We start from the raw sequence: 72,089 nt of genomic DNA, 5'->3' as shown, positions 1-72,089 counted from the left end.
GTAACAACAGTCCTAAAACAAAAAAAGTTGTTTCAAATTAACAAATAAAATCCAAATGTGTTTTTCAATTCTTTTTTAAAAAAAGTTTACCAAACAGGATACAATGTCTTTTCACATTGTTCTTTTATCTTTCTAACATATATTTGCAATGCTTTCTACATCTAGATAATTTATCTGGCAACATGTACCAATAATAGATACATAATTTAAAAAAAATTCTGTTTAAGATTATACCACAGTTTAAATTTCACTCTTTCTAATCACATATTTTCCTTTGATCCATTGTATATTATAAGCAAAATTATATTGGCCCACTTCTTCCATTTCAAATTTAAACAAACATTTATACATTTAGCATTTTATATATTCATAGTTCATAAATGCAATTCAAATGCTGTCTTACTTTGCTTCATATCATGTCTTTTTAATATTTTTAAATCTTTCTGATAATTTGTCATCTATATCCTTATGCCATTAGTTGCTCTCTTGTTTTAATTTTAGATTCCGTTTGGTGATTGTCCAATAATTCCTTTATGTTGACCATTTGTCTTTGCCTTTTTTTACGCTATAAAATACTTCTTGAACTTATATTCACAGGAGCATTTTTGCGCACCGCCTGATTGTGCACAATATATATTATATATTCTATATATTCACAATATGCCATGTCTAATAAAATGGTTTATAAAATCTTCAGTTTTATTGTATCATAAATATCCATGCCATCCATACCTCAGCTCATGGCCTTCTAGCTCTAAAAGTCTTCCATTTATCAGTAACTTCCATTCTTTCCACCAAGCCAAACAAGAAGCAAAATTCAGTTTTACATATAGTAAAACCAATTTTCCTAATTCCTCTACATCTTGTAACAATTCATACTTAACTCATAATTTTTCCCTTGCCATAAAATTTAGATATCTCTCTTTTCCATTGCTTGAATTATTATATCAGTTGTCAAAACTAATATTATCTAAAACAAAAACACCTTTCTTTTTTAACTCAGAAATTCTTCCTGACAGTGACAATATTAATTTTTTCCACCTTAAAACATCCTTCTTAAATTCATTCCATGTCTTATCATAATTATTTTAAAACAACATGCAATTCATATTTATTATAATGATGCTTTTTCTCAATCTTGTCTTGTGTCAGAAATGCAGGAACTAGAATTTTTCAATCTTAAAACCAGTTTTTTCCATCAGTACTGTTTTATCTTCTTTTTTTTTTACTGATATCTCTGTTTTCTTCTTATTGATCTATTGGCACATCAAAGTTGTTTAATATTTTAATAATTATTTCTACTGCCTTTAACAGATTGTCCAAACCTAGCACCAGGTACCAACCGCAAATGCGCTTTATATATAGCAATAGCAATTAGACTTCCACCAGCCCTCTCTACAGAGTTAGCATATTGCCTCCAATTTGGGTCCTCATTTTACTGACCTCGGAAAGAAGGAAATCTGAGTCAACCTTGAGCTTGATGAGATTCGAACTGCCAAACTGCAGGTAGCCAGTGATTAACAGAAGTAACCTGCAACACTGCACTCTAACCATTGCATCCCTTTTATAAGTTTAATTTAATTTTTACTCTCATGATTCTCTCATTGTGTCTTACATTTCTATTCAATACCTGTAGAATTATAATGAACAAGAGTGATAACAGGAGGCATCCTTATCCCTTTATTGAATCTCAGAGGTTTTTGTTAATTCTCCCTTAACAATTATTTCTGCTTTCTCTGAGATGTAAATTGATCTTACCCACTTAATAAAATTATCTCCAAAGTTCAGCAATCTTCCAGTAATCTAAACAAGAAAATCCAGTTCAAATTACCAAAAGTCATCTGCCTACAAGAGGATCAATGCAGCTTGTTTTTCATTGTTTTGCTTCAAATACTCCAGAATATCCAACACATTTCTAATATTATCTCATAACTGTCTGTTAGGTTTAAAACTAGCATTGATCTTCACGAATAAAGTGCTGTAAAATTATTTTCAACCTTTCAGCCAAAATCATTGTAAACCAACTTATACTCATTTATTTGATAATGATATTGGTCAATAATTTCTTGTTAAAGTCAGGTCTCGGGCCTCTTTAGGTATTAATACTATACTGGCTTCTTTCCAGCTGTCAAGAATCATTCTGTAAAATAATATTAATTCTTCGTTGTAAAGGTTGTAAAAGTTCATCTTGGAAACATTTATAGTAAGAGGCTTGGCAGACCATCTGGACCTGGTGCCATTCCTGTTTTAGTTTTTATAATAGCTGTTATATAAAAAGGTGACCCAAAAGATTATACTTATTTTTCAGAAAGACATAGATTTTTGTAAGAGTATATATGATTTGGATCTCTAAATCGTTGGCTACTGTTCATAAAGGGGAGATACCACCAAGGGTTTTGTCAGACCACAACCCTGTAACTTTAATTTTTAAAAGCACAAATGGATCTTTCATACAAAGATTAAATGACATGTTATTGAGGAAGAGAAAGATAGGGAAGGACTGCAAAATGAAGTTAAACAATTTTTTTAGAGTAATCTTAATTAAAGTATGGAAATAGGAACTGCTTGGGATGTCAGAAAATTTTTGTAAGAGGACATTTTCATATAATGTAACAGTAAACATAAAAGGGATGCAGTGGCTCAGGGGCTAAGAGGCTGAGCTTGTCGATTGGAAGGGTCAGCAGTTCGGTGGTTCAAATTCTTAATGTCATGTAACAGAGTGAACTCCTGTTACTTGTCCCAGCTTCTGCCAACTTAGCAATTCGAAAGCATGTAAAAATGCAAGTAGAAAAATAGGAACCACCTGTAGTGGAAAGGTAACAGCGTTCCGTGTGCCTTCGACATTTAGTCATGCCGGCCACATGACCACAGAGACGTCTTCAGACAGCGCTGGTTCTTCACTTTGAAATTGAGATGAGCACTGCTCCTTGAGTTGGGAATGACTAGCACATATGTGCGAGGAGAACTTTTACCTTTAAACTTAAAAACTTAAAACTTAAAAAAAAATGATGAGATAAAAAAGAAGGAAGAAGAATTTACAAAGATCCCAGAGTAAATAACTATCACCCTTCAAGTAAGCATCTACAGAGGTAATTATCTATGTTAATAGTGAGAGAGATGGAAATAAAAATGCAAAACAAAGACATTCTGAATTTGCAATTCACTGGAAAATGTTTGACACATAAGTTTGAAAAGAGAAAGAAAAGAAAGTCACAAAAAGGAAATACTGTAATAACATATAATGCATATATTTGAAAAGTATTTCACCAGTGTTATTCTACTTTATATAAAGGTCAAGAAATCTTGAAAAAAAATGGATAAATTTTTACATAAATAGGATTTACAGATTACAGAAAATTAACTACATATTTTGAATGCACCTATAATCATAAGGGAAGTTGCTTATTTCTGAAATTTAAAGAATTCTTCTGGCATCTCTGGTTCCATGGAGCTGCATATTTCATAAATTCTAATTATAGGAATTGTAATTCAACTCATCATACAAGCCACAGATTGAGAAAGCAATAGCTGTGTTTGTGCATTTTCTATTAGAGGCAATGGAAGCCATGCCCTTATTGTACTTTGAAATGTGAATATTAGTTTTCTTTTGATGTGAATTTAAGTCATACTGCTTCCTCGCAATACTCAGAAGATGTAGAAATACGTATTTTTTTCTTAATTTCCTTATAATTAGGGAAGATTTCAGAATCACTTTCTGGAAAATAATTTTTAGAGATATATTGAAAATATCATATATTTTGACTACTTGTAGCAATATTCAAAAAAATCCACATTTTTAGTGACTGCTTCAGAACTAATGGTTCTGGACAATTGTCTTTGTTGTTGACTTTCTATTCAAACATCTGAATAAATTAGTTATTGTATTTACACTATCTGCAGGATCATCTCAGTCCTATTAGCCTTGCCCTCAACTGGTTTTATTTTTTTCTCAGAGTTTTTGCTGTCATACATTATAGATTTTGAATAATATTGCATATTTTATTAAAGGGTTTTAATTCTTGTTAAAATTTGTTAGTTTTTTCAAACTTGTAATTAAAAATTATCTTAAGACACACATAGACACACAAAATACATACACAAACATCTATCTGCCTGCCTGCTTGCCTGCCTATATGTCTATCTTTTATTATATTGTTTATTTAAAAAAACATATCTGATTTCATTTGCTTCAAATTTTTAATAGCCTTCATTTTTTTTGGTTCCATAGATAATTTGAAGAGTCAGTTTGAAAGTGTTTTCTTTTAAAAAGTCCCCTGTCTCTTAATTAACTTTATTTGCTTGTCTGACTTTGTCATCCATATAGTACCTATGAATAAACACTGAATCCTTTGATGCTTACTTCTGAATAAACATGGAATTAGGAAGCCGAATATCTAGCAGCATTAATATTGCAAAGCAGAAGTCTATTTTTGCTTTTCTGTACTTTATTTTCCCTCTAGTCAAATTATTGTTTAGTGCTTAATATAAAATACTTTTCTTTATTCATTCTCAGTGTGATGTAGTTCCTTCAAGCAAAAATTAAAATGCTGTGTTGGAAACTTGTTGATACAATCACCTTAGATATTTTTTTACAATCTTTTCAAGTGATTTTAGCTTTATTATATATAAGATATAAATGATGGTCGAGATTTCAAGAATTTCTGGGGTTTTGGACAGAACTGTTAAGGCAAATATATAATATAAGCAGACCTAAACATTGGAAGGCGGTATAATGAAAAACAAAACAAATCAAAACAATAACTGAAATAATTTTAAAATTGGTTGTTGGTAGTATAATTTGTGTCAAACCAATGTGAAATTAAATTAAGTAATATCTTAGAACACTGTGTAAATGAATAAAGAGGCTGCCATTTAATGGTATATTATTACTTGACACACTTTGATTTTAGAAAATGTCAGTATCAATCGAGAGTCATCCAAACAATCTAAATAACAGTGTATTTTATACATTTGCATATTTTCTTTTCATGTTCTTCTTGCTATCTGTGTTACTAACATTGTTTCTCTCAATGAGTTTTTCAGGGTTTTTTATTTCTCCTTTTTTTCTTGTCTATTTTATTACCTGGACTTTCTCAAGTTGGTCTTTTTTAAGCTGAACTGGCCTTTCCCACTGAATTGGGTCACACAGGTTATTTTGATATGTGCAGTGCAATCCTATGTTTATTTACTCAGAGGACAATCCTATCAAATAAAAGGAAGCCTACATATAGGTTACTGTGGACAGGTCTAAGAATATGTCTCACTAAACCTTGTAGGACTTATGAACAGATAAAGTTTAGGATTCATCAGAAGTTTTACCAACTTTCCACAGCTATCTGGTTGCGTGCAGAGTTTTTATCAGTTTGATTAAAAAGTTGAAATAGAACACCCATATATAGTTTGATGCCCCTTATGGAGTTTTTTAATTAAATGTTTTCATTTTTCATCAGAAAAAGAAAGCCAAATAAAGAAACAGAGAAAAAAATAATCGAGGGTATAGCCTTCCATAGACACCATTGCATACAGCTGTAATTGCTTCCAGATATTAATAATTTTAGACATGGCTACGAAAACAGCATGAAGATCCTCACTGTAGGGAGATCTTGTAATATATATTCCTTCATTAAAATCCCTTGGCTGAAGTTATAATCTGATCACTGGGAGGGTAACATAACACAAATCATGTTCAGATGAGCTCATGGGTTGGAATTCGGCAAGCGACACCCCCTCCCTTCCCCACATTTTATTTTGTAATGAAGTTAACTGTCTTTTTCATGAAATATTGAAAGAGAAATTAACAATCAATTTAGGAGCAAATGATATGTATGCAATTCCAATGTTCTGTGCTCTTTCTTTGAAGCATTAAAAACAGATAGCAGAACACTACATAGCCACCCAACAAAGAGAAGGGGATGTATGCAAAGAACCTATACAAGTTTGGATATCAATCAGTCAATCAACCTATCATCAATCAATCAATCAATCAATCAATCAAACAATCAATCAACCAATCAGAATAGACCTAGAAGGGGACTTGGAAGTTTTCTAGTCCTACCCCATGCTCAAGCAAGAGATCCTATACCATTTCAGACAAATTACTGTCCAGTCTCTTCTTAAAAACCTCCAGTGATGAAGCCACAACCTTTGATGGCAAGCTGTTCTGCTACTAAATTGTCCTGTTAGGAAGTTTCTCCTTAATTTCAGGTTGCTTCTCTCCTTAATTAGTTCCTATTGTTTCTTGTCTTGCCTTCTGGTGTTTTGGAAAAGAGGGGCTGCCCTTTGTGTCAGCCCCTCAAATAATGAAATACTGCTATCATGTTAGCCCTAGACTTTCTTTTCAATAGACTATCTAGCCAAACCCAAATCCTGCAACCGTTCTTTATATATTTTAGTCTCCAGACCTTTAATCATCTTAGTTGCTCTTCTCTGTACTTTTTCCAAAGCCTCAACATCTTTTTTGTAATGTGATGATTAAAACTGGATGCAGTATTCCAGGTGTGGTCTTACTAAGGCTTTATAAAGTGGTACTAACACTTCAGGTGATTTTGATTTTATGTCTCTGTTTATAAAACCAAGGATTTTTTGGCTGCTGCTACATACGTCTGGCTCATATGTAAGTGATCATCCACTAGAACTTCAAGGTACCTCTCATAGTTACTGTTTTTGAGCCAGGTTTTGCATAATTTGTATTTGTACCTTTGGTTTTTCCTGCCTAACTGTAAAATCTTGCTTTTCTCCATATTAAATTTCATTTAGTTGAATAGGACCCATTGTTCAAATCTTTCAATATATTTTTGGAACCTGAGCTTGTCTTCTGGTGTGTTGGCTATTTCTGCCTGCTTAGTGTCTGAAAATTTGATGAGTTTGATGAGTTCTCCTTCTATCACCTAATTTAAATAATTTATGAAGATATTGAAGAGTACCGGGCCTAAGACAGAACCTTGTGGTACTCCACTGCTTACTTTCCTCCATGTAGATGTAATTAAAGACTATTTGTTGAGTATGGTTCATCAGCCAATTACAAATCCATCTGGTGGTGATGCTGTCTATCACACATTTTTCTAACTTACCAAGATATGCCAGAGGTGTGCAAAGTATGGCGTTGTATAACTCCCATAATACTTCATCACTGACAGTTCTAAAATGGTAGTACTTGTCCATATCTGATGTGGAACCTTTAAGTTAAAAGAAGTTAAACTGGACCAGGTAGTTACTGAAAAGGTGATGAAACTGATTATGTTCTGTATATTTTGTTGATGGTGAGCTTCTTTGTGTAAACTTTTTTTGTCTCATTTTCAAAACTAGCATACTTAAACATCACAGAACTCAATAAAGCAAATTACCAAAATGAACTTAATAAAAGAAAACACATATCACCAGGTCCAAATGCAGAAGAAGAAAATACAATCTACTTTGGTGAAATGCCATCTGCACAACCAGCAGAAAATCAGTATGTAACGTTTGTCCTTTGGAGAAATGTAATCACATCTTAAGACATGGAAGTAATAACTTCCCATTACAACTGATTCATTTTAAAAGTCACTGTGACCAGGATTGTTTCCAACTTTTTAATAGAATTTTGGCTCATAATTGCTTCTAAGCAAATACCCAAGGATTAGCCTAACACTACATTTGGCCTATATGTCCAAATTTTGAAACTTAGGATGCTCACTTACAGAGTTTCAATATAGATATTTTAAAAACATTATGGACAGGTAGAACTAATGCAGTAATGAACCAGTCTTTTAGTACTACGTAAAAAAATACAAGGGGACAAGCAGAACTCTTACATTTAAAAATTGTAATGATGTCTCAAAAGCCAAATTATCACCATATTAGCCACCATAACAAAAGATGATATAGGTTCAAAATATTTATCTTACAGCACTTCCCCACATGATTTCCTTGAACTAAAAGAGAAGCTACACTTTTTCACGAAGGCTCAAAGTGATTTAAAGCAGCATGATTAAAAATTAGTTTTTAAAAAAATAAGAAAGCCAATATTATGCTTTTTTCTGCTTCTTATAGACCACAAAAGGTAAGCCTTAAAGGAAAGAATGGTATCATTGGCCAAATAGCGGAATTAAAACATTGTTTCTTACATAATGAGGTAATGGAGTTAAAGTTGCAGGCAGTTTTCATGACCTCAATTTTAGATACAACTTAGATGATGGTATCTTCAGCAGAACTATTTTCTCAAATAGTTCCAGTGGCACAAATTGATAGATGAGTACTTTTCCTAGCATAGCCTACTGATTAGCAATCTCTCTTCCTTTTAAGGGCTTCACTATCAAAACCTAACATGTCAGCTTTGTAAGGCTTAAAAGAAATAAAAAACAACATATCTTAGCAGCTTACTCAAAGGTTGTAAAGTCACTGAAAATTCAATATGTGTTGGAATTCTGTGTTTTTACCTCGATTCTGGAATATTGTCTATGGACAATAAGCAAGTCCAGATTCAGGTTTCTTTCCTAAGAATTGATTTCAGTGCTGAGTATACCATAATCTTGACTATTCATCATCACTCTCAATTATTTCTGAATTTGCTCTTTAGTGATTTCATTTTGAGGGATTTGAAAAGGCTTGCTTGGACTCAGTGCCGAAAATGGATTAGAAGATCTAATTGAAATATATGATTTGATCAAATCTCCTTTAAACTGATCCCACTCCTTCAGTGCTGTGCAGACCCTAAAACATAATCAACATACCATATATCAATTCACATACATAAAGTCTATAGAAAGTAGACTTTTAGCATCTGATTAAGGAAAAATAACTTTTTAAGCTTTTATGTTTGGAAGTTTATAGATATTATGAATTTGTTGGTTAACTTTTGCCAAAAAAAAGAATGGTGCTACTATATAGTCTGTATGTATTTCCTTACATAATTCAGATTTCTAATAATGCCACTTTAGTTGCCACCTCTGGAAAGAAGTAAATTAAATTCTGGGGAGTTCTCTTTCTTAATATACTTCTCTTCCAAATTATAAGTTGCCTTTGGTTGCAAAGCCAATTTGCACACCTAATACTGTGCTAAAGTCCCGTCCCCCCCCCCCCCCGTTTCTTAAAAGTCGTCCTTGCTTTTCAATCTACATCTCACAAGGATTTTTTCTTTTGGTGATATTTTACAGTTTTCTCTACCCCGTTCTAAGAAAGTACAGTCTGTCGGTACTGATGTTGAGTCTGTTACATATGTTTTTATCACTTTTACCTTTCCTGTGTGAGTCTGCTTGCCAATCAGAGAAAGTCCCCTGAGAGAAAAGTGGCTTCTACACAATGGCTTCCCTTGGGATTTTACTGAAAGGTAGAAAGTCAGGAAGCTAATAGAGTTGATTGTATAGTGATGGAGGGTTAATTCGAATAGCCAAGTACAGGCACCTCATGAATAGATATAACCACTAGATTCCAAATCCTATCTCTGATCATTTCTCAATGTTTGATTCAAAAAACCCAAACACAAGTTATATTCCATGAAATGGTGTGTGTTTGTGTGTGTGTGTGTGTGTGTGTGTGTGTGTGATGAAATGCTAAAAAATAATACCGAAAAATTGTTTGGAACTATGCCAGAGATAATTGTCCATTCTCATAAAATGCAGAATATTTCTGTAGAGAGGTATGAAGACAAAGGATTTGTGCTTAGCCATGCTATCTTTGTTAAATGAAACTACAGTTCCATTGTCAGGAAACTCTATTTTATTGATGCATGTAATGACGTGTTTGGGCAGCATCATTAAGCTTTGCGAGGTATCTGAAATTATGATCTCCTGTATTTTGGGCCCATAAAAATAATATATTGCTTACCCTATGTATATCAAAGAGTATAACACATGCTTTTTGTTTTTTGAAACCTAAAAGGAGCTCTACAGCGAAGGAATAAGAGAAGGAGATTCCTTATTGCAGAATATCTCTCATTTTAGATTTAAACCTTATTCCACTATATTTCAAAATATAGAGAGTTCAGGGGTATGTTAAATCACTACCCCTTTCCCCTATGCCTGGGAAATGATTCCTTTCTTAGCACTGAGACACAACTCTGGGGACTTTAAAACAATCACTGTGCTTAAATAAAGAGCAGAGATTCCACAGAAGAGTGCCAGTTTCATGGGGAAGGAATTTGGCTGAGCTGGCCAGATACATGGAAGATAACCTCAGACCTATCAAAGCAAGTGTGACTAAGACAGCTATAGAATTTTATGTGCTTTATAGCTCTTGGGAGTCAACTTATAAAACTGAAAAGCTTAAATGAAGATCTGCTCAGGAATGTATGTATGTATGTATGTATGTATGTATGTACGTACGTACGTACGTACGTATGTATGTAAGATTAAGATTTTCTTGGCAACAGGCTGGGTTTTGGGCTTAAAGTGTGATTGGAGCTGCTGCCTTTCTATAAATCTTCTGTAAAGATAAATTTCTATAAATTTCAAGCTATTTAGTTCTCATCAGCTAGCCATATACCCTTGCTAGGATTTGAACTTGGGCTCTTTTTACATATTAGGCAGTTATATTAAGCCACAAGCTCTATCCCTTATCAGCTCAGCCAGGGGAATGATTAAGTGTTTTCTTTTTCTTTGGTCAAAGGACCTAGTATGCCCAAATAAGGGCGGGAGCATACACACACCCCCACACCCCCACACACACTGTGTGTGTGTATTTTAATGCATTGTATGGAGGTAACATTGCATTATTTCTACTTATCCATCATCATCACCATCATCCCATTCTTTCTTTATCACTTTTTTCTTCTCTGCTTCACACACACACACACACACACACACAGACACACCAGTTTAAATCTAGGGGATTTCTCCTAAATACAGGATGAACATACTACAACAGGTTCTTTTACTGATATGTTATTGCCTTCATCTCACACCCAACCCAAACCTACCTCAATTTAAACTTATACTTAGCTATTCTAGTATTAAAAGTATTTTCTCTTTCACAGAAAAAAATGTTAACATTTAGCTAAAAAAACATTTCATGGAGGTTGGGGCAGTTTTTATCCGGGGTGTCTTCTCTAATCATTTTGTCACTATCACAATCAGGTGACCCCATAGAGATAAGAATCAGGTCAACACCTGTTGGCTATTGTACTATGGGCATATTTTGTCACCTAAGGTACCTGAACATTGTTTTGCAGGGCCATTCTGTTTCATTTCTCTCATGCTTGGTCTCTGAGCTCTGAGATGATATTAGAATAGCACTAAAACCTGTACAATCTGAATCCAGTACTCAGTTGACAGTAGTGCTCCCTTTGATCAAAACAATTTGCATAAATCACCAGTAAGACCTGTCTTTTTCTATTTTCCCATTCCAAATTAATGAAAGTGATTGATAAATGTTTTTTCTAACCAGTTAGAAAGATTCGTTATGTAATATCTGAAGTTTACTTCTCCCCTTCTAAGATAACTCTATACAAATCATATTTTGGTAACCCAATGAATGCAAAAACATATACGTGATTCTCTTCTGGATTAATTTTGTTCCCATGTTAGTTGAAATTAATAATAAAAAAGTTAGCTGTTGCTAAGACAATGATAAATACAAACACATACATAAAGAAAAGCCATTATGACTCTGTTCTTGGAGGAGACTAAAACTCTGCCAAATGCTAATAGAATCCGTCTACTCTGAGCATCAGTTTCTTTATCCCCAAAAGTATTTCTGCCTCATCTGGATAAACATTTTGATCCTATACCTTAACTATTCCAAAAGCACCTCCAAGCATATATCCAGAATTTTCATAGCCTCCCAGGGATCAGTAAATAAAATGTCATCTGCATACAAGATGATATTCTCCAACAGTTTCAAATAGAAAACCAGGATTGGTGACTTGAGGCAACTCATAAGGCAAATTTAATGGACTAGAGCAATATATCATCCATTACCTTTTTCTGAGAGAGTTTGGCCAAATAAGAACAGAGCACCAGGAGCAACTAGACAGGTGGCCATTCAAACAATATAGTCCCTGGTATATATAACCGTACTAGCTGATAACCCAGCATTGTCCAGGTATTTATTTATAGGGGGAAAATGTCCGGACCAAACATTGGATTTTGCTAATGTGGATTTTACCCCATAACCAGAGGGGGCCTCCTTGTGGAGTACTATGAAGCCATTACTATGGCAACTCCACTGGCCTATACAGTAGAAGCCATTTTACAGCAATACAGAAGAAACCATTTTAAGGCATAACAGAATACACCCCGCCCCTTGAAGGGTGTTAGGGATCTTAGCCTCACAGTCTCTTACCCCAACAGTATTTTTTTTCAGAGAGTAAGTCATCTGTGTACCAAGTTTGGTTGAAATTGCTTGAGGCGTTCCAGAGCTATGCTGGAATACACAGACACACAAAGAGAGAGAGAGAGAGAGAGAGAGAGAGAGAGAGAGAGAGAGAGAGAGAGAGAGAGAGAGAGAGAGAGAGAGAGAGATGTTAGATCGGCGGTAGTAACTTACGGAGGCGTCTGAGGTAACCGTAACCTTTTATTCAAGCAAGAACGTGTTAGAACATCAACAGTAAGTAGACTGGCAAGTCTCCGTTGTTTGACAGCCTTTTATACCCGTCTGTCAAACGGTTTAACCAATTGCCTCGCAAATGACAGCCTGGCAACCGGCAGGTGCGTCTGATTGTCAGGCGTGTCTTAGCCAATCAGACGCGCCTGCCGGTTGCCGGGCTGTCATTCGCGAGGCAATTGGTTAAACCGTTTGACAGCCGGGTATAAAAGGCTGTCAAACGACGGAGACTTGCCGGTCTACTTACTGTTGATGTTCTAACACGTTCTTGCTTGAATAAAAGGTTACGGTTACCTCAGACGCCTCCGTAAGTTACTACCGCCGATCTAACACTGGCGACGAGGATGGGATCGCGATTCCCGCAGAGCCTAGGACAACGAGCGAGGGAAGAACATGAGCCAGCCACACAAGCCACGCGAACGCTGGGGAAAAATTTTCTTTTTCTTTCCCCTTTTCTCTCCGCTCCTCTGTTACCTCACAAGCCACGCGAACGCTGGGAAAGCCTTGGAGGACCTGCACAACCAGAACCAGCTGGAAAGCGCGGCCCTGGTTGTCAGAGCTGCCGCCCAAGGCCAGCCTGGCTCAGCAGCAGCAGCAGTAGCCACCGCCGTGGAGCCTCCGGTCTACGCCAACTTGAGCACGCTCTCCGGCGCGGCCTCCTTCCTATCAGAGGAGGCTTACCACGCTCACCCTTGGCTGGAGCCGCTGCCGCTGCTCAAGGACAAGCCACAGATCGTGACGGCTCAACCTCGGCTGGAGCTGCCGCCGCTGCTCAAGGGTGGCGAGCGCACCACCTCTGCACGGCCTCTGTGCCGCCCTGCCTGCTGCATGGCCTCCGCGCTGCCCTGCCTGCTCTCCCCGCAGCGGGTCCAGGCCCGCCGTTTTCCTCGACTTCCTGATGCCCTACGACCGGCCGCGGACGCGAGAGCCTGCTCTGAGCCAGGACGGGCCGCCTGGACTTCCTATGGGCCTTTCCCCACCAAGTGGACTCACCAGAACTCCAAGTCGGACGCCACCGTCACCGTCAGCCTGGGCAGCAACCTGAAGCGCACCTCCAGCAACCGCTCATTGGAGAACCGTCCCGAGTGCAGCATTTCCTACAGGCAGCGACTTTGCGAAAGAGCTTCACAACCAGGCCCAACTTCGACAACAACGACTGAGGTCGACTACGCATATTGGTGGTTGATGGAAGACACAGGAGCCATGAATCAAGGACAAGATGTTTATTGACTACAGAGAAAGATGACAGTGATTCAAAACGCCCGGGAACGCACCAGGGTATTTATACTATTAACTGTAACTGTCAGAACTGTCAGAACCAATCAGGGCCTAGAACTCGGCCAATCAGGGGAGGTATCTGGCTAGCAACAGGCTATGCTGCGTCCCAGCCAATCAGGGCGCAGCATAGCCTGTTGAGCTGTTGCTGGCCTTTTAAGAATCCTGGAATATTCAACACCACATACATACATACATACATACATTCATACATACATACATACATACACACACACACACACACACACACACACACACATTTGATTTAATAAATATATAAATAGCTCTGACAATTTTCCTGTTACATGACCAGATCTGTTATTGTCTCAGTCTCAGTATCTAGGCACGAACGTAGATTTGAACGTAGATTTGAAATATATGAATTTTGCATTTCTTTTCACAATATTCATTGAATTTACAGATAGAAAGATCCAGTTTCAATCACCAGCTTCATCAATTACAATTGGACATTATCTGGCCTTTATTACCAGAAAAGTCTTTCAGAGAAATATTAACTACAGTTTAAAAAAGTGTGTGTATGTATGTTTGCTAAAAATTGTGTACTTCAAATCTTTTTTAATTGAATTTTTCTCTTTGTTTTTTTCCCCATTATATTTTCATTGAAAACTACTAATGACTGAATTTGCATTTTACTTTGATATTGTCTCTGCAGTTGGAAAAAAAGCTATTTATTTATATGTAGTTAAAACTCTATCTTCATATGCATTCACCTGGGTTCTTATGTTATCATATCCTTTCTTGCTGCTGGGTTTCTTGACCCTGGATGTGGAAATATCTGCATTAAGTTTTGATAGTGGTGCTGTGCAGTGGTGGCTTTCAATTTATTTTACTACTGGTTTGCTTGTGCTCGCGCTCGCGCGACACTTCTGCGCATGTGGGTGGGTGAGCAGAGCCTCTTGCCGCTGCCGTCACCACTACCAATTCAACCAATCTGGCAGAACCAGCAGAAACCCACCTCTGGTGCTGTGTAGTTTCAGGTGCTCTGATCTTGCCACTTTTGGTATTACATGGATGTGTACTTATGTTGAAATATGAAATATGAAAAGTACAATAAAAATAAAGTGATATGATAATTGTCAATAACACAAAGGATGTGATTACACAAAATGCCCAAGGAGGTCAGTTAAGGAACAAGCTTTCTCACAATCTTTTATCAAATCTACCTGCGTGATTTTATAATTCTAATAATCCTTCACCTTGGCTTAGCATTCCTTGTGAATCCAGGCTGTAGGTGAGATCAGAAATTAAACTAATTCAACAACCAGCTTAAGCAAGTTGTGGGAATGCTTAAATCGAACAAATTTATTGTTTATAAATTGAACAAAGGAGGAAGGTACTAATAAAATTTGACATTTAAATGAAACGTAAGTATTTTATATTTGCCACAAGATTTTGATGGACTTTTTCTTTAAAAAAAATTCAAAACAATTTAAAAGTCATCCTAAACTATTTCTACAAAAGGAGTAAGTCCTCACATAGGCATGGATCATTTCCCTTATAATAATTTCCAATCGCAGATATACCTATGCACCCATACACTTGAATACATTACACCTCCCACATGTAAAAATATGCATTATTTTCCCCTTATGCACCTCTTTCTCTCTCTCTCTCTCTCTCTTTCTCTCTCTCTCTCTCATCTGTCTGTCATCTATCTGAAAGCCATACAATCAAGATCAGAAACTTGACATGTTACACATCCTGAGTGAAAAGACAGAGCTATAATTAAAAAACTCAATTTTTATTGTCATTTCCAGACAAAATTTATTTATTTGCAGTTACAGTTGTATTTTGTTGAGAGAGGCAGCTGGCCAACTGCTGGAAAAGAGTAGAGGATTATGTGGGAAGATTAAGATGGTTGGCCAATTTCCATCCCACATAATTATGTATATAAAAAGTATAATAATTGAAATAATTCATGTTTATTTAAACAAGTTCTTAGAAGAAGGGAGGCAAGCAGAACAAGCTATTCCAGAAAATGAGAAAGGTTTTAATAGTTATAAAAATACAGTGTGTTTATTGAGAAAATGATTAGCAGCCCAGTCATGTTATAGGGAAGATGGGCAGCAATAAAATTTCAGAAAAAAATAAAATAAAATGACCAAACCACCTATCCTTCAAAAACAGTACTTTCTGCTCAGAGAAATCCTTTCTTATTTCCTTTGGGTAGATACAATTGGTGAATCTTTTCCCCCCAAACATTCTTGACTTTTTGGCATATAAATGTAATGAGTAAATAATTGTAATAAATACATCAATAAAATTCTTGCATTTTCACTACTGCACATTGACTGTCAGTTTGTTAAACTTTTTCATAGAATACCACATACTGTTATTCAATTTTTGTTGGAGCCTGAATTAATATGCCTAAATATAGAGAGCAAATTAAAACTTCTTAAATTCCTGTTGATTTTAAGACACTGCAGTGTGCAGGGATATTGAAATATATCAGAGAAATGGAAATATATTTTAAGTGGTTTTAATCACTATCACTATTTTTAGCATGTACTTTTCCTATAGTATATACTTTATAAACTGCACTCATGGGAAGTTTCCTGAGCTGTTTATATCTGTGTCTCATTGGAATCCCCATTTAGAAATAAATTTAGTGAATTTTTTTAATAGTATGTCTGGCCAGTACAATTCTTCCCACTTCCCATATGCCCAGGGTCAAATATAATATGGGTTCCTGGAAATATTTGGCATGTATGCTTGTGTGACTATGGAAGGTACAAATTAATACTTTACATAGAAAGGAAAAGCAGAAGGCCAGAGTGACAGAAATAAGAGAAGTAATACAGTGAACCGAAAGCAATTTTATTGAGGATCTGATTACATTTTTACCAAAATGTAGCTTTAAAAATATTTTATGAAATATTATGTGAAGTTTTACTGTGTGAATGTGAGTGTATTGAGGAGAAACAAATCCTCAGTAGTCCCCTTTGGGACTGCTTGTATACCCTGCTTTGAATTAAATAGGGCCAAATCACATTAGTTTAAATTCTGTAACTATTTTAGCCTGAAGCAATCTAAGCATTTTTCCCAACACAATCAGCACCATTTAATTCCCTAGACAGCTGGCTTGAACATAGTCTCTCCACAGGATACCTGAATGATAAAATTAGCACATTCAGGACTCTAAATCACATTCTATTACATCAAGCCCTAAGGTCCAACATTATGGAGAGCAAGAATAAATTGGAGAGTTATTCATAAATTAACCCTCTTAGTCCAATCTTGAAGTAAAATTACCATGAAAAGCTATACTGGAACTTAAACCGAGTTTTTAAAGTATATTTCCCACTATATTTTACAGTTTCAACAGGTCATTGTTGGAACATATGCTATAAACTCATCAGTGGACAACTTCTGAAGCAAGATCCATAACTGCAGTTTACATGCCCAGCCTAATCATGGATCTTCTATCCTTGCACCCCAAGACATATTTTCAGGGCAATAGGATCTTCAAATCAAGCACTAGATTTAGTTGAATAAAGTGAGTTCCTGGATAAAATTTATTTATCTTCCCTACTCCCCACAAATATAAAAGGCGAATTCACCACTATTAATCTTGTGACTCCAAAATACAATTAAATTATCATCTGATAAGACGGCAAAGTCTTTATAAAGTGAACCAAAAGCAAAATGAAAAAAAATGAAGTCTTCCTTATCAGATGGGAGATGCCATAAGATAGGGCCATCTTAGTTTATAGAGTAAGATAGATTCCAAATTTTGGAGGTCTTTGAAAGCAATCGCATTCTGTTGATAGATTACTTGCCATCAAATAGGTGTTGTTTCTTAGCAACTATGGGCTTTTACCCCAGCAGGCTTCTCTGTATAAATTTGCTGAAATTATTTTTAGCCTGAAATAAGAGTACCCTGCATTATTATTATTTTCTGATTTTCATCTGGCTTCACTCTCTCTTTCTTAGGTGCACAATCCGAGACTTCAAAGTGCAACCTCAAAAGCTTTGGGTATGGCACATAGAGATTATTAAATTTGCTTTCAAATTAAGAATAGTGAATTGTGAGACAACTCAGTTGTAAACAACTGAAAAATTTTTGCAGAAACAACTGCCGAAGCAGCTGCTTTGTCTTGGGAGGAGGACAGTGGTGGGTTTCAAAAAAATTTGGAACCTCTTCTGTAGGTGTGGCCTGCTTTCCGGGTCCACTGAGTGGAACCTCTTCTAACCGGTTCAGTAGATTTGACGAACCGGTTCTACCGAACTGGTGCGAACTGGTAGGAACCCACCTCTGGAGGATGAGGTTGAATATATATACTATAATTTTTAAATATATTGTATCTTGGTCCATTGTTCCTATATGGAGAAAGTTAAGAGGATTTAGAATTGACTTTGGGGAAGATATGAGACAGCTGTGAAGGAAGGAAGGGACCATTAAGGAGTGACATGGCAAAGTAATTACACAGTCTTGAGATAAAAGCTTGAAGATTGAAAAAGAACCTCAAAATAACCTTGTTTTGATTTTGTTTAATATAAGATAGGGTAGAGACCCACTTGGACAGGCTTCCAGTATTTGGTTAATAATATAAAATTCCCTATCTGTCTGTTGAAGTCCATAGACCTCATTAGGGAATGGTTCTGAACCTTTTCTTCAACACAGTCCTACTTTAAATACCTTTCGTGACATGGACCATGACCACGGACTCCCAAGTCTTAAATCAAGATTTAAATTATACAATTTCTTCAAGCCTTTGTGGACATTCTGTGATGATATCACTGCTCCCCCAGGGGACTGGGGACCACAGGTTGAGAAAAACCATCTCATCTCTTATTTTTTTTAAGCCACTGCTATTTCATGTTCCTGCCAGCTTGACTCTAATCTGGTTCAAGAAAATCCTGCCTAGAGTGAGGCATTTTGGCAACTGCTTGGAAAATTTTTACTACAAAATGAAGGCTACCATATCCTCTCATTGGTTCATTCCTTGCTGTTATGTCCTCTCACTTTTCTGTACTAGGAAAGCAATTTTCAATCACTTTTCTTCCTTTGGCCAGCTCTTCCAGAATGTATATATATTTATATATAGAGTATATCTGTACAATCACACATGCATTTAAATTCATGTTTTAAGCATCAAAAGCAGAAGACTTTCACCCAATTCTTAGACAGCCCTTAGATTTTGGCAACTTTCTAAACATTGGGGATGAAAACTTTGTATTTAAAGTAATTGGAAATGATGGAATTGCCTGATTTGGGGGAAAAAATTAAGAAATAATAAAATAAATTCATACAACCCAAAATAACCTGCTTTGGGCTTCAACAGCCACAGTTGAGTGACAAAGGCAAGTGTTTTACAGATTATCCTGTTGTAACAATTAGATAAAATGACTAAAACAGTCATCATGTTCAAACTTGGCAACTTCAAGAGATATGGACTTTAATGTTGAGAATTCCCCAGCCAACATGCTGGCTGGAGAATTCTGGGAGTTGAAATCCACACATCTGATTTGGAAATCACAGTGGGAAAGAAAGGAAGTCAAAAAACCATATTACATTCACCCATAAGCAATTGTAAAGGGTTTCTTTTTAAAAAAAAAAATCCAATGTTTTCCAATGTTTTGGAAATGGTATAAGGTTTTCTGCCAAGGCAGGGGATTGGACTAGAAGACCTCCAAAGTCCTTCGAACTCTGTTATTCTATTCTATTTAAAAAATGCACTGATAACCAATATTGCATCATTGTATCTGGATATTTTCCCCTGTGTTTTCCCAAATGTATGGAGCTTTTGAGTGGTGAAAAGCTTTACCATCTGCTGCTCCCAAATTCATGTGAATATGATTATTCCTTCATAGAGGAACAGTATGGCACTTAAGCTATGTCAACAGATGAAAGATGGCAGAAGACACCTTTACAGGACATTGTGTAGCCTGAGAAAGTCTGCTTTCCAAGAAGCGAGCAGGACAGAGAAGACCCAGAGCCACTTTGGTCTAGTAGTTAAGGTACCAGGCTAGAAACCAGGAGATGGTGAGTTCTAGTTCTACCTTTGACATGAAAACTGCCTGGGTGATTTTGTGCCACTCACTCTCTCTTAGCCAAAATCACCTCACAGGTTTGTTTTTGTGGGAAAGTAGGAGGAGGAAGGAGTATTTGGTTTGCTCACTTCCTTGATTTATTTATAAAAATAATAAAGGTAGGATAAATATAACTAACTAACTAAGTACAGGCAAAGGTAAAAACTAAACTAATCTTGTTAAGGAGCCACCTCTAGGCAGTGGTGAAACTTCCTTCCTGTGAAAAATATCTGGGTTTTAATTTGGGGGATGTATGAAGAGTTTGAATTAAGAGTTCATTCAAAATGACCACATTTCCCTAGGAAGAACCGTAAATTCTAAGATGCCAACTGTATTCTGTATAAAGCTTTTTAGGCAGTTCATATAGGAAAATGCAGGAAAGCCCAGCTTCTTTACTACAAATAGAGATATTTTTCAAGGCAATTCCTACTTACTCTAACTTGTTCAGAATTATTCTACAATTCAGGTTATATTTGTGCAGACCATCATATTGATCCGGAAGACAAAAGGCAATGCATAAAGCAATGCACAGACATCATAAAAGCAAAGAGGGTTTGCAAGGATAGAAGATATAGAAGAAAATGTTGATTTTAAACTAAATTCAGTGGATTGCTTTTCTTTTCTTATTTCATTTCTCTGATTCCTTGTTTTGGTTTCTTTTTTAAATTTCCTCTCTGATATTTGTGTTCACTTACTCTGAAATGGATTAACAGAATGGGTGTGTATACAGTGGAACCACTTGAATGTGTTCACTTTTAAACAATTCAATTGTGTATTTTTCTCTAAGCAGAAACCATTTTCAGTGGGAGATGCTAAGTGTCCTGTTTGTGTTTGACTATGTTGGGAATTAGTAGATTCTACTTTTATTGGAAGGTCTGAAGGAAAGGTCATTCCATCAAAATACCAGATTCTGTGTCTATAAGAAGGCGAAATCAGTAATCTGTGACATATCTTTTGATTAAATAATCAAAATACGTACTATATTTTACTGGAATTTTGACCAAAATAATAGCCCTTGAATATATACTTGACATATATTTATCAATCCAATGCTAATTGCTCAGTTTTAAGACATTTTTTCTTAATCATCTTATTCCCACTTTTCCATTTTATTTTTTTACTTAATATCCAGACAACCAATGTGTGTGTGTGTGTGTGTGTGTGTGTGTGTGTGTGTGTGTGTGTGTGTGTGTAAACAAATAGTGATTAGGCTATGCATCTAAAAAAAGTAAAGCCAAGGAAATGTTTAAAAGATCTAATTAAAGCAAACTGGATTCAGTTAAATCTTTTGAAATCAACATCTTAGAGCACACAGTAATGGAAATATTTAGAAGAATTGATGACATACTTAGTAACAATGCGACTATATATAGCTGGGAATGGGGTTAAACTCTGAATAAAATGTCAGGCTGCGCAATGTTCAAATTATGATGATTTTCAAATAATGAGCTAGCTGTGACATATATTCAAGAGAAAGAGCACCACAACTATATATAGGACTTATTCAGTACTGCTCTAAAGGAAAGAATATAAAAGAACTTGAAAGAGAAAAAGAGGATTTAGATTGGAACCTGCTTGTTGAGGTGGGCTTTCAGAGAGTATTTTCTGTGTGTCTATCACTAAGATACTCCTGCTGTTCAAGCCATTCACAAAATAGGGTTGCAGGTAAGTCAGGATTTGGGGGGCTGCATTTGCAATTGGCCTTGCAGTTGTATTCACTCAAATTAAAAGTATGTTTCAAAAAGCATCAATTTTATCAATTGAACTATTAAATTAAGACGATAAAATGAACATTGCAGTTAATAATGATTATAAGTGTATAAGCCTCCCATTCAGGAGCTTAGGACAGTATACACAATGATGGTCTGCTTTATCTCCTTTTCTCTTCCAATCAATTATACTTAAAAGGTCCATACTGTGACTTTGAAAGTCTCTCCGGACCTTCAAATGCCACTAAAAATCACTTGCAGGGTCTTCACTGAGGTCTTAAGAATCCACCCATCATTTTGTGGCTCTAAGTATTACAGTCAGTTTCTTGAAATGTCATCTTGGCTCTCACATTAGCAAGCTGCCTCTCTCCCGCCTCTCTCCCGCCTCCTACCCAACTTTTATCAAATCTAACAAAGATATCACAGGGATACCTTTACGAGATTGGTCCTTTCAAACTCCCTTATATTTATTTGTTTTACCCTTTCATTCAGTGTCCCCCACCTATACATTCACTTTGTGCTTTTAAGTAGGCTGTGTGCAGAAATTCAAGAGCCATATCAAAATTAATCTTTCCAAAAGGTTTACACAAAGTCAGATATAACTACCTCCTCTAATAGATCAGCAAATAATTAACAGCCTGTAGAAGGGAAGGGGCATAAAAGAGGAGAGAAGTAAAAAAAAGGGAGAAGAGGGGAAAGGAAAGAATAAGAACAAGCAAAATCAGATCAAGAAAATGTAAAGAATTAGCCAAGCTGGAAATAAACATTTTGCACACCCAAAGTTGATCTATTCAACAGGTGCCCAAATGATAGTAGAGAGACAAATAATAATAAAGCCATTTTTTAAAATCATAGTTTCTTCTAGAAAAAAAACATACTTCTTGATTTATCTTTCTCCAATTTTTCCCCACAAAAACAACCCAGTGAGGTAGGACTGATAGAGAGAAAATTATTGGCCCAAAGTCATCCTGTGTGCTTCCATGGCTGAAAGCTGACTAGACTACTACCTGACTTCCTAGGCCAACCCTTAAGTAACATTTTTAAAAACCCTAAAAAAGTGGAGACTTTGGAGTTGCTGGAGTCAGTGACATTGCAATGTTTTTAAAAAAGAAAGAATCATCTGATTTTTGCTCTTCATTAATTTGTGCAAAATGAAACCTGCCTTTACAAGGTATTGTTTCAAACTGAATACCCTATGTTCTCCAGAACATATTCTTGACCAGAAGGTAACAATTGTTAAGTTTCTTCCCTCTTTGAAAGATGTTTCTTTAATATCTCCTTGATTCTTGCTCCTCCTTAAATTACCTATTTTTCATAATTTATTCATAGAATTATGAATTGCATGAATTATGAAAATATTCATGTGTAAATTCCATTAAAGGACTTTATTTGACAAAACTTGTTTGACACATGCTAATTCAATACATTCTTATATCCACAGGTTTATCGCACTAAGGAATTAATGTGCATTTCCCTTTCTTCCCTTGTTATCAGTTTGAACTCAGTTCTCTTCTTAATGTGTATCATTTTAATTCTTTATTATTTCATCTTGTGGTTTTCGATTGCAAGCTTCCTACTATCACTTCTAGACAAGATGGGTGGCATATAAATATAATGAATAAATAAATAAAATAGCAAGGAGGGTTTGCATGGGTAGAAAAATGTTGATTTAAACTTAATTTGTCAGATTCCTTTTCTTATCTCATTTCTCTGGCTCATTGTTCCTCTCTACTGTTTCTGTAAGTTTGCTTAAACATAATGGGTAGGTATATGGGCATTAGTGGAACCACTTGAGTGTGTTCCTTTTTAAACAATTAAATTCTGTGATTTCTCTAAGCAAAAGCTGTTTTCAGTGGGAGATATTTCTGCCTGACTATGTTGGGAATTAGTAGATTCTAATTCTTTCACTGGAAGGGTTGAAGGAAATGTCATTCCATCAAAAATAGCAGATTTCTATGTCTATAAAAAGATGGACTCAATAATCTGTAATGTATCTTTGATTGAATAAGCAATATATGTACTATATTTAACTGGAATTTTGACCAAAACAATAGTACTTGAATATGTACTTGACATAGATTTATCAAACCAAAGTTAATCACTAAGTTTTAAGATATGTTTTTCTTAATCATCTTATTCCCATAGTTCCATTTCATTTCTTTTTCTTAACATTTGGACAACCATATATATGTATGAATCTATGTATGTGTGTATGTGTATGTGTAGATGTAGATGTAAAAACAAATAGATACTTAGGCTATGTATCTAAAAAAGAAAAGCCGAGGATATTTTTTAAAAGATCTAATTAAAGCAAGCTGGATTCAGTTAAATCTTTTGAAATCAACATCATAGTGAACAGATTAATGGAAATTTAAATATAAATTCAATAAATAAATAAATAAATAAATAAATAAATAAATAAATAAATAAATAAATAAATAAATAAATAAAATAAAATAAAATAAAAGCAAGATATCAAAAGTCAACCAAAACAAACCCACTCAATGAAGACAACATTTTTTATTTAAACATTTCATTGAAAAGAATATAGCTTCACAATATGAGGAAAATAAGCCTCAGAGAATAGGAAAAAGGAGAGTGATTGATACAATTAGACAGCCATTTACTTATTTTTGCCAAACCTGCCAGCAATTAAATTAGAACCTAAATGATGCACACTTAATGCAGCTTTTCTTCTGTACATCTTTGCTTTCTGGCTTCTTTTTTTTAAAAGAGAATTAAAACAAACATTCAGACTCCAGGGGTGCCATGTAGATAATGACTTTAACACAGATATACCAGTAGATCTCTCTCTCTTAGTTAAAGTCAGCAAAGAGCTGTAGTAGGGACTCTTGAGGGCTTTGATATTTGCAAATTCCTGGCTGAAATTATTCAAGACACATGTTGGAGATTAATCCATGGGAATGCAAATATACTTATCGATCAAACATTGTGCGTGTCTGCATGCTATAAAACTGCTGTTTACAATCTATAAAATATCAAAATAGCCATTAAAGAGAAATGATGATTGAATTTAAAATAAAATTCATGTTGAAATAACTACAATGGATTTTCAGAAAGATTTTGATCTTAATACTGAAACAAAAATACCAAAAATGATTTAGAATGAGCCCTAAAGAAGATCTACAAAGTTTGATTCAATCTTATAGGTAGTCATTACTTAGCAACTGCCTTGTTAAAAAACTGACTTAGCAACCAGTCCTTACACTTACAACCTTTGCAATGTCACTCTGCTTTTACTTTCAATTGTTTATTTACCCTTTACCAAGATATCCTAAAAGAGAAAGAATTTCAGGTGAGTTGAAGGACGTAGGAAGAAGAAAGTAAAATTGAAGTACAATGATAAGGACAATCGACAACTAAGAGGCTGAAGCCAATTGGGGTTGCTCAGAACTAACTGTAAACACAAAAGGGGAAGGATGGTCATGAGTAGTACATTTCTGTGCTACTGTAAATACATTTTAGAAAACAGTGACACTGTCTCTTCAGAAAAAAAAATAGATCAGAATGTTAAAATCTTCAATAACATTAAAAATGAATGACGTCTTACCTTCTTAAAGAAGAAGCTGAAATCTTTGATGCATGTCTAGTATGGGCAAGGATTTATGGCCTTTCTGATCTCATCTAAACATAATAATAGAGTTGGGAGGGACTTTGGAAGTCTTCTAGTCCAAACCCTCTGCTCAAGCAGGAGACCATATACCATTTCTGTCCAGTGTCTTCTTAAAAGTCTCCAGTGATGGAGCACCCACAACTTCTGAAGACAAGTAGTTCTACTTATTAAATGTTCCCCCAGTTGGACAATTTTTCCTTAACTCTAGGTTGCTTCTCTCCTTGATTAGTTTACACTCATTGCTTCTTGTCCTGCCTTGAAGTGTTTTGGTAAATAAGTTGTGGCAGCCACTTACAGTACATATTAGATAGTCACTGCTATCATGTCCCCCCTTATCTGGCTCCCTTATTTTGGTTGCTATTTCCATATCTTTGCTTTCTTTAGATTTTTCCTTCAGCAGCTTTAATATATAATTCTTCATCTATACTTCTGATATTCAGCTTCATGTCAATATCAAGGAAAGGCTATGTATAGGTTGATACATCTTCAGTATATCTACATGGTTTGGTACTGTAAGTAGTGATTTGTCCGTCCCCCCCATTCCTGATAGAGGTATTCGTTTTTGATGGACACGATGAGCAATGCTTTAAAAACAGAGTTGCCGTTAATTTTAAAAGTAGATTTTTTTAAATAGGGATAAGCTAGTTTTAATTACAGATAATATAAGTTCAGACATTAAACCACCTTCATTAAAGCAGCTTCCCTGAAATCCAACTATAATTCAGCGAGACAGAGACAATATTGACCCTTCACATAGGACATTTCATGGAATGTTTTGATGGTCTGAATCAAAAGTTCTTGGGATTACATTAAACTGCGTCTTGGGTGCCGTCTCTCATACTGAAGTAGTGCAGCAGAGTTCAAATATGCGCTTACACACTTGCCTTTTAAATTATTCATGTCCTTTTCATTAGCAAACTCAAAAGTCAGTTGAAAAACTTAGTAAAAATTTTATGAAAGCCGCAAGACCATAATAATGTGACTTTGCATTCCAAGGTAACAACCTTGGGCCAGATATTTCCTGTTCTCAATAAAAAAGCATATTTAAAAATTTACATCTCTGAAAGGACAATGCCGGCAAACAAAACATAAGCATGCATTCCGGCATTCCAGGTTGGATGTCTGTCATTCAAATTGTCATGCTGCGAGCAATTCCGATACAATCAAGAAGGAAAATGAATTTAGTTGGATGGGTTTATACAGGATGATATCTGCATGAGTGACAGATGTTTGTGCCCCAGCAACTTTATGCTCATTCAATTTTTATTAGAGAACAATTGTGTGTCTAATATCTTTTTGATATGTTCAACATGTTGCAAATTTGTATGTATATTGCTCTCCCCCTCCCCAATTAAGAATGAAATCTTTGGCATTAGCAGGGTTTTTTTTTTGCCTTGGAATTTTCTTAATAAAAAGTCATTTGGGCAGCACTGACTGGGCAGATATGTGCAGTGGTCTGTGCATTCTCAAACTGCTACATATTATGTCTTCATGGTTCAGAGAAAATGTTATACAAAATCTCCAAAGTATTACCAATCGTCAAGGGTACAATATAATCTGTGCTATAAAGTGGGAAGTTTTATTTACACATTAATGACTCAAATGTGTTCTTTAAAATGTTGACCTATATTGGTTGAGTGGAAAGGATTAGTTTTTTTTCTTTTCATGTCATTTGGCACTCAAATTTGTGCTGTTTTCAGATATACAGGTGAAACTCGAAAAATTAGAATATTGTGCAAAAGTTCATTTTTTTCAGTAATGCAACTTAAAAGGTGAAACTAATATATGAGATAGAATCATTACATGCAAAGTAAAATAGTTCAAGCCGTGATTTGTCATAATTGTGATGATTATGGCTTATAGCTCATGAAAACCCCAAATCCACAATCTCAAAAAATTAGAAAATTGTGAAAAGGTACAATATTCTAGACTCAAAGTGTCCCACTCTAATCAGCTAATTATGCCATAATACCTGCAAAGGGTTCCTGAGCTTTTAAATGGTCTCTCAGCCTGGTTTAGTAGGAATCACAATCATAAGAAAGACTGCTGACTTGGCAGTTGTGCAGAAAACCCATCAGTGACACCCTCCATAAAGAGGGAAAGCCTCAAAAGGTAATTGCAAAAGAAGTTGGATGTTCCCAAAGTGCTGTATCAAAGCACATTAATAGAAAGTTATGTGGAAGGGAAAAGTGTGGAAGAAAAAGGTGCACAAGCAGCAGGGATGACCGCAGCCCGGAGAGGATTGCCAGGAAAAGGCCATTCAAAAGTGCTGAGGATTTTCACAAGGAGTGGACTGAGGCTGGAGTCAGTGCATCAAGAGCCACCACACACAGACGATCCTGGACATGAACTTCAAATGTCGTATTCCTCTTGTCAAGACACTCCTGTACAACAAACAACGTCAGAAGCGTCTTACCTGGGCTAAAGAAAAACAGACCTGGCTTGTTGCTCAGTGGTCCAAAGTCCTTTTTCTGATGAGAGCAACTTTTGCATCTCATTTGGAAACCAAGGACCCAGAGTATGGAGGAAGAATGGAGAGGCACCACACTGCAAGATGCTTGAAGTCTAGGGTAAAATTTCCACAGTCTGTGTTGATTTGGGGAGCCATATCATCTGATGGTGTTGGTCCACTGTGCTTCATTAAGTCCAGTGTCAACGCAGCCATCTACCAGGAGATTTTGGAACACTTTTGCTTCCTTCTGCAGATGAGCTTTATGGGGATGCTGACTTCATTTTCCAGCAGGACTTGGCACCTGCCCACACTACCAAAGGCACCAAAACTTGGTTCAATGACCATGGAATTACAGTGCTTGATTGGCTAGCAAACATGCCTGACCTGAACCCCATAGAGAATCTATGGGGCATTGCCAAGAGAAAGATGAGAGACATGAGACCGAACAATGCAGGCTGCTACCGAAGAGCTGAAGGCTGCTATTGAAGCATCCTGGTCTTCCATATCACCTCAGCAGTGCCACAGGCTGATAGCTTCCATGCCATGCCACATTGAGGCAGTAATTGCTGAAAAAGGGGTCCAAACCAAATACTGAGTACATATGCATGCTTATACTTTTCAGAGGTCTGATATTGTTCTATGTACAATCCTTGTTTTATTGATTGCATGTAATATTCTAATTTTCTGAGATTGTGGATTTGGGGTTTTCATGAGCTGTAAGCCATAATCATCACAATTATGACAAATCATGGCTTGAACTATTTTGCTTTGCATGTAATGAGTCTATCTCATATATTAGTTTCACCTTTTAAGTTGCATTACTGAAAAAAATGAACTTTTTCACGATATTCTAATTTTTCGAGTTTCACCTGTAAATGTATGAAATTTATGATTCTTATGATTCTTTTCCACATGACAAGAAATCAATAATGAAATGTCAGCTGATGAAAGAGTTCATTAAATGATGATAATGTGGTTGATTTGATTGTGTTGCTGCTGCCATAGTGGGTGGGATGGATGTTTATGGCTTTTTATTGTATAGTGGATTTTTAAACATTTTGTAAGGTGCCTGGAGTCAACAATGTGTGAATTGGGTGATTATATAAACTTCTTCAATCAATCAATCAATCATCAATCAATCAATCAATCAATCAATCAATCAATCAATCTTCTTTCTGCAAACTTCTTGATGCTCTTGATGCACTAGTTTTAATCATCCCACTTCCCCTTGCTTATTGATATTAGTTTAGATGGCTGATATTTAAGTCCCAAATTGGTTTTACTTTGTTCTTGCTTAATCTGTGGAAAAAAACACCTAAACGTATCCAAAATTATGTATGTTTATGAACTTTTACTTTTTTAGAGGAATTGACAATTTCAATACTTATGTTCCCCTGCATGCTGTTGTTGCAGTTGTGATAGATTATAATTTGACTCAAATGTAAATTGTCAGTAAGCATATTCATATGGCACAGACATCTACTTTAAATATGTCTCTTAATTGTGAATAAAACATTACCCTTTTAATTGTAATTGTATTGTTTGACAGAAGCTTGTGAAGTTCTATAAATAGCAATAGATGATATTAAACAGTATTTTGATTTGTTGAAGAAACTTCACAGATTTTTAGGCAAGCTCTGGCACATCAGAAGAAAATATTTGGATATGGATGACAGCATTTTCCACTAGCAGAAACTTTGTATGAAAAGGAGATGTCTTCTGCATATAAGTTTCATATATTTCTATTGGTGGAAGATAGAAAAGAATTAAGAAACATGTGCTGCACATTGCAGGTTTCACCCTGGCATCTACAGCTATGATTGAAAACAACTGGTCTGAAATCTTGCAGATCTGCTTCTACTTTTCATGATACTGCATCAAATAAACTAATGAGCTGGATCCAATTAATTGCCATCATTCTTCTGCAATCCTCATGGTTTTAGCTTGTAATGTTTGCATTATCTTCAGCTCAAGTGGTTGGAAGCTGGACCAAAGTTTCAGGATATTTCATAAGTGGAATTGAAATTCAATGCCCAATTTTTGTGATGGTACATTAGTTCAGAATTCTACCTACTGTGTCACGGATATCTCTAAGGTTTTTACAGTGGTTGCAAAATGTATAGTTATAGGTTGGCATGTTATATCATTGGAGTTTGTTGAGCTTGGTTGAAAAAAAAAATACTGACAATTGAAGAGGATCCAGGAATTATTTCATTAATTCTAAATCTGACTTGATACATTGAGTTGTTGGTTTTTTTTTTGTCCATACAACAGCAAAAATCCCAAGATTGAATATGTTTGAAATTGAATATTGTTCATACAGATAGTCCTTGTTTTACAACAGTTTGTTTAGTGACTGTTCAAAGTTACAACGGCACTGTAAAAAGTGACATAGGACCATTTTTCGCAGCATCCCTATGATCATGTGATTTACATTTGGATGCTTGACAACTGCTTCATATTTATGACAGTTGCAATGTCCCATGGTGATGTGATTATCTTTTATGACTTCTGACAAGCAAAGTCAATGGAAAATTAGATTCACTTAACAACCATGTGTCAACTGTCCCAACTAGTGAACCCAAAATAAGGAAACAATCTTGGGAGCTTTGAATTCTCAAGAGTAAAACTTTATTGGATACACCATTTTGGTACTGAAGAAACAAAACCAGCTCTGGTTTTCTCACACAAATGCTAGTTAAACAATAGTGTCCTCTTCTACCCACCCCTGGATGATCAAATTGTCCAATTATGAGACATTCTTGTGTTATGGGACCAGTGCATCTCTTTCTCAAGCACCTGCATTGGTGACCTTGATGGATGCCAAGGTTTCATGGTCCATGCATACATTCTTAGCATTCTATTTCCCCCTTCCCTCCCTCCCCACCTTGGCAAGTTGAAAAGCATTAAGGTTTGAAAGAAGCAAAGCACTTCAATATTGACACCATCTTACCAATTTAACAGCTGCAGTGATTCGCTTAACAAGTATGGCAAGAAAAGTTGTAAAATGTCACTTAACAGATTTCTCACTTAGCAACATAACTTCTGGGCTCAATTGTGGTTGTAAGCAGAGGACTATCTGTATACTGAGAGGATACTAGCAAAATCCCAGAAAGCGGAAAAATTGGTCTGTGACTGATAAGGCATCACCCTTTGAAGTAAGCCATACCAGGAAATACCCTTAGGAATGACTATGACATGAGTTTATTGATAAAGGCTGCAGTAACAAAAAAGTGATGACCAGTTTTCCATCTTCTTCCTCTTATACTCTAGGGAGTTATTGCAAAGTAATCTGGGGTTTACCCCCCCCTCCAAATGCTTTCTTTGTTTCTCAGACTTAAACAATGTTTGTATAACTGTCACTGCATAGTTTCTCCAAGGTTATCTCTGTGGCTGTCCACATAAGGAAGCAAAATAATCTTTTTGTGAGGGGAGGGTGGAGGAGGATTTTGTTTTTTCCTCTTTTTGCTTGCATGTTTAACTTAAGCCGATTCAATACTTTATTGGGAAATGAGGAAGGAGATAAGGGGGCAACACCACGTATCCATAAATCTCTTGCTTTGCTAAAGACATAAATCCTTATAAGCAATTAAATCATTGACAACACATTGGCACAACTAGCAAAATTAGACACTTAACTGGGCGTCTAAAAAATAACAAAACTAGAGAAATGTGAATCAGGACCAACCCATCCCTTCAAAAAAACTTTTGCATATAAAATGAAACTATGGAAAGACATAAGGGAGCCTTATTTCAATTTTTCCTATTAGATAACATTATCAGTATAGTGGCTTTAAAGAAATGAGTTCATTGGTTGACAGGGGTTATATATATATTCTGCCTTGCATGCTTTCTGCATGCTTGGATGGGAGCCGATGCTGTTTTGCAAATAATCGCTTCGTTAATGGTGGATTATTGACTCGACAGATAAGGTTTTATCTCTCTGTGGGTTGTTTCCTAGATAATTGCTGGTGTTGGTAGCTGAGTAATAGGATGGCTTGTTGGGAAGGTGCTGTTCTTTTGCTCTCATTGTTGCCTTGAAGTTGGCTTTTGATTGTGAGGTTGATAAACAGATGGCGGCTGTATGCTGATGGCAATGGGGAATGTCTTCTGGGCTGGTGGTCTTTGACCTTTGTGTCACCATTTATCTGTGACCCTGCACATCTCTCTTTCTCTAGAATAATCAGAGGTATTTTGAGACCTTGCTACCTAACTACAGTCTCTACTTTCTATGTTTTTAGTTTCACTTAGCAAATGATGTTCCCATTCTTCCTTAATTTTTAAAAGGGTTGCTATTTGACTGGCTTATAAACATAGTACACTTTTTTACTTGGTATACATACAAGTTTGAACAAAACTGATTTAGAGTGACAAGAAGAGAAGTTATAAAAACATAAATTCTTTTGGCTTTTTTTTGTACCTTTGGGGTTCTATTTCCATTGCTGTAAGAAAAAACTTGAAACAACTGGATGATTTGGAGACAGCTAACAGTGGAATTTGTCCTGAGAAAGTAAAAAATACCAGGAGGTTTAAGAGAATAGAATAGAAAGAATAACATGATAACCTGAGAAATGAAGCTATATTTTCACCAGAGATGCTGTCCATTTTGCTTATTACCTATTCCTTACAAGCTAGTACCTCTAAAAGCTTCCCCCATGCCAAATATTGTTTTTTTTTCCTCTTCAGTTTTAAAATTGCCATGGTGATCTTCAAAAGTGGTAAGGGTCCTTTAGGTATTTCCAACTATTTTATATTGCTGTACATTTTTATCACATGTATTTGGGATCAGTTCTCCTGCACTAAACTCCCTGGGAGTCACCTATCAAAATTTATTGTAAAGGCCTATTAGATGACATGTATAATTTTTCTATAGAAAGCAGCAAAAACATGAGAAAATATGCCCTGATATGATTCCATTTCTGATTCCATTCTTTTCCTTCCTTCCTTCCTTCCTTCCTTCCTTCCTTCCTTCCTTCCCTCCCTCCCTCCCTCCCTCCCTCCCTCCCTCCTTTTTCCCTCTGTCTCTCCTTCCTTCCCTCCGCTCCTCTCTTTTTCTTTCTTTCTTTCTTTCTTTCTTTCTTTCTTTCTTTCTTTCTTTCTTTCTTTCCTCCCTCCCTCCTTTCCTTTCTTCCCTTTTTTGAAGACACCAAGTGACAGTTTGGCTGGTTTAGTCTTCATATTGTTATTTTCTAGTTGCCTTTATTTAGTTTATTAAATTATATGAGAAACAATATGAAACAGATGTTCCAACAATCCATCAGATTTTATTTGTGGTACAGATGTAAAATAACTGGATTTTCCAGGGAACGTTCTCACCAGCTTACTTTCTATTAAAGAAAACCATGAAAATAAATAGTGTCCAACAGAAAGAATCAAGCAAAACTCTGTTTCCACTGCTCCTGCCTTGTCCGCTTGAAAACATGTCCTTGAAACCATGGCTCTCTTTGACATCAAGCCAGAGTTTTGCTTGATTCTTTCTGTTGGACACTATTTATTTTCACGGTAGGCTAGCCTGACTTTCTTCAGTCAGACTGATCATATTAACCCTGAAAAGTTGAAGTACACTTTAGCAGTCAGTGTCCATCAGACAGGAGCAGATCACTGTTCTCCTTTTATTAGTTAACCTTTTGGCCAGCAATAATAACACATTTTTTTATTTATGCTGCACAGATTTTTGAAAATGAATATAGTTGACCGTGCAAACTATTTTACTCTTAATTATTTGTAGATAAAAGTTACATATCAAAGTTTAAGAATCTGAACTTTTAACTCAGGTCCATTTGTATACCTGTGGTACAGTATTCTTAATGGAAGGAAATGTCTGCGTAAAACCCTTAATGTTAGTGATTTATTACTGGGGGGTAAGAGCTTGCTTTGGATAAAAATTGAAACAAAAGCTAAATTGCTTTGGATCAACTTGGGTGACTTTTGAGCTGAAACAGTGATTTTCTGAAGCTGTCTAAAGAGCATCAGGTTGCAGTTCCTTCTAACCATTTCTTTAAAAAGAAAATTATCGGTACTTTTACAACTGGAGAATTGTGGGGGGATATGGAACTACATATTTAAAGCAGCAAAATTAAGGAGCAAATTAAGAAGGAGGCACAAATCATTGTTCAGCCATACTAATTCATTAATAGCTGGGCCTGTTTCTTTGAACATTTTCAGGCATTTTCCAAGTATAAAAATGATATGAAGATGTGTATAGAACTACAATGAAAAAGATGAATTAAAAATAGTTTATGTACCTAGAAATAGTTTGGACTCTTAGTTTATTTAGCCCATTATTGTTTTTAGATTCAATATATATACTGGGTGAGCAAATATGTTCCACTATTCTTCTTTGACTGAGGCAAAACCTTTGCAATATATGCACTGTAATTTAGACATCATTGTTAAAGTGACATTTTTTTCTTAAACATTATAGTCTACCACATCTCTGCTTTCCCTGATGGGTTTATTCTTCTTAGAAGTCTCTTTCAAATGAATTTCAATGAATTGTTTTATAAGGTTATATAACCTCAGATCCTTAGAGTTCTTCTGTCCTCCTAGAGTGAAATTTGGTCAAGAAATTTGGACATTTTTGAACAGCCCTTTCTCTCTTCAAAATCTATTCTTTCAAATATTAACATATTTTAATTATTTCAGCATGTTCTGTTTTGTATCACAAAGCCACTAATTTATGCCATGTGTTTATGCACAATGCATATAATAGCAATTATTAATGGCGGCTTTATAATTAAAAAACACAAGCTATGAATCGTGTCATTTAAAGAGCCTCCCCCTAAAGTATGTAAAATTTTCACTGTGTACAATTCATTGTATAGGATATCATTATATAATGCACAAAATGTAACTCACCAAGAAATATTTAATCTATTCAATATGGCATAATAAGTATACAATACCATAATTCTCTACAATTGATTATGGAATCTATATACAAGAATTCCTATTTTACTAAATCTCATGTGAAGTTTGCTTTATAATATAATTGACTTCATCCCTGCTAGGTTTGGAAGCATTTCATATGCAATTTCTTAGAAAAAACAAAAAATATCTGACACGTTTTGCTACATTTTATTTCTCTTTTATCAGCAATATCAACCATCTTTTTTTTCTTTTTAATAAATATATGAATTTGCTGAGCAAACACATTCCACCACAACTTCTGTCTTATTTTAAGCTATTTTTTTTTTTTTTTGATTGCAAATATGCGTACTGCTGGGGCAAACCCTTTCCTTTGTACGTAATTTAATAAGCCCTTTCAGAAAAATTTAGGATTTTTGAAGAGAACATTATACAACAGATGCATGTCTTCTCAAATGAAAAATATACATCTGTTTGCAAGAAATCTAAACATCAACAATGAAGCAATCACATGAACAGCTTGGAATTTGTTTTTCTACAGATGCTTCTTGTTTGGGTAGAAATTGGGGGAGATGCACAGTGCTAGCAGATAAATCAGATAATAACGCACCTTCGTGCAAGAGTGACTCACAGTTTGGATTTTTGGAAGGACTGCTTAGTTTGAACAACCTGAGAGGGTATGTGGTTATGACCTTGGGAGACAGGATGCAAAGTCACAGGCTGGACCATAGGCATGTAAAAGATATCTCAGCCCAAGAAGGAGAAGGGATATGGGAAACATTGCAAACAGGACCCTCCTTAGTTTTCCAGAGAATAATAATAGTAATAATAGTACTAGTAACAACAACAACAACAACAACAACAACAAGGGAAGAACAGAGGTGGTATTCAGCAGGTTCTTACCAGTTTTGAGGAACCAGTAGTGGAAATTTTGAGTAGTTCAGAGAACCGGTAAATACCACCTCTGACTGGCCCCGCCTCATGTGACTCTGCCTCCTGAGTCCCAGCTCATCGGGAGGAAATGGAGATTTTACAGTATCCTTCCACTGCCACGGCCACCTGGCCATGCTCACGAAGCCATGCCCACAGAACTGGTAGTAAACATTTTTGAATCCCACACTGGGGGGAGAAGTACTTTTGGGCTTCCAAAATTCTGCTAACAGGATTCTATTGGCTTACAATAAAGAGAGAGATAATAATCCTGCTTGGGTTTCTTCTCTTGACTATTTCAAAATGTTAATAACCACTCTGGAACTGTTTTATTTACCTGGTTCTATTTATTCAGTATTCTCTGGTCATATTTTTTAGTTTCCGGGTCATTTGATTTGGTTCAGATTGCTTGTCCTTCTATTTAGCATCCAGGATAAAAGTGAATAATCACTTATCTCAAACTCCCCAAAGACTGGAGAGATACTCAAAAGTAGGGGGGAACCACAACAACACCATTTGCTATCCATACATAGTGATAAAGAGTGTATGCAGCTCAATAACATTATCTTGAGGGTCAATTTTTCATCCTTCTAAAAAGGAAACTGAGAAACACTTTAATAAAATTAAGCATTAAGATTAATTATGTCATCCTTGCAGATCCTAGCACAACTGAACTCTAATTTAATCTGCATTTGATCTCAGTTCAGGAAAACTGCATCATAGAGGCCACTAGTCATACTGATTAAATTGAAATAATTGCCAAACTAATAACTGGTTTTTGGTTACCCAAGCAACATTCCCACGATATACTTGGATAATATGATACAGAATAATATAATAAAGAAGATGATCTTTTATTATTTATACATACACACCAGTGGTGGGTTCCTATCGTTTTAGACCGTTTTGGCAAACCAGTAGTGGTTTGGTGACCTGGGTTGCTGGAACAGGCAGTGACCCAGGCCTGCCACTCCCCAAACCAGTTCTTCGGGTGGCACAGTAGGCACCACCATCTTGATTTTTGCTTCAGCACATGCACAGAACAATTTTTATTGTATAGAGCATGTGTGAGCAGCGGGCATCAAGGGTGCTTACAAAGCACGCATGTGGGGTGCAGCCATGAGCAAACTGGCAGTAGTGACTGCCGGAACCCACCCCTGTACACACATACCCGTGTTCATAATCCCAAAGAATTCTGAGCAGCGAACAAGACACAAAATTTAGAGGATCGAGGGTAGAGAAGACGTGAGAGCCAGGACTTCAAACAAAACCAGGTTTATTTGTAAGATGTTTGACAGCGATTCAAAAGTATCCTTCAGTTAACAATGTATTTATACAGGCAACAAGAACAGACGGACCAATGGGTGCTCAGCAAGTGTCTGGTAACTGCTGACCCTGCGCCCCGACCAATCAGGATGGCTCGGGTGGCTAGCAACAGGCTATGCTGCGCCCCAGCCAATCAGGGCACAGCCTGGTCGGTTGCTGCCTCCCGGTTGTAACTTGAGGACTTTATGAGTCCTTAACACCCCTTCCCCCCGGGTCAGAGCGCATGCCCAAGATTGGAGCATGCGTAGTCATTTAGATAGGAGGGGCGGCACCTGACCCGCCCAGATCTTCTCAGTTCACCAGAAGTCATCGGAGGGGTAAGACCTGCTCATTGTAGCTCCTCCCTGAAGGGAGTGGAGCTCCGAGCGACACCATTTTGGGACGGCCCAGAAGGCGGGCACAATGTAACAGGTAGGCCGGGCCGAGGGGGTGCAGCTACAGGGGAAGTGTCGCGTTGCCGGGAAGCGGCAACCAGCGGAGGATTTGGGTAGAAACTGGGAACGAGGGCCGGACCGGATTGAGTTTGTGGAGGGGACGCCGGCCAACAGGGGGCGTCCAAGTAGGAGGGGCCTGAACTGGGAAAGGCCCTGTCATATGGAACTGTGTCAGCTTGAGGAACGTCAACTGCAGGTTGGAACCCTGCAACTAGGGGATAGGAGAGACCTGCCTGGGGAAAGACCTGGAGCATTGGGACCAGCTGGCAGGCAGCTGTGTCATTGGACCTTAGATCTGCCGGGGCGCAAGTCTCCATGGGGAGACACCTTCTTAGTTAATCCACGTGGCGCCTCCACTCAGATCCATCAGCCAGTCCGACCCTGTAGGAACAGGGGCCGGTTATGGTCACAATGGAGGCAGCCACCCATTTAGGTTCCCCGGAGAACGAGCAGGCCCAGACCAGATCCCCCACACAGAAAGAGCAGGGAGGGGAAACCCCCAGGTTGCACGGCTGATCCCCTGAGTAGAGCGGGTGAAGCCTATCCAGGGGGGTCCGCAGGCGCCGGCCCATCAAGAGCTCCGCAGGGCTTTTGTTGGTTGTTGGGCAGGGGGTGGAGTGTTGACTTAGCAGGTAAGCCGCAACCCTCGACTGCCAGTCACCCCGGTCCATCCGGCCAAGTGCCTCCTTGGCCGATCGGACCGCGCGCTCCACCCGGCCATTTCAGGCCGGGTGGTACGGAGCTGTGGGCACGTGCTGGATTCCCTGACAGGCCAGGATTTCCTGGAATGTGGTGGAAGTAAATTGGGGCCCATTGTCGGAGACAATTATGTCTGGCAACCCATGGGTTGAGAACAAACGGCGTAGGTCCCTGACCGTACTCTCAGCTGAGGTGGAGGACATGAGGACCAGTTCCACCCAGCGAGAGTAGGTTTCCACCACAATCAGGAATGTCTGGCCATGGAAGGGGCCGGCAAAATCTACATGTAGGCGGGACCACGGGCCTCTCGGAGCCTCCCACTCACGAGAAGGCCCAGCTGGGGGATTAGGCCGGGAGAGCTGGCAAGTAGTGCAGTGGCCCATGTAGGCCGCAATCTCTGCATCCAGCAAAGGCCACCAGACATAGCTGCGTGCTAACGCTTTCATCCGTGCTATGCCGGGGTGGTATTTGTGGAGCAGAGGCAGGACCTAGGCGCGCAGCGTGAAGGGATCACCACCCGATCCCCCCAAATAAGGCACCCGCCATGTAGGGATAGTTCGGCTTGCCGGGCCTTAAAAGGCAGGAAGCTGTCAGCTACCTTCCCCAAAGGCCATCTGTGTAGGACCCAAGAGCATACCTGAGCCAAGACGGGATCAGCCTTAGTGTGGGCCGCAACGTCTGCAGCTGAGAGGGGAAGGCAGGAGGAAGCAATTAGTAAAACAGAGAGTCTGGCAAGGGGCAGCGGCTAAGGGCATCTGCATGCCCCAGCTGCTTGCCCGGACGGTAGAGCAGCGTATAAGAATACAGTGGCAGCCACATTAGCAGGTGTAGGGTGGATGCCTTGGGCATCAATCAATAAGCATCAACGAGCATTTGCTGCGTTTAAGTTTTAAACCCGCGCCCCTAAAACAGAGGATGACCTTCCTAAGCATTTCGATGAGTTCTGAGTGCCTGGAAGCAGCGATCAGAATGTCATCAAAATACGGAACCACGCCAGGGAGCCCATGGAGCAGTCGTTCCATGAGGCTCTGGAAGATCCCCGGGGCCACGGAGACGCCAAATTGGAGGCAGCGGCAACGAAAAGCCCCACGATGGGTGACGATATTTTGGGCGGCCGCCGCATTGTCATCCACCGGGAGCTGTTGTTAGGCCTGCGCCATATCCAGTTTTGCAAATGTGCAGATAGATAGATAGATAGATAGATAGATAGGTAGGTAGGTAGGTAGGTAGGTAGGTAGGTAGGTAGGTAGGTAGGTAGATAGATATAGATATAGATATAGATATAGATATAGATATAGATATAGATATAGATATAGATATAGATATAGATATAGATATAGATATAGATATAGATATAGATATAGATATAGATATAGATATGTGTGTGTGTGTGTGTGTGTGTATGTATGTATGTATCCCTTTATTTATTTATCAGCACAAATACAACATATATATATGTGTATGTGTGTGTGTGTGTGTGTGTAGTATTTGTGCTGATAAATAAATAAAGGGAGACTAGTATAGATCTATTTCAAGCTATTTAGCTCTCATCAGCTAGCCAAACCCTTACTGGCATTCGAACCTGGGCTGTTTTACATATTAGGCAGATGTGTTAACCACTAAGCCACAGGCTCTGCCGTTATCCGTTATCCTATATGTGTCATGTGTGAATATATTATATATATATATATATATTCACACATGACACATATGCTGTATATCTGTAGCCATACATATAGGAATTGTCATCTCTTTCAAGAACTGTAACATTAAACATTACAACATGTTGCACATTGCAACATGTTTCTGTATTCATCCATCCGTCCATCCGTCCGTCATGAACACAAGCATACACATAATACAATGGTGGCCTAATTCACAGCAGTGAATTATATAGAAAAGTTAGACCCCAAATCATATGGCATCTTAACAAATATTTAAACTGTGTTTCACTATTTAAAAAAATATTTTATTTATATGCTGAAAACATCCTGTCCCTGTTCCTGATCTGTGATCAAAAAAAGAATCCTTTGTGAAATACCAGTTTTCAGAGATCTGTCATTATATTCAGGGAAAACGATGTGTGGTTATTAAACTATTTTGAAGAATTTCTCTTTCATACAAAACTTTAGATTTTCAGATCAAGAATGATCAAAAACATACCACATCTCTAACAAATGGGCTTGGTATGTAAAAGAGAAAACCTTAAATGCTAGTTTCTATTTGATGCTTTAGAGAGCTTATTTCTTTGCAGACTAAATGGCACGGCAGTCAACTACTTTGTGGAAGTGACATGCTGTAATTTAAAAGTGGGGCATTTAATATTTAGAAGACATAAACACTCTTTCTCTATCCTCTCCTCTTCTTTCAATCATTGCTCAGGTTGCAGCATAAAACAAATACTCCTCTTCCAGGCTGATAAGAAAGGGAATATATTTATTGCTACGGCTTCTCCAACCTTGATAGTATTATTGACATTTTTTTTCAAAAAAATCCATATTATTATTCTCTAGATCATCCTGCTTCGCACAACAAATGACTATATTATGGAAATAAGATTACACACCACCTTCTATGCCTTTAAGAAATAAAGTTCAGTTTTCTCCACTGTAAAAATACAACTGCCTGATAATTACCAAAATTGTTCCTATACAGTGTACACTGACTTTAAAAACATGCTGTATTTTAAAGAAACTTGTTTTTCAATTGGATGCAGTTGTTCAGACACGTGGAATCAGTTATTCAGCCTAAGACAGAGAGAGGAGTTAATTCAGAAACTGAAACAATTTTCTTTGTATATTCTTCCTTGGAGGTCCAGTTATAGGTTGGGTAATCAGCTATTTGCTGTGGCTGTTGCTTCTTTTAAAAATTCACTGAGGGCATTTATAGGTTTGTTTTTAATGACTGTATTAAAAATATCCTTGAACCCAAATCCTAGAATGTAAGTGCTAAGACCTTAATGAAATCAGGTTTCCCCCCCGCCTTAACTCCATCAAATTTTGACATTCCTTAGTCTTAATGAGAGCTTTGTCGCAATAACCATATTTCAGGGTTACATCGAAACATAGTCAGGGTTCTTTTTATTTGAAGTGTAATAGTGATTTATCATACAGGGTTTTGAAAGTAGTTAAATTATAAGGGCATCAGTAGGAATTAAGAAGGACTTATGCAAGCACACCTTGGACACTGTGACTCAATGTCTAAGACGCTGAGCTTATCTATCAGAAAGGTTGGCAGTTTGTTGGTTCAAATCCCTAGTGCCGCATAACAGAATGAGCTCCCATTACTTGTCCCAGCTTTTGTCAACCTAGCAGTTTGAAAGCATGTAAAAATGCAAGTAGAAAAATAGGAGCCACCTTTGGTGGGAAGGTAACAGTGTTCCGTGCACCTTCAATGTTTAGTCATGCCGGCCACATGATCACGGAGACATCTTCAGACAGCGCTGGCTCTTTGGCTTTGAAACGGAGATGAATATCGCCCCCTAGAGTTGGGGATGACTAGCATATATGTGCAAGAGGAACCATTTTGTTCCTCTTGCACAGCACAATGACCAAAGCTTTAATCATCTCACAAACCCAGGCCAACTATCTTCTGCCAGTTCATGATGTGTAGAAGTTTTTGGAGTACTTGTAGAAATGTACAAGTGAAAGTCTTTTGAATATTATCTATTATTTTAAATTTACAGCTGTTTAAATTGGAACAGTTCTGCTGGATGACTTTGGTCCAGCCACTCTCTTTCTCCCCTAAGGAGGAGGCAATGGCAAACCATCTCCAAGAAAACTAAAGGAACACATCCAGGTAGCTGCCAGGAATTGACTTGAAGGCAAATCAAGGCAATTGTATGCAAACAAAAAGGTAGTGAAGATAAAAGTAAATCTTACTCAACAGAACTTCAGAGAAATAAGAATGGAGTATACAAGATAATGAAAAGAATTGAAGTTTCTCTCTGTATCAGAAGGTCACAGAAAAGGGGTGTGATATAAGTGTTATCACAACACTGGGTATATAGCAGCATTTCTAGAGAACTGAGAAAACAGTTCAGAGCAATTTTGGGGTAGCAGTTGTGCAACAGGGAGGAAACCCTTAAATTTACATTATTTTGCCTGAGATGAAACTAATCTGCTCTGTTGAAAGCCTGTTTGAATTCTATTGTTATTTGTTCTGTAAATATAAGTCTGTGTGGAAAATAGGTGGAAAGAAACAATTTAGCTTTGATGGGGAGGAATGTGAACAAAAATTGCATGGAGAATTGGAAAGGAAAATTGCTTTATTAGTTAAAGAGAAATTGGCACAATTCCAAACACCCCTTTTCTCTAAACACCAAAAAGAGTTTTGTAAAGTAACTAAACTGTACTACACCGTTATCATTGAACTATTCTTCTTTACTTCTCTGTTTGATTTCTTTCATTACCAGAATCTTTTTCTGCATTTTAAAAAGTTCTGTGTCAGTTTACATCCTCGTAAACTCGTGTGCAGTGAGATATTGTTCAAATGTTTTTAAATGAGGGAATATTTTCCTTTCCTGGAAGTGAACTTTATATTGAAAAGGGGGGGGGGGAAGAATTTTGAGACAGATAAACTGTAAATGGTAATGAATTCAGTCAACATAACAGCTAGATAAGTAGGATCAGTCCCCACTGTTCTCAAAAGTAAATAATAGAGGTGGTTAAATTTTTTTTTTTTTTTGTTCTTCGCTTATGGGCATAACTGCTTTTTCCATAACCAGTGTTATTTGGCAATTATTTTCGTTAATCAACAAACTTTCCAACTATTTAATTACAGCTAGCTTATTATTTTAAAATAAGCTTCCAATTTGTATGTTATTTATTCCCTCTTCCTTTCACGCCCACAGTTCTATAAATAATTTTGCAACTAGCAATTGTGCAGAAAATCTAATCCTTCCCTAAGAAAATAACACACACACACACACACACACACACACACAACTGTAACATATCCAGCAACCAACTCTTGTGCCTTACACAACAGCTTTAAAAATATAATTTACTAAGCAAATATTTTAGTTCTGAGCCCTGAAAATTGGCCGGGCTGTGGTTTGATTACTGCAGCATAACAGGCAAAATTCCAGAATATCTAAGAACTGAATATAGTTTAATAAACCCTAAATATTTAGCAGGTTCTTTGGAGGATAAAAGCACTTGTATCTACTCTGCATTGATTGCCAGTTGGGCAAATGTACAAGAAAGAACAAGGCAGGATCTTGAGTTATTAACCACATTTTTAAAGCTTTCAGGGTATGTAGGCTGAAGAAGTGGTTAAAATCCTCTGTAGTATAATTGCTGCTATGTTTGGGCTGGACATTTGGCCCTTCTGGCTCTCTCGGAGAGCCAGAATGGATGGCTCAGGAAAATCATCCACAATCCTTTGAGGGAAGAAGTAATGTCACAGGAAGCAATAGTGTGACTTCTCATAAAATAGTCCTCCTTTATCTGACTGCTTTTGCTAACTTCAAACTTCCAGTCTCCAACATGCCCATGGGGAAGGCTGCACTGTTGAGAAGGGGGTGGTGCCTGAAGATATGGATTATTTAGGTTCCTGTCATCCAGGAATCTGTAGTCTTTCACGCCACACCATCTCTCCTAGTCTCAGCTCCACGTGAACCCTGCAGGAACTAGAAAAGGTTGAGGCCTTTATTATTATGGCTTTACTTTTATGCAGCACACTGTTTCTTGGTATTTTAGGAACCAACTAATATAAAAGCAGTTTTGTTCTTCCTTGCTTTTAATCCAAATTAATTTATTGTTTGGGGCATATATTTATTGGGGTTGCCATGTCACATGGCTTTATCGATGTGTGTGGGTTGGTTTCTTTGTTTTTGGATTCATCCAGAAGGTTCTGATCAGGACTGGTTAAAAACATTGGGTGTGTGTGTGTTTTTGTGTGTGTGTGTGTTTGTGTGTGTGTGTGTGTGTCACATGTGTATTATTTGGAAAATTGAATATAGGCTTGATAATGCACACACTTTTTGACATTTATTTGCTGTGATAAACAAATTCTGGCTTATGATCCCGGGAAGGTATAAATTTTATTTTTATGCTAAAACAGTTTCTGACTGACTTACAAGCATCTTTGGAAAATGACCTATTGAAACAGAATCAGAAATGAAGGCTATGTTGACTTCCTGGTGGACACCAAACAATTAAACAACTATCCTTGGAATGTACAGTATGTACTCGCTCACTGCTTATTTCTGTAATGTATTACTTTTCATAGCCAGACATCAGTAATCAGTTTGACTCCACCCTTGGTGAGTGTTACACTTTGTGTTACAAAGCTGCAGTAGAAAAAAAAGAAGAGCTATTTTGGGAAAGCCTTAAATATTGCTCTTCCCTTCTCCCTGTCCCAGACCTCAAGGCGCGGTTTCTCCAAAGAACCTACAGTCTCTTTATGGTAGATTATAAAAACTATTATTTACTCTCATGGCACTGTTGTGGCCTGCCAGAAACCAGTGGAACTGGTGGCAGACTCAGACAGTGAGGAAGTTGAGGAGAAACATGGGCCAGTCCTGGGGAAGGCTCTGATGAGGGCTCTGCATCAGAGGCAGAGATAGGGCCAGGGTCGTCCATCAGTTATCAGCTGCCTTTGGAGTTGGAGATCAGTGGGGCAGAAGAACAGCTGGACTGATGTGCACATGCACAGAGCTGCCAGGAGAAGGGAACAATTAAGGAACAAGGGCCAACTTGGGAGTAAAGTTACAGGTGAAACTACTGGGCTTATAGAAGGACCCCCACAATGCATAACCTAACTTCAGAATTCTTGCTTTGTTTGGCTGTCCCAATCTTTCCTTCCATTTGAGACTAATAGAGTCTACCAAAAGCCTCTTGACTGATTTGTTGGTCTCCTTAAAATTTAAAATCAGCTCTGCAGAATCTCCCTCTTTAATCTTTCTTGCTAACAACCTCATTGAAATGATCATTAGATACCAAGGGAAATTGAGTAGGAGTTAGGAGAAAAGAACCAGTATTCTTTAGGCAGGTACTAAATATGAGTTTTATTGCAAACCCCCCTCCCCATATTAGTACCTATTTTCTTTTATTCACCATGTAAGAAAGGAGAGAAAAGGGGAGAGAAAATGGTCTCTTTTTCAGAGAGAAAAGTATTTCACACATCCTGGAAATAAGACCCAACTGCCTTTATGTTGTTTCAGGTGAATATAGACTTAATGCAGTTACAAGATTTATACAAAACCTTGATTATTATTTTTTTGCATAAAATGTTCCAATTGCCCAACATTTTATTGTCACTTCAAAGCACACTCTAAAATGCCACTGGATTTGGGTTAAACCATCTCACTTAGTGCCCCAAAGGGGAGGAAGTCAATCTAGTCTCCAAAGCACCTGAAGGGAGGACAAGAAACAGCGGATGAAAACTAATCAAGGAGAGAAGCAACCTAGAACTAAGCAGAAATTTCCTGACAGAACAATTAACCTGTGCAATGACTTGCCTCCAAAAGTTGTGGATGCTCCAATCTTGGAGGTTTTAAAGAAGAGATTGGACAACCATTTGTCTGACATGGTATAGGATTTCCTGCCTGAGCAGGGGGTTGGACTAGAAGATTTCCCAAGGTCACTTCCAACTCTATTATTCTGCTGTAATCTCCCGTCCCTCTTTCTTCCTCTCACACAAATACACTTCCCATATCCTTCCCATCTCTATCACCCTGCCTTCCTACTCATATTAGTTCTATGTATGTGTTCTGATCCTCCACCTCTCACTATCCCTTATTCTTTCATACTGTTATCTAGCAGTGAGAATAAAGGCCCATCTGAGGGTTTGCTTTGTAGAGAGGGTTCAGTGTGTGTGTGTGTGTGTGTGTGTGTGTGTGTGTGTGTGTGTGTGTGTGTGTGTGAGTGAAGGGCAGTGAAAAACTGTTGGCAGGCAGTGCACTGTTATCAGAGGAAACATGGGTGTGCCTCTACTGCTATTCAATAGCACTTTCCAAGTACTCGAATATGGCACCCAACGCTTTGTGGTTGCATGTGACTGCAAACTTGAACTATGCCATTCTTTGCTGGAAAACTAAATGCAAAACATTTGTTTAGGTGAGAAAGCTGAATTCAGAAGACCTGACTGTTACCCAAGATGGCTAAAAAATCAGTTTTTGTTTGGCAAAGTTTGGTACGAAGAGAGATTATTAGAGTAGGTGGTAGTTATATAAAATGGTTATTAGAAAAATCTGTACAAAAAAGGGAACATTTAAAGGATTTGCATACAATTAGCATAAATGTTGGATTTTTATGTAATCTGCATATGGTGATAGTCATCCAAATCTCGATGATTGTAACTGTATAAACTGCTTCATTGGGGAAAAAAATCCTTCTCAGAAAATAATAGCCTGTGAATGCATATAAAGCAACACAGATTGGATTCGCAATGATACTTGCCTTCAGGGGAATATAGAATTTTCAGATTTTACAGAAGTCGTCCATTATTTGCAAATGCATCCAAGTTCTTTTCCTGTGTTAACCCAATTGAATTGTAAAAGTAAGGATTGTTTTTATTTGCATTGATTTTGCCAGTCAATCTAAGTGAAGCCAAGATGTTTTGTTTGAAATAACAATAAAATTCTGAAAGTTTAATCTCTGTAAATGCTGAAGTACAGTTGTCTTGTGTTCTGAAGCTACGGCACCCAAGTTCATTTATACAGTTATTACGACTCTGTGAGAATTCTGTCTGAAGTGTCTGGCTTCCTATCTTCTTGAAAACAGAGATTTGTCGCTGGGCTAATTTTGTGCACAGGAAATGAGGCAAGTAGATAAATTGCTGATAGAAATATCTTGTCTGAGACATGTTTTTTGGCAAGTGATTTTACTTTAAAGAGAAGTGTCTGCCTGCTAATTGCTGCACTCAAAAAGATAAGTATAAAACATAACTCATCACACATAATCTAATTTATTTTAATGATTTAATGTAATCATTTTTTAATTCTGATTTAAAGGTGTTTCAGTTTGCTTTAGTGGGAAGCTTGCCTTTAATTGGGCCTTAGTTTAGCAAACTTTACTACCCAACTAAATTTACTAAAGAAAGTGTAAATATCAAAAAGTGTGTGCATTTATTCATATGACTATCAGATTCCAGTTCCAAATCTCTATTTTGGAGAACATCTCCTGTGTTGGTAGTTACTCAGAAGTGGCTTCAACTCAGAACAACATTCAGAAGGAGTTCACAAAAGCTCATTCAATTCCAGGATCTGAATTAGCCAACTTCCCTGTAGCTTTGAAATTCAAAGCATCTTGAAACTGCTCAATATCATCCTAAGTGAAATGCATTCATTTTTGCAACTACTAAGCTCCTTGGATGAGTAGGCACAAAAACAGCCAGAGAAGCGATTGAAGCCCAGGAAAAGGGCCCACAGGAGTGTTGATTTATACCTGCTAATCAAGTACTTAGAAGGTGAGGGCTGAACAGCACAAACAAACAACACCCAATGACTTAATAGCCAGCCATCAACACATCCCAATCAACATTTAAAAAGCTACATATAACAGGCACCATATAAATACCACACACAGAACAGCACTCACTTTGCTTGAGAGAAGTTCCATGAAGATGGAGACTCAACACTAGCCCAAAAGCTTGGAAAACAAACCTCTGGTCCCAGTGACCAATCCAGATTGGATCCTGTAAATGAAATATGCTCAATTATAAAGGTAACGGTAAAGTTTCCCCTCGCACATATGTGCTAGTCATTCTCGACTCTAGGGGGCAGTGCTTATCTCCGTTTCAAAGTCAGAGAGCCAGCGCTGTCCGAAGACGTCTCAGTGATCTTGTGGCCGGCATGACTAAACACTGAAGGCTCATGGAACACTGTGACCTTCCCACCAAAGGTGGTCCTATTTTTCTACTTGCATTTTTTTACATGCTTTTAAACTGCTAGGTTGACAGAAGCTGGGACAAGTAACAGAAACTCACTCTGTTATGCAATGCTAGGGATTTGGACCATCAAACTGCCAACCTTTCTGATCGACAAGTGCATCCCTTAGAAAGCTCAATTATATCAAGCAACAATTTAAACAAACCTTTAGTTCTTTTTTTATCTGTAAGCAGAACCATAAAATGTCATTGTACAAAGGTTCTTAAATTGTCTCAGGGTAGATTCAACATGTTCTACGATTCTTTAGCTACAAGAGAGATCCTGCTTTTCCTGTATTTCCTCCTTAAATGTAGATGCATATAGAAGATTAAGTTGGTCTCTTTAAAGAGAAATGGGAATTTGATATTAGAGTGACTTGCAACAGATCAGGAAGGGCTTCTTCCTACTATTTGGTTCATAATAACAAGAAAAATGAATCTTCCACTTTAACATGGTGATGAAATAAAAATGCTTAAACAAAACATTTTCTATTCTTTTCAAAATGCACAGAAAAGAACAAATCTACCAATTTCCCCCTTAACCACCTTATTTAGAAATAAATATCTTTCCAATATTCCCAGAGTATGATGAAAAAAAGCCTTTCACTGGTATTATATTTCATAAACTCTGTATTCATGATATAGATCAGGTTTTTTCTCCCATTGAACACAGTGGTCTATAGTGCATTTTCAGTCCATAAAAAAAGTTAGAATGTGTGCCACAGAATATATATTTTACGTATCGTGGAGTTTGCCCTGAAGAACAGAGTTTTGGATAAATGGACTGTGAGCACCATACATTTGCGATATTAGAAACAAAGCATGAGGTTCTGAGTACACTCAGAAATATCCTGCTCTTCTACCATTGTCTTTATCTCCCTTTTTATATCTGGCTCTGCTTAATGGATCTTGGTTTTAATAGTATGTAAAGCAGATCTAACCAATCAAGTCTGACCACTTTTGTTCTACTGTAATGTCTCAGGTGCCTAAAGCTAAAGAAACTCTTGAGCTGTGCTCAGCTCCTGGGAAGTGCAACTTCTGGTGTTGTGTAGTTTTCTCTGTAGCACAAAAGATAACAGGCGAGAACAGAGTTGGAAAGGACTTTGGAGTTCTAGTCCCAAATCCTTGCTTAGGCTGGAAGCCTTGTACCATTTCAGACAAATGTTTGTCCAAACTCTTCTTAAAAACCTCCATTGTTGGAGCACCCATAACATTTGGAGGCAAGTCATTCCACTGATTAATTGTTCTAACTGTCAGGAAATTTTTCCTTAGTTCTTGGTTGCTTCTCTCATTGATTAGTTTCCATCCATTGCTTCATGTCCTCCCTTCAGGGGCTTTGGAGAATAGGTTGAGTTCCTCTTGATTGAGTTGATTTGCCATTGTCTTCTTTCAAAGTTTTATTTTTAACTCCAACTCTAGCTATCTGTCCTGAAATTCTAAATTCTCCATCTACATGCTAACCCAAGCTAACTATGCTTATTATCTGAACCGGCCAAGTTTACTATGCTTTACTTCCAATGTGTTCTTATCTCCTCCATCTGCCAGATTTGTAATTTTAAGCTAATTTTGATCAGATGCCAGACTTGTTATATTAGTGGGGGTTTTTTAAAGACCATGATATATTTGATTTTTTTCCCAAAAAATAATGATTAATAAACAGCTAAATGCAACTTTAAGGTCTTCTAGAATATTTAAAGACTAATATTGAAGTTCTCTGTCTGTCTGTCTGTCTGTCTCTTTCTCTCTCTCTCTCTCTCTCTCTCTCTCTCACACACACACACAAACAGATATCTTGTGTATCTGTATTGATACTTTAGAGTAATTTGTCTTCTTGAATAAATTATATTTTTAAAGCACATTTACAGGGTTTTTTTTTTTAACAACTCCACTCTACCTTATCTGTTCAGCTGATGAAGTGTAGATCAATGGGGTAATGCAGAACAGATCACTGTTACTCTGCTAGTGTTAAGATTAAAACTATGAATAGCAAGGAAAATGTGACTCCTTATCAAAATTGCTAGGACAGCTGATTTAGTAACTGATGGAAGTGACATGAAAAGACATTCTATTCCAAATCATGCTGCTTTGGAAGACTATATGAAGAAATGTATAAGGATCGAAGGCCCCTGTTAGGACAAAGGGCAACAACTTTACAGTCCTAAGCTTCAAACTCAATAAGGTAAATTCAAATTGATGTAGGAGGTAGAGAATGACAGTCCCCTATCTAACTTATGCAACATCTACACTGCTGAAGGCGATGCTCAATTCTTGCTTGTGGTGTGATTCATATCCTAGACTGAAGTCAGAGCTCTGTGCATCTGCTAATGTCGTTCTTGCTATAATTTCTATTCAATGTCTAGAGAAGCTGGATACGTCTTTGTCAATAGCTCTAGCATTTATATACAGCTTCACAGTGCTTTACAGTCCTCTCTAAGTGGTTTAGACATTTAGCATCTTGCTCCCAACAATCTGGGTCCTCATTGTACCGACCTCAGAAGGATGAAAGGTTGAGACAATTTTGAGCTGAGACTAGAACTGCCAAATTGCAGTCAGCCAGCAGTCAGCAGAAGTAGCCTGCAGTACTGCATTCTAACCACTGTTTCATCACAGTTTAATGACTTTAGCGTGTCATTGCCTACTAATTCAGGACAGTTAGTTAATTTACACATACTAGGTATCTAATTTCAATCAACAATGTGTTGTATATATTCATCTGAGAGAGACCATAAGCTCATTTTGACAGTTTTACATAACATTTCACATTCTCATCCTGCACATTTGTTTTGCTGAATTTCATTTTGAATGAATGGAAAATAATACATTCTTCACACATTACCAGGCCTCTGCCAGGACTTTAGACGCTGAAAACTTTTAATATTTCGGAGATAATCTGGTCTTCCAAGAAAAAAAAGTAACAGGAATGGTAGCTGGAAAAAGTAAGCTGTGTCATACTTTTTGATGAGTACCAGTTTCAGGAGGGTGGATGGGAGGAAGTTGTGGAAAGATGACAACAAGGAGCACTTTTCTCTAATTTCTAAATTCCCCATGTAAACCAAATAACCAGATTTCAACCTGGTTTTGTAATATTACAAAACTATCTTATGATACATTTCTACCCATACTAAATATGGTGTGTGAACAGTGGTGGGATTCAGTGGTTTAGTGGTTTAGTGGTTTATTAGCATTTGTAGGCCGCCCTTTTCCCTGAGGGGACTCAGGGCGGCTCACAGAAACCAGGGAGAGGGGAATACAATATTAAGACAACAACATATAATAAAAATAGTAAGCAACATTCATTCATCATTCATCATTTCATCATTCAAAATTTTTACTAACAGTTCTGTGAATGTGGCTTTGTAGATCTGGCATGGCTTTGTGGTTGTGGCTTTGTGGGTGTGGCAGGGGAAGTATACTGCAAAATCCCCATTCCCTCCCCACCCCACTAACCTGCTTTCCAGCTCTGTTCTCCAATTCAGGGAGGCAGTGGGGGGCGGGGCCACCCTATTTGCTGGTTCTCCAAACTACTCAAAATTTCTGCTACCGGTTCTCCAGAACATGTCAGAACTGATTGAATATCATCTCTCTGTGTGAAGTACCTCAAGTCAGAGGATGGCTACAATATTTTTAGATTGTGTTGCAGACTTTCATTCTTCAAATACAGTTGGAAAGTAGGCCTAAAGCCAAACTGGAGTTTGAAAATGATGCATGTGATCAAATGTGGTACCTAATACGATACATTTCTGTTTTTTAATGAGGTAATCTATTCCTATTTTGAATTAAGAATGTCCTTATTCCTCAGCTAGGTGACTAATCTTGATATGGAAAACCATCCGGCTAAAGAAACCTATGAAACAAAATAAGTGGAAGACTATTTCTGTATTGTTGCTAAGAGGCAGTCAACAGGAGTTGAGCCAGAGTCTGACAAGTTTTTCCTTATATTTATATGTATCCCTATATCCTTGTTTAATTCCAATAACTGATGCTAATTGGTTCTGAGTTCTTTTATGCTGGGGTTAAATTTATTTTATTGAAACTATGTTCTCAGCTAGAAGTTACTGCAAGCATGTGCCTACAAACTAGTTTAGTGGAATACCTATTAAAATGAATATATAAAGAGCATGTGGTGGCAGGGAGGGAAGGAATACATTTGCCATAGATGCAAGATAAATTTAAATATGGAGAGGTTCCAACTATAATAAACTAGTTTGTGGCTGAAAGGTTAGGGAGCAAAGGTATTTGGGAACAAAATGGCTTTACTTTCACAGTTGCATATCATAAAATAGCATATGGAATGTGGATTATTACTAGACCAAAATGATATATGAATTCAGGAGCTGACCAAATGTAACTGTTGTGAATCATAAAAGGAAATAATTGCAATGGGCAAATTTCCATTTGGACATTGTACTTTTCTCCATCTTTGCCCATGGGACATTAACATTTAAAAGGACTGATCAAGTCTCATATATATGTGCTATCTCCTACCTGGGAAAAGAGGAGAAAAAGATGAACTGTAAATTAATGCTCTGAATAACACATTTGGTGTTATTTCACACTGAAAGAATTACATTTATAGTGGCCTATAATCTGATTCCCCCTCCCCAGGAGATTCTGAATAGTCAGGTTAACAAATACCTCCATCTCAATTAAATCAAACAGGGCCCCTAAGCAGCTTAACCTGGGACAGCAGCTAGGTCTTTTAGGCTTTTGGGAGGGACACTATGAGGAGGAACTTCATTCCAGAGGCAGGTGTCACAATGGAGAAGACACATTTCCTGGGTTCCAATAGATGACATTGTCTAATAGAAATGACACAAAATATACTACATTGTACCAGCCAGGCAAACACCATGGGTGATAAGCACTCCCTTAGATAACGTATGCCTTATGCCACATAGGACTTTTTATTTGCTAACCAGCAACTCAAATCCTACCTGGAAATGCACTGGTAACCACTGCAGCTCCCAAAACTGGGGTGTACACATGATCAGCACTGCCCATGCTGATGCATCTGGATCAATTTAAGCTTGCAAGTAGTCTTTAAGGGCAGCCCTGTGAAGGATGCATTGTAATGGTCAAGATGTGAGGTGAAGAATGACTGTGTGAAGGATTTCCAAAACCAGGAAAGGGTGAAACTGGCACACCTGATGGAGTTCTGCAAAGGCTTTCCTGGCCAAAGTTGTCCTTGCTCTTGAAGCAATAGTGATGAGCCTAGGAAAGCCCCCAGATTGTCTATTACTCTTGAATAAGGAAGTGGAGCCGAGGTGGCGCAGTGGTTAAATGCAGCACTGCAGGCTACTTCAGCTGACTGCAGTTCTGCAGTTCGGCTGTTCAAATCCCACCAGGCTCAAGGTTGACTCAGCCTTCCATCCTTCCGAGGTGGGTAAAATGAGGACCCGGATTGTTGTTGGGGGCGATATGCTGACTCTGTAAACCGCTTAGAGAGGGCTGAAAGCCCTATGAAGCGGTATATAAGTCTAACTGCTATTGCTATTGCTATTGCTATCCACAGTTAAAGATGGAATATTCTCTGATCCAATTGGCTGACTTGGTTAATCTAGGATTGATAATATAATTGCACATCATCAGAGCCGAGGTGGCGCAGTGGTTAGGGTGCAGTACTGCAGGCTACTTCAGCTGACTGTTATCTGCAGTTCAGCAGTTCTAATCTCATCGGCTCAAGGTTGACTCAGCCTTCCATCCTTCCGAGGTGGGTGAAATGAGGACACAGATTGTGGGGATGATATGCTGACTCTGTAAACCGCTTAGAGAGGGCTGAAAGCCCTATGAAGCGGTATATAAATCTAACTGCTATTGCTATTGCTATCAGCACATTGATGATATTGAAACCCAAACCTGTGGTTGACGTCACCCAGAGGTTTAACATAGATACTATTTAAGATATCTTAAATAACCAATCAGGACCCAAGTCCAAGAAACAGGTGGCCAAACTAATAGTGTTGAGCAGTGGTTCTCAACCTACGGTTGGCAGGAAAGGACACAATGTTGTCAAAGGGGTCTGTGGAGGCTTGGAAAAATGTTATGATTTAAATTTTTAAGTCTTGGGGGTCTGTGGCCATGGTCTATGATCATAAAAAGTATTTAAAGGGGATCCATGGTAAAGAAAAGGTTGTTGAACCGCTGTTGTTGAAAATCCTATCCACGTCCTTAAAAGTTACCAATTTAAATTCATTTCAGATCATTTCTAGGCTGCATTAACAGAAGGATAGAATCAAGATCACGTGAAATGCTGATACTACTTTATAATGCCTTGGTATGGCCACACTTGGAATGCTGCATCCAGTTTTTGTTGCCACAATGTAAAAAAGTTGAGACTCTAGAAAGAGTGCAGAGAAGAGTGCAGAGAAGAGCAACAAAGATGATTTGGAAGCTACAACAGTTGCTGGAATTAAGTATGTCTAATTCAATGAAAAGAAGGACTACGGGTGACATAATAGCAGTGTTCCGAAATCTAAGGGGCTTCCATAAAGAAGAGGGGATCAGCCTATTCTCTAAAGCACCTGAAGGCAGGACAAGAAGTAATGGAAGGAAACAAGTTAAGAAGAGAAGCAACCTAGAACTATGAAGAAATTTCCTGACAGTTAGAACAATTAATTAGTGGAGCAATCTGCTTCTTGAAGTTGTGAATGCTCCAGCACTGGACATTTTTAAGAAGAGATTGGACAACCATTTGTCTGAAATGGTACATGACTGATTAGGCAGTTGGACCAGAAAACCTCCAAGATCCCTACCAACCCTGTTATTCTATTATATACCCTAAGACTAAGCTCTGGTATCACAGCTGAACCTGCTCGGTAGGAGCAGGAAAAGTGATGTGGTCCAAAGTTATAAACACTCACGCATTCAAAACAGTGACTAAGGTTTTGATTGAAATTAATGTATGACATGGAAAGTTTACATACTTGACAATAATGCAGAAATCCATAAACCTTGCAAATCAGATTTATTTATTTATCTTACCCACTGTTAAATTAGGTAGAAGTGTATGCATGCATGTGTTTCCTTCTTTTAGTCTCATTTTTTCACATGGAGATTATTTTATTCTACTTTTTGTATTCCTTCTTAAACTTGGGGAAAAAAGAAAATCAGCATTGAATGAATTTTCATGAGATTTCCTCTTATGACCATGTTTGGTTGTCATGCAGATGGATTTCTTGTGAATAATTTTTGAGCATACCTTTTCATTAAAATACTTCTTTGCATTTCACTAGGTTTGATAAGAGGACTGTGTGCTCCAGGTCCTTGGCTTTCAATGTTGACATCTAGTGGGAGCAAGACAGTGGTGCCCTATATATCTAGCCTTTGGAAAAGATGTAAAGCTCTGATGTTTCCCACAAACATTGGGGTAATGTGAAGCTATAGCCCAGAAAGTGCTTTTGTGCATATCAGGCTCCTGGGGGTGCCAGGAGCTTTCTACATTGGTATTTATATATTTATAATATAATGATACACCTTTTATTATAAAAGGTTATAAATATATAAAAGGTTACCTTTATATTATATAAAAGGGTACACGTTTTTATAATATGAGGGTATAAGAACACCACAGGGGAACTCTGGGTGGCTTACAGTTATAAAAAATGTATTTAAACAGGTATGTATAACTCCAATAAATTAATATTTTTGTTAGTTATTAATTGCATATGTAGTTTCTGGAAGGTGATATTTTAGCACAGGAGTGAGTCCTGGTTTGCATGTAGATCTTAGAAACAATGAATTGGGTGCATATACAAAAATTAGATCATATAAAATTGTCTTCTATTTCTAGCAGGTATTGGTGAGCTTATATACACTTGAGAAAGGAACACAGTTTTGGCTTTTGTTTGATTCTCTATTATAACTTGATTACTATTAAAACTTCATACCTATCATTTATTAGAAAAGTAGCATTGCTGTGCATCTCTCACAAGTAAATGTGCATAGAAGGTTAATTAGTTGCTACTAATAAAAAATTTAGGTTATTAACATTGTACAGCCCTGCCTGGGGCAGGGAAACCCACTTATAGTACTGTAGGTAGATCTATAATTCAAGGTAAGATCTATTAGTGTACAATTTGTAGAAAAAAAAATATAACAAAGTAAAATCCCAATTCATTTTTCCATCTCTATGACAATAAAAAGATAAATACCTGGAGGCATACGGTAATTGCTACAAAAAAAGTAAGACATTTCTGAGAAATGCAAAACATATTCAGCAATGTTTTTTTTCCCTCCCACCCTCCCTCCATTGCTGCTTGCATTCTGCTATTCCTCTGTACAGTATAGCTGTATGAACATGAATGTCTGCATCAGAGGGGGTATTCAGCCGATTTTCTCTGGTTTGGGCGAAGTGGTAGTAGCAGCTGCAGGAGGCTCTGCCCACCCACCCCGACATAATGCATGAGCACTGCCCAGTGCAGAAGACGCACTCACATTTGCGAACCGGTAGGGAATGTAAGTGAATCCCATCACTGGTCTGCATGTGCTTTGGTCATTGTTGGGTATCCTCCAGAATATACTAGTCAAGCAGTGTGGCATGATTGGGATTAGGCAAATGCTCCAAAGTCATGCCAAGAAACTGTATTTAGAAACTGTAGCAAACAAAAGGTAAGATAATTCAAAATCATCACCTGCTCACATCTCCTGCAAAGGAGAAGATTTTGAGATCAAATTAGGAGAAAACAATACCAAAAAAGACAGAATTAGATGATTCACAGTCAAAAGTGATTAAGAAAAGAAACTTCCAGATAGACTCATAATAGTAAGTCAAGTGTACCTCTAAGAAATCCTAAATGGAACTAATATCTTTTATCTTTGAACTTCGGCTAAGGAAACCAATTGTGCCTTCAGGACAAAGATTTTGTAGGTCATCTTCTTGGCTGTCCTGAATCCTTAGAACAGGGGTGTCAAACTTGTGATGACATGTTGTCATCATGTGATGTATTGCAACTCCCCCCCTTTGCTAAAACGGGTGGGTGTGACCAGTTTGACACCCGTGCCTTAGAATAAGACATCAGTCTAAGTCTTGCACCCTTTTATCAGCAGCCTCCATAGTCTTATAAATCTCAAGATCATCACACTACGAAGATAATACATTTCTTTGGTTTGTCAGCAAACTTATAATTTTATTTATTTTTTTATTTTATTTATTAGTTTGTCAAACATGTATAAGATAGTAGGCATAAGTATGAACATGGAAATAAACAAAGGAAATGAATATAAATAAATGAGGACAGCAGGACAGGGATGGTAGGAACACTGGTGCGCTTATGCATGCCCTTTATGGAAATACTGCAAGAGCTTAGTTTTAATAGTAGTTTGTCGTGCACCACTGAATCAAAGGCTTTGCAGCAGTCTATGTAGCAATAGCAATAGCAGTTAGACTTATATACCGCTTCATAGGGCTTTCAGCCCTCTCTAAGTGGTTTACAGAGTCAGCATATTGCCCCCAACAACAATCCGGGTCCTCATTTTACCTACCTCGGAAGGATGGAAGGCTGAGTCAACCCTGAGCCGGTGAGATTTGAACAGCCGAACTGCAGAACTGCAGTCAGCTGAAGTAGCCTGCAGTGCTGCATTTAACCACTGCGCCACCTCGGCTCTTCATATGTTCTATGTAAATTGCAAATTACGTAAATTGTAAGTTATGTAATTCTGACCAGAAAATAGCCATCGCACCCTGTTCCTATTCCCTGTAATCATGTTTGCTCAAACTCAGCACAGATTTTCATGTAGCCCAGATATAGTCAAACAGAATACCAAATAAAAAGTTGTACTATTCTTATACACTCAGGTCAACATAAGAATGGCTGTTATTTAGATCCTCAAACGTTGCAGAGGGATTCAGAAAATAAAGGTGTGTGTGGAATCAACACAATGTCCTACTTGAGGTTTCCACGCATTTAGCTGAATAACTGAATAGAGTTATTATAGTATAGTGTTTTAAGCCTGCAGAATCTGGTTAGACAATAACATGTAATTTATTGCAAGCTACTGCAAACTGACAGATGGGTCAATTTCACTGTGAGTGGTACACAGATGCTAACTATAAAAAAAGGCGATATCGCTATCCTATGCTAGGTTTGGTGAAACTGAGATATTGAAATATGCTTCTCTTCCATTTTGTGGTTCTTTTTTCCGAGACCTTACTGTTGCTGTTTTTTCAGTACCTTACAAATCTTCCTTTGTCTCATATGCTTATTTTGCTAATTCCTTTGCAGGTTCTTTTTGAGATACAATAACCTATCCACGTTTTTGCTGATTTTTTATAAGCCATAATGTTCTCTTAAGTTGCCTGCTAAGATTACCTAAAGATTTTGATTTCCAACGGCATCTATTATTATTATTTTAAAAAATTACAACTGAACAAATCCCACTATCCCTATAGATCACATGGAAAGAACATAACAGTCTCAAAAGCTATTGTGGTAAATGGCTCCTGAAAGAACACACTCATGATTTCATTTTCCATAATATATTCTCTATGGTAACTTGGAGTGTAATACAATATTTTCATTTGGGATTTCCTCCCAATACTGGGCAACAGCCAATTGGTTTGCAATGTATGCCTCTGCTTTCAGCTACCAAAACCTTTATGTATGTTCTAATTAACTTTTCACATTCTCCTGTTAAATGATTCTCAGTAACAGCTTCCAATGCAAAGTTTAATTACCATGCAAATGGAAATTTTACCCTGATTAGTCACATGTGCAATGTACAGAATAATTCTTTTTCAAAATGAATACTGTCATTTTCAGATAAAAGGGTTGAAAAAAACCTCTTATGAATGTAATTGTTACTTTTTTAAAAAAGATCTAACTGATGGTATGCTGTTTTTAAATATTCATGTAGGCAAAAATGTTGATATCTGGCTATAACTATGCCAGATTTTAAATTAATCCTGATTTTTTTTTAAAAAAGTAAAGTGACATTCAGGTTTTAGAAAATTTCATAAATTTAGAACAGTGTTAGGATATGTATTCAACCACCTTACAGAAAGCAGATGGACATGTGCTCAATCTACCTTCTGATCCCCAGGTAGTCCTCAACTCATTACAGTTTGTTTAGTGACATTTGAGGTTACAAGGGTGCTGATAAAAATGACTTATGACTGTTTTTCACACTTACGACTGTTGCAGCATCCCTGTGGTCATGTGATCAAAATTGGGATTGGGTCATGTGATCATCTTTTGAGACCTTCGGACCAGCAAAGTCAATGGGGGAGCCAGAGTCACTTAACAACCATGTTACTAACACAAAAACTGCAGTGATTCATTAACAACTGTGACAAAAAAGATAATAAAATGGGGCAAAACTCACTTAACAACTGTCTCGCTTAGCAATATAAATTGTGGGCCCAATTGTGGTCATAAGTTGAGGACTACCTATACTGGAAACTGGCAGGGGACAAGCTGCATCAACCCACTTTGTTTTTCCTCAGCTGATGCTCATTCCTATGGATCCACTTCGTGAGATGAGAGAACTGGCAACTATAGAGTCACACTGTGTGTCACTGTCTCTCTCTCTCTCTCTGTGTGTCTTTCTCTTTTTTCCCTACATATAACACACAGCCATTGGAAAACTCTGGTGCTGAAGGCAAATGCAATGGCAATTGGGACTATTATCACACCTTTCCTATAACTTTGATCTCTCTTTTTCATGCTGCAGTTCTACAAATAGCTGCCATGTTTTGCAGCAGCTGGGAATAATGCTATAGAAACATTTTGCTTTAATGGTTCCCATGAAATGCGAATCATTGTAAGGAACCTGAGTCACTCTGTTTCTCAGCGCCTAGTTTCCCAGGGTAACAACAGACTGGCATGAGTTGGAAAGATCAAACATCCAAGATTGTAATGTCAGGAAATATGTTTCCATGAGGTCATTTTGTTTTGTTTGGAGAAGAAAAGGATTTGCTTTTCAATACAAAACTTAAGGACAAAGATATGGGGCTGTTGGTCAGTAGCTGAATACTAATTGGCTGAGAGACATCTCTGCTAACTGGGCACATTCCTATTAGCTCTGGTTCCCCAATGAGAACGGATGACTCAACACAGAATGGGTAACTAAGATTATGAAAACATTTCACTTGAACCTTTGCTTGTTTCTGTTCTGAAATTAGAAGACTTGATCAGTTACTGGCCATCTGGAAATACTTTTGGAAAGTGTTCCAAAGGCTGAGAATAAGACCCTGGCTAAAGAGATCTGTGAAAAAATTAGGAAAGAATTGTAGTTATTGTCTCATCTTGATGGCAGCTCATATCAAGAGTGTAAAAACAGCAATTTTTTTTCTTTTGGCAGACCCAACTGTGATGAGCAAAGGGGGAAAAAAAGACATTATTCATTGAATTCTACATCATCATTCTTTCACGGGCATAGCCCTGCTTGGATCATCCTTGGATTAGATTTTCTAAAGCTTAAATCATATCAGATCATTTAAAAAAAAATACAAATAAACTTCTATCGTTTATTTCTGGCTTTAACTTTCGAGCCTGAAATAGAACTAGATATCATCTTTGGTTCCTGGTGTATGAAAATATTCTCAAAAGAAGTGGAAAATATGAAAGGATTTAGTGAAAATAAGAAACCAGTCTCAGCCCAGTCAGCCAGAGCACTTTTTTCTTATGCTGGCAGTAGTTCAGAGAGCCCCGATATCAAGACTTCATGCATAAGGAGAGCTGCATTAGTTTATGGTAGGCTACAATCAGAAAGAGCTTAGGAGCATCTTTTCAGACAAACAAATTTTATTAAAAGTGCTAAGTTTCCTACGTCAGTTTACCCACCCCACGCCTCTGATGAAGTGGGCTCTAGTTCATAAAAGCTGATGGTACCTGATGCCTTTTATATTTAATAAAATTTACTAGTCTGAAAAGGTGTTAATAATCTTCTGAATATGCAGAAGGAGGAGGTTTGATCAAAAATATTGTCTGAGCAGCAATGAGTCCATTTTAATTTTCTAATTTCGACCAAGAATCCAGATATCAATCACCGGCATATGCAATAACATATTCTAAAACAGTTCTAAGAGCAGTAGTTAAACTAATGTTAAACTAATGTTGCGGCTGCTGTGACCTGAGCAAAAGACAACTAACCACAAAAAGGTGATGGCAGTGAGGAAATTTAAAATTTCATCTAGAACCCTGCTGGCTTAATGCCCTATTGAGACCCTCTGCTTCAGGGAGAATACCAGCAGTGGTAGTTGATCATTCATGGCATACCATGAACAGCAAATATGTCCCATGAGTTGGGAATTTAAAACCTTCCTGACAGATCTTCTCTTCCAAGGCTTCCCCAGTTAAAAAAAAAAAAAGATAAACTGCCACCAGTCAAGCTGAACTTCTTAACTCTCCCTGGTCTGTAAAAGTGGGGAATCTTCAGAACTTCTCTCTTCAGTCCAATTCTTGAAAACAAACTTTTTGCCAATAGTGAATGACAAGGGGAAGTTGTGTAATTGTGCAAACTTTCCTGTAGGAGGGAAAATAGTGAACATTTCCTTTTAAAAATAATTAATCCAAAATGCTTAGATATAAATAAATGAGAAAAAGAGATAGTAAGGAAATCAAGGGAAGGCAATAGCCAAACATAAGGTAAAGGTAAAGGTTCCCCTCGTACATATGTGCTAATAATTCCTGACTCTCGGGAATGGTGCTCATCTCTGTTTTAAAGCTGAAGAGCCAGCACCGTCAGAAGAGATGTCCATAGTCATGTGGCCTTCATGACTAAACGCTGAAGGAGTACAGAATGCTATTTCCTTCCCACCAAAGGTGGTTCCTATTTTTCTACTAGCATTTTTACATGTTTTAAACTGCTAAGTTGGCAGAAGTTGGTACAAGTAATGGGAGCTCACTCCGTTACACGGTGCTAGGGATTTGAACCACTGAACTGCTGACCTTTCTGATTGACAAGCTCAGTGTCTTAGTCACTGAGCCACCATGTCCCTCATAGCCAAAAATATAGACTTTCAATTAATGCCAATGGTTTGCCTAAATCAGTTATTACTGCTGGAGTAAGTCCCTGGGTTTCAGTACATCCTTCTTGCAAAAAAATAGTTGTAGAGAAATCATTTGATAGCTTTCAAGATAAACAGCTCTTCTTTTCACCAATCTTCCTTAATATTGTTTCAGTTTTACAGAATATGGGGAATAATGGAAATCAGCCTTTATAGGAAGATTAACTGTTGCTTTTGCAACTATCTCTGATGTCCTGGGTTTATCTAGCGAATCAGCCATATTCCTAATGAACCTTAACAGAATTAAGGCATTCTGATTATCACTGTTTCTGCCTTTCTTCTTTTTGTTGTTCTTTGAGTTATTCCTATCATGTTACAGGGTGTGCAGTTTTGCATTTCTCCAACTACTTCAGTCGGCAGTATTGGTGGGGCATGACATCCTAGCTGAATCTCGAGTGTTGTTTTGGGTTTGATGCATAATGATGTGATGTTGAAATGTTGGCCAATTTGACACAGAGTCTGATGCCTACCCTGCTCCTTTCTCATTGCCAGGCTTGGAACTGACAATGGCAGAGTTATCACTGTTTCTGCCTTTGTAGCCACTGAAATATATATAGAATGAGTTTTTGGGGAAATGAAAGTTGAATCTATCTATTTAATCCCCTCAGTATGAGAGGATTTTTTCTTTTTTAGAGGACACTGTGGTGTTATGTCAAATTAAATGTTGTCAAAACCTTTCACTAGGCTTCAGATATTCTATCCTAAAATAATATACTCTTATTTTTAAATATGTTTTTTGTAGCTTTGTTGAACTTGGAAAATAGAAAGATAAAACAGACTTTAAATTCTACCTCTATATACAATTGGAAACATAGAAATGTGCATTCTATTGAATGGAAAACACAGGTGCTACATTGTTCATACCTCGATGCAGGGTTTCAACCTGGGCAAAACTCCTGCATAAGAAATACGAAAGGGAGAAGAAAATTCTATTTCTAGCAGTGTGGCCTTCAAAATTCATGGCCATAATGCAATACTGAATGAGGGACAGTCAGAAAGGGACAAGAACTGGCAAGATATGATAACCTTCTGTCTATCTCATGGACAGAAAAATCATGTTGACACATTGCAACAAGGAGCCTGCGATATTGCCAAATGGTGGGAAGAATCCTTGATTCTGCCTCTTGTGAGCTTGCAATGATAGTGAACTTTTCAGGCTTGATGTGTAAAAAATTCAGAAAAAGCCTAACCTGATTCTACTGGTGTGTCTTACCTCTCCCCGCAATAAAAGAGAACCAATTCTCTGTCTCACCACAATCTAGGCTACTCTGAAGAGTGTCAATGGGGGCATTGAGGCTACCTTTCGACTTCAGTCCTGGTACCATTACTGACACTCAAATAGATTACCTTACACTGCTCACTGAATCTATGGAGATTCTCAGTCATCCAGGTCATGGTTGTCCCAAAAGTGCTTTTTCAAGAGGCAACTGGACTTTCTGTTTTTTTTGAAGATGTTTTGCTTCTCATCCAAGAAGCTTCTTCAGTTCAGAAGAAACTTCTTGGATGCGAAGTGAAACTTCTTCAAAGAAAAACTAGGAAGTCTAGTTGCCTCTTGAAAAAGCACTTTTGAGACTGTTCACCAAGGCACACAAGCCTTGGGAAACGTGCAATTGCCCCTTGCAACCCAGTGCTCATCAGGATCTGTCATGTATCTTCAGGCAGTATTCATTTTCTATTTTCTGACCCTGTGGACTACCTGAAACTGCTCTGGGTCACAGTTCATTTTTGAAGCAACTTTGGAGAATGCTCTTCCATGGCTTCTGCAGTCTTGGAAAACCCTGTCAAACTACACCCACTTGTCACAAGCTTTTTGAAAGGCCTGGAATCTACACAAAACCACAGCCCTTTTGTGTGAGTTTTGCAAGGCCCAGATGAAAGCACACGCCAGAGGTGGGTTCTTACCAGTTCGGTCTGATTCAGCTGAACTGGTAGTGGTTTGATGGCCTGGGACGCTGGAACCAGCAGCGACCCAGGCCTGCCACATGCCTGAACAGGTTCTCCCAGCAGTGCCATAGGCTCCACCATCTTGTTTTTTATTGCACTGGCTGGCCACACCCTCGAACCAGCTCACTCTGATGCTCGCTTTGCTTCGCCTTCGCCATGTGTATCCACAGAACTACCTCCTCCTGCCTACACACATGCAAGCAGTATTCGCACTAGCCTAGACCTCCCTCCCACTGGCTGCAACCCAGGTGCCGCCTGGTCAATTGGGCAGCTGGCAGAAAAAGCACCGAGTGGGCAAGCCTGGCCTGGCCTCCAAGTAGGAAAACGGGTGCCTAGACCCAGCGAGTCTAAAGGCAGAGGTGGCTGAAGGCAGCCAAACTTTTTGCATTCCGTTTTCATGCCTTCGGGTGGAGCACAGCGCAGAGCCAGGATGCCGTGCAGGGCCTGCTTCCCTCCATCCAAAGGCACATAAATGGAACGCAAAAGGAGGAACCCAGGGTGGCTTGGGGGTGCCATGGCACAAGCACTTTCATGCAATCCGGTGTTAAGTCCCATTGTGGGGCTCACCATAACCAGGGATGGAGGTGGTGAAAAGAGAGGCATGGAGGGGTCCGGCAGCACAATCCACAGCAGTGGCATGCTTGGGAGAAGCCTCTCATCAGCTTTGGAGTCTGGAACATGGCCAGTTGGTGACCCATCATTCATCAGGGCCATGCCGGAGGGCACAAGTGAGAGCCTGCAGACGCTGACAGTGCTTCTCGAGAAGGGGAGTTTTGACATCCAGGCTCTGTGAGTTCCCACAGCCCCCGCCATGCCTGGGGGTGTTTTGGGGTGTTGCAGCTGGTTCCTCCTTCCGCCCTTGTCCCAAGCCAGGATCAGATGAACTTTCTCTCTCCCACCTTGCTTGCACTGTTGTTCTTCCCCCCATTTGCCCACTGGGTTTCCTCCTGGATCCCTCCCTTTCCTGCAATGTCCAATCTCCCCAACTGCTTTCCCCAGTGTGCAATAGTTTTCTCCTGGATTCCTCCTTATCCTTCCTTCTCCAATCTCCCAATTTTGAGCCTAAATCCTCCAGAGATCTATTTTGGGGAGTTGTTCCCTTTTCTCCCCCCTCTCCTTCCCTTCATCAGAGTCCTAATTTTTTTTGCCACTGTGGGCATGTCTTGGTGGGGGGTGTCATGTGACTGAGTGTAAGTGACATCAAGTTGGCTAGGCCCAGTCAGTCACATACCCCCCCACCTAGCCACACCCACAGAACCGATAGTAAAAAAAATTTTAACCCACCCATGGCACACTTCATTCTTGAATGGCTTTCACAGTCTCCAAAAATTACAGTTCATTGTATCTACCTTTCTCCATGCTACATTGGATCTAATTTCCCAAAGGATATTGGGAAAGATTCAAACTTTCAACAAGAAAATATTTGGGATCTTGGCCGGGTTTTTGTTGGCAAGTGTTAATTGCAAAACTTTGACTTTGGGTTTTTCACATTTTTAATCTGGGGTTTTAAAAGGGGCAAGTGTTTTTGGTTCTCAAGCCATTTTTGTCCTGTCAGTTTGATAGCCCTATAAAGAATACAAATCATTGCTATTAAAACAGCTGTCAGGTCTTCAAGACATTTTCCTAACTAAAATAAAAATATATAGATCTTCTTATATTGCCAAATAACTTATGTATTATAGAAAAAAGAAAGCTTTACCCAAACTGTCTGACTGTAGAAAGTTTCCATCTCCCTCCTCCAGTTTTTTTCCATTTTTCTTCCCAAGTCCTGTAGCTTAGCTCCTTTCTCTGACAGTTATTTCCAAGAATTATTATTTTCCATTTATCTATTCAAAACTCACAAGCTGACATTAAGGCAAAGTCAACTTCATTTTTTAAAAAATAAGTATTTTCTTGCTCATAAAGGATTAATTCAACTCACCAGACATGCAGGGTCCTCATTCAACTATAAAGGTTCAGCAATTTGTTATGGAAACTTTAAGTTCTACAGAAGTGCAGCTTACAGGATTTTTCTGTGCATCTAATGCACTGGTTTTTAGGAAATATGAATAGCATCAGAGGCTGCGAAGGAGGAGAACTAGAGAGTAAAATTATTAAAGTCCCAACAAGTCTGGAAAAGGCAATTTAATTCTTTCCTTCCCTCTTTTGAACAAAAACAAAAGCATCTTTTGATGCTGGGATTTATTTTATGGAGAGAGAGAGAGAGAGAAATCAACTTTGACTGTTGATTGGAAGGACAGATACTGAAAGTGAAGCTCAAAAAAAGAGGGCTCAATGGAGAAGACCCTGGTGTTAGTAAATATTGAGGGCAAAGGGAGAAAGATGCAGGGAGAGGATGAGCTGGTTAGATAGAATCATCAAGGCAATGAACATGAATTTGGGTAAACTCTGGGAAACAGTGGAGGACAGGTGGCCTGGCATGTTGTGGTCCATGGGGTTGTGAAGAGTCAGACATGACTTAGTGTCTGAATAACTAGTTTAACTTTCTTGTACTCAGGAACACAAGTCTTCACATACTCTTTACAGTGCACACCAGAGGTGGTATTCAGCAGGTTCTGACCAGTTCTAGAGAACTGGTAGAGGAAATTTTGAGTAGTTTGGAGAACTGGTAAATACCACCCCTGACTGGCCCTGCCCCCATCTATTATCTGCCTCCTGAGTCCCAGCTGATAGGGAGGAAATGGAGATTTTGCAGTAACCTTCCCCTGAAATGGTGGGAATGGAGATTTTGCAGTATCCTTCCCCTGCCATGCCCACCAAGCCACGCCTACAGAACTGGTAGTAAAAAATGTTGAATGCTACCACTGGTGTACATGTTACAATGTAAAAATCTCAATAGCTGAAATTCTGTTCTTTATCTTAATTCTAAGATAGAGTACATAGAATGCGCCAAAACATCTTGCTTAGCCACTGAATAATGAATTGTTGCAGAATGAACAGTTTAAATGAATGTCTGAAACATTTATCTAAAGAAATGCATTTTGGTTTAGCTATCTTAACTGGATAAGATTTCAGCCTCACTGACAATGTATCATGTCTATGAACTCTGCAAAGTGATTCAAATGTAGCTTGATTTTTGAACTTTTAAAAGAAAAAAATGTAATAAATTCATCAATATATGGCAGACATAAATTATGTCTTGAGCCAGCTATGAAGCCTGTGTCCATAGATATCCAGATATGTTTCTATCTAGAGGCAAAACATCATGTGCAGATGGGTGCTTTCCTCTGCAATTCAGTCAAATTAACTTCAGTTTTGTCAGGTACGATTAGCTAGTCTCTATTAGGAATAGAAATCTTAGCATTCCATGGGGCCTTGAAGATGTGATTCCTCCCCTCCACAGGCAGTGGGCCAGGATGTCTGTTGAACCTTGTCTGTAAGGTTGGTTTAGAACATTTTTTTTCAAAATTGGCAACTTTATTTTTTAAAAAAAATAATTTTATTTACAAACATGTAAAATACACACACACAAAACTTAGACGTACACCACATTTACACAACACAATACGAACAGGAGCTTCCTGTTCTTTCTAATACCAATTGACAATCAATATCGCTCACCTTATATTGTTTCCCCTTCTATTATATTTCATTTGCACAAAATTGGCAACTTTAAGATGTGAGGATTTACCTTCCATATGCCTTAGCCAGCATGCTTCTTCTGACATTTTGAGAACTCAAGTCTACACTTGCCAAGTTACCAAATTTGAAAAATATTGCTTTAAAGTTCTGTTTGTTTCCTTTTTCAAGTAGTCTATTAGAAGCTTTGTTTCCATTGTATTGTTTATGTCAGATTAATTATTTTGTTTTTCTGCTTCAATTATTCCTACCAAATTTTGATTTAGTTTTACTTTTGTATTGTGTTTATGCAGTTGTTTTCTAGAATCACCATGTTGAGATTGGTCCCATAATGTCAATCAACCAAATAAATAAATGAGAAAGGAAGGAAGGAAGGAAGGAAGGAAGGAAGGAAGGTGTTCAATATAACTGTGCCTGCTTGAAAAAATGAGAATTATCAGAGTCCCAGGAAGTCTTGGAAAGGCAATTTAACTCTTGACTTTCTTCTTTTGAACAAAAACTAAAACCTGCCTTTTGAACCAGACATTTATTTTGGAGCAAAAAAATCCCCAGTTCATGCTGGCTGGGGAATTCTGGGAATTGACGTTCACATATCTTAAAATAAGCAAGGTTGAAGATCAGCAAGGTTGAACATTGTCTTAGCCTCTGTCTTCTGAACTAAAGTTCCCATTGATAGCACAAAACTTCTTTCTTCAGTTTTATATTAATTTAACTTAATGTTTTACATATGCCTTTTCCCCACAGGGTTTGGAATGAGGGGATTGGGGAATGGAGAAAATGGGACAAATGCAAACTGTTTATATTTGCAAAATTGCTAAAAAAATGCAATCACTTTTGAATTTAACTCCCCCCCATCTAACATGAATATTACCAGACCAACCAACGAGATCACAAGATAGGAAAGTAATGAATATCTTATGTAGAGAAAACCGAGAACAGATATGTGTTCGTGCACATCAAAGCCCATATTATAATTTTCTCAGGAATCTGCTGTGGTTTTTTTCCTCTTGATTTCTAAGCAAAAGATCTGAGCCTAAATAAAACCCTTTGCATCAAGAATCAGATGGCTCCTTTTTTCCTGTATTTTTTTTACAGGGAAGCTTGGAAAGCAAACCATGCCATTTCTTCATGTTTTAAGATGTGATTCTGAACTGAATTAAAACTGAATGAATAATTAGCCACCAACAGATTGTGAAATGCCAGCAAGCGCTGTATCATTTTCTTTCCCAAATTGATTGACTCTCCTCCCTTCAGCCATACCAAAAAGAATTTGCTAGACAGTATTAGGCTTGTGGTATTAAGGTTGACTTAGCCTTCCATTCTTCTGAGGTGGATAAAATGAGGACCCAGCTTGTTGGGGGCAATATGTTGACTCTGTAAACCACTTAGAGAGGACTAGAAAGCACTGTGAAGCGGCATGTAAGTCTAGGTGCTATTGATGTTCAGATTCTCTGGCTTTGTTAATTTATTTTGAAAGGTTGCCCACTATTGGAGGAATACAGATCTGGAAAGAAGGATAAAGGCTTGGACCTTTATTGGCTGATGACAGTTGATATTGCTTGATATCCTATGAAGGAGCAGAAATATGTGATATTCAGTAGTAAAAGGCAAGCAGTCGTACAGAATTGTTAATGGTCCTCAAAGTTCAAGCTGAAAATCCTTTTTGTTGTCAAAGAGATGACTGTCATATTTATTGTAAGAATAAGGAAAGCATTATATTTTATTGTTTCATCATGGTCACATAAAGCACTTGCAACTTAAAGTACCACTTTCCTCCCCTCCCCCAAAGGCAAGAGTGTGATGGTATTGATAGAGATAGAAAAACAGCATTATCTTCTAGGGTAAATAAGTCTCATTTCAAACATCAGATGCAACATTAACTCCATCTAGCCATTGATTTTTATGTAATGAATGAATTAATGCTCAAAACCTTGAAAACACACTGTGGGAATTTCAGCAAAGATTGATAAACATGGATTTCACCTGGCTTTATTGGCAGTTTATATAATTGATTGCAAAGTGATCTCTGAAGAAGCATCTCTAATATTGGTGTACTTTTGCTGTGGGCAAATCCTGAACCAACTCACACTGTCAGTTTTGGGATTTAATTGGTGATTCCTATAAAATGAAATACAGTTTTTGGTTGCAACCGAATCTTAGGCCCCTCCATTATTTCTCCCGAACTTTTCATATACAAAAAGCCCTTAACTTATGAACGGTCATTAGTTTGCAGTCATTGTGTTGTCACAAGGGACCCAAGTCCAATCCTCCCTTGAATTCTATTGATCCTTATATAGAAGCAATTTTTGACCACTAGTTGCTAAATTCTTGTATTAGAGGCAGCAATAACAAATTTTTCTATGACCTGAACTCAACAAATACTTTTGGTTATTTGTGCATGACAGTGAACTGGCCATAAACATTTTAGCTAATTAATTAGCTAAACAGAAAAAATATCATTGTAAGATTATAAACGTACACTACAGGTTGGCTTTGCTTAATGACTTTCATTCAATACCTCTTCAAACTTAACAATGATGCTGAATGAATAGTATTTGTGCCTGATCTCTGAAGATATGACCTTTGCAGTGCCTTCAGAGTCATGTGGTCAAAATTTGGGTGAATAGTAATCCATCCATACTTACACCCACAGGGAGCTTCAAGTCCCTTCCCCACCATCTATCTCCACTCCCCAATCTCTGCTCTTTTGGTTACCATGTCATTACCAGCTGACCATTTGCATCTTGTTCCTCCCACTGCTGATGAAGTTCATCCAACTTTGTCCTTCACGAGCATAGTTGCCCAGGGGTGCCTGTTGTTGTTGGAGTGGCAGGATGCACAAGGTGCCTTGTGCTCTACCAAGCCTACTACCTATACATGACCTATTGGATTGGATCTTTATAACTTACCTATCAGATTGAGTTTAGGAAACACAGACCATTTTCTGGAGAGATCTTGGCAAGGCTCTTTTCTATTTAGTCCAAGTGGTTCCATCTTCTTATCACCAAACTCTCCGCATGAGTAATTCTATCTAAGCTTTATTTGTTAGCTGACTTGGCATGCTGAGTGACTCATTTTCTGCCAGATAAGAGGCTTTGATATCTCACTTCCAACAATCAGCTCCAAAATATTTAAAAAGAACATTTTCATTCCTTATGCACACAAAATCCTCAAGCTCTCATTCTTTCCGTCTGCAATTTGGAACAAGTATTCTCAATAAAATACAATCACTGCCAAAATCTGAATGCTTTCGTTCTTTATGTTTTCCCCATGCTATACTATAGGAAAATAAAGATGTTTTTTTCCAAATTTCATTCTAGATCTAGGCAGTGTTTTAAAGTTAAATGCCTTGGCATTCATCCAGTTTCATTGGGCCAGTTTCACAGATTAGACCCTGGAATTCAGTGATGTACTGTAAGTAAAACTTTTCCGGCTTCAAGGCAAACCTCTCACATTGGGCCTCCACAAGGTTTAGAGCTATGACAACCTGCATTTCTCATGGTTTCTTCCTGATTGTTTACATATCTCACAAATCAGATGCTTTGCAGTAGCTAGTTTGTAAGAGTATATGAGATTAAGAGTTATGGTTTTTCTTAGGAAGTTGAGATGTTGGACTGGGACTCAAAGTAGAACTTTAAAGAGACCAGAGGAATTCTGGAAAGAACCAGGAAAAGAACTGAAACAGAAGGCTTATAATGGGTGCAACAAAGATGGATCTAGATTTATTAAAGGAAATTAATAAATCACAAATATCCTGGACAGTATTACAGTTCTGAATTTTTGTTTTGTTCCTCAGTTGGTGAAATAGAGGAAGACACAGTGCAAAAATATTTGCTGAAGATGAAGAGGTACTATAGGATTTTTTCCCCTATGCAATGCAGAGGAATAGAATTTAGGCAGAAATCTTGAATACAGTACAAAAAGAACTTCCTTCTGAAAAATATTTTAAGAAGCCAGGCAAGTAGCATTATTAGGTAGGTGGATGAAAGAAGGAAATGACACAATTGGAATATAAATTCTGCTTAAAGTTGTCTGGCTGGGGAAACCCAACTAGCTCAAAATGCTTGCTTGCTTTGATATCATTTCTTAATAAATTAGGTAACAATAGCACTTACATTATACTGCTTCACAATGCTTTACAGACCCTCTAAGTCAGGGGTGATATTCACTTACTTTCCCTACCAGTTTGCAAATGTGAGTGCAAATGTGAGTGCATGCTCACTTCATTTGCACATGCCACCTCTGTGTATGTGCATGCACACTTCCGTGAATGCACTTTTGGTAAAAAAAGGGCTTAAATGGGATGCCATAGAGCCGGGGCGGGTGGATGGGGCGGGTGGACGGGGCCACTCCGCTTTCCACTAACAGTTCAAGCGAACCGGTCTGAACTTGTAAAATACCACTTCTGCACTAAGTAGTTTACCATGTCAGCATATTGCACCCAACAAGCTGGATCTTATTTTACCAGCCTCGGAAGGATGGAAGGCTGAGTCAACCTTGAGGCTGGTGAGATTCAAATTGCTGGTAGCCGGCAGTCAGCAGAAGTAGCATGCAGCACTGCATTCTAACCACTGTACCACCATAGTTCTTTACAGTGCAAGTAATGGTTGCACTGTATCTTTCACTGAATCCTGAGATCCTTCAGGAAACCACTGTGGCACAAATCCTTCAAGCCACAACAACAGAGAATAGACAGGAAGAAAAGAGTTATGGCGCTGGATCTTCTGTAATAACAATCCTGAATTTCATAAAGATCTCCCTTTTCCTTCTCCTCCTACTCCTCTGCAGCCTC

This window comes from Thamnophis elegans, chromosome 5 (assembly GCF_009769535.1).
Source record: "Thamnophis elegans isolate rThaEle1 chromosome 5, rThaEle1.pri, whole genome shotgun sequence".
Lineage (NCBI taxonomy): Eukaryota > Metazoa > Chordata > Lepidosauria > Squamata > Colubridae > Thamnophis > Thamnophis elegans.
Note: the sequence above shows the minus strand (reverse complement) of the source record.